Source organism: Schistocerca gregaria, chromosome 4, assembly GCF_023897955.1.
Source record: "Schistocerca gregaria isolate iqSchGreg1 chromosome 4, iqSchGreg1.2, whole genome shotgun sequence".
Classification (NCBI taxonomy): domain Eukaryota; kingdom Metazoa; phylum Arthropoda; class Insecta; order Orthoptera; family Acrididae; genus Schistocerca; species Schistocerca gregaria.
In genome coordinates, this window is record NC_064923.1 from 197,724,337 (window position 1) to 197,796,425 (window position 72,089).

The 72,089-nt window shown below is 42.3% G+C and overlaps 1 protein-coding gene across 1 annotated transcript; it reads left to right on the plus strand.

Annotated features, from left to right (window-relative positions):
* Nucleotides 1-336: 336 nt before the first annotated feature.
* LOC126267061 (peptidoglycan recognition protein 1-like) lies at nucleotides 337-24,287 on the plus strand. The gene is made up of 3 exons (XM_049971904.1): nucleotides 337-436; nucleotides 20,513-20,712; nucleotides 23,850-24,287. The coding sequence occupies exons 1-3, from the start codon at nucleotides 346-348 to the stop codon at nucleotides 24,252-24,254; spliced, it is 696 nt and encodes a 231-aa protein (XP_049827861.1). The 5' UTR covers nucleotides 337-345; the 3' UTR covers nucleotides 24,255-24,287.
* Nucleotides 24,288-72,089: the final 47,802 nt, after the last annotated feature.

The following is a 72,089-nucleotide window of genomic DNA, read 5'->3' on the forward strand; positions in this document are numbered from 1 at the left end:
GACTGTACCTTGTAGATCCGACACTCTTCTTTATTTTATAACCACAATGTAATTATTATTGTGAATATTAAGAGAAATAAGTGTGGATATCCTCAGTGACACAAACTTTTATCTGCAAAGTAGTTACTGTAGATATCAGCAGATATAACTGCGGATACCCGTATACAAGCTGACCACTAGCCACGGCTACGCAAGACACCTTTTCTTCCGAAGTACTGGCACCTTTTAAACTGAAAACATACCTATATGGCAGGTCCATCTCATGAAGAGAATAGTAAGGCAGAGAAGTGTGATGATAAAGAGCTGACTGTTTTTTGTGGTGTGTTTGCAGGACGTCGACGGCCTATGCGGATGGCGACAATGACGCTGAATGCCTCCACAGTCTTGATTTTCATCATCTTTGGAGCAGTGGCTTATTTCACAGACTTACCAATAGGTAAGTTTGTAAGATAAACAGAGTGGTAAATTAATTTATTCTTCTTGTTGTGGCTTCGAAACCCAGATTGGGTGTTTGCCACCTTGACAATTTCCACCAATTCTGCCCTCTCTGTTTCTTGCGGCTTTGATGTTTTCCTACTCGTACCCTTGTTCCTTAGTTTATTTCGTCTTCATGAAGGAAATCCAGCTTTATCTATTAAGTTATTAGTAAAAATAATTTTACCAAGCCAGCGATTTTGGCTGTGCGCTCGGCCACCTATTCTTTGGAGGACAATTTCTCCAACTCTCATCTGCCCTAACCCTGTTTCTCACTGAGGCTGGGTACCCAATCTTCCACAGGGTTGCTCAGGTTCTCGGGGTTGTCTAAACTGCTTTTATGCTTTTAGTTCACTCTTCGCTAATGACATAATGTTCCTCTTTGGGCATAAACATGTGTAATACCTCAATTGCAACATGCCTTTGTCATGGTGAATGCTAATGTCACTATACGAGGTGTTCATTTGAGTTGAATACATTGAAAAATGCCGAAAACTACACATCCAATGCAAAAAAGTTTACAATTCAAATTTGTTTGTCTCGAAAGGGGTCGTGATACCCCATATCTATGTTACAAGGGTTGTAAGGTGGCGTGGTTTCCTGACCTTCATTTCTTACATATACTGTCCTCACAATCGTACTCTGCACATCAAGACGCTTCATTCGAACCCAAACTCGATAAGGTAGAGTCAATTTTGTATGAATTCATCTAAGCGATATGCAAATCTAATAAGTAAATCGCAAGAGGTTTAAAAAGGTCGATGCTGGCGTACACAACATGATGGCCACAGGAATTTCGTTCTAAAGAGGAAACCAGTCCTCTGGGAAGACCCCCATGTTCGACTTAAAAGCAAATTCCACTACATTGTGTGGGAGCACCCAGAGTTTCACAGACCGACTGTGTAGTTACGGAGTTTGCACCTGAGGACAGTATACATCTAATGGAGATGCTACAGATTTCCGCATTGGTCGACTTAAACGAAACGTCGTTCTCCCATTTGAAAGAGCAGTGCTGATTGGCGGAATATTTCTGACTCAAACAGCCAGAGGAGTGAGGGAAGACAGCGAATAATATACCCTTGCAACTTTTCGAGGAAAGGGGCCATTCCGTTGTCGCTCTTGGAGTAGGAACACGTAACGAGAGCGAGTGCGCTCTTACGTGTACGCAAAGAGCGAGGAACAAAGTCTCTCCTCAGTACTTCACTGGGAGAGCACCTCTGTCGCTAGCGAATCGGAGTGACACTCTATATTGAGTCGCTTGAGTCGCTCACGATTAAGCGTTGTTCACTGTGTTGGCCGCCACACTTATTTTGTGGTGTGGACACGGACAGAGTACTAGTTAAACGCCTGCGAGCGTGTATTGAGTGGCATCACAGTGGACTGGTTATCTGACCGGTGTACCACGCCAATAGACAAGGGGTGGATGGGAGTCCTTGACTTCATCAAGGCACAAGGAGAGTTTGACTGGCGAAGGTCAATCCAGATAGAAAGAGATAGTTGTGTTATTTGTCAGCAGCGAGCGACACAGGCAGCAGTCGTTGCAGCTCACGGTATAGTGCGCTACAGCGTATGCGAGCCCCATCTGTCCTCCCTAACAGTACACTCCACTACATTTCTCACACGACGGCCTTGACCATAGCTAGAAAAGTTATTCAAGTTGTGTAGGCGTGGCTCTCAGTCATTCTGCCGAGTAAATAACATTCTTGAAGAAAATGGAGAAAAGAACCTTTCCATATTTTATAAAATAATAGCATTCCTATCCATAAGAGGCAATCTACTGTTCCGAAAAGAACCCGGAAATTTATTATAATTTTATAAGAAAAAGTTTCACTTGATTTCTCAGAATTTTTTCTAATAAATAATATTTTTCGTTCGTTTGATGTTTTCCTTACACTAACCAGCAATACTCCCGTACCCAAGCATTCCACTAATTACATAAGAATATATATAGAATATTTTTGTGTCTTTTCCTTATGGCGGACGACTCCAGAAGATATTTGTTGCTGAATGTTTTCCAAGCAGTTCTTGTTGGTACATTAGGAGCGTCTGTCTGACTTCTGTAGTAGTGTGAAGTGGCAATTGTTTCCTGCAGGAGCCAAAGGGTATTTGTTGGATCAATCCATTGCGCAACTTGACAAAATAAAACTCACACACTCACAGGGTAGTGTGGGGTCCTTCCCACTGGTCTCCTAGATTAGATTAGATTAGATTCCGTTTTCTTTCCATACATCCAAAAAAGAGATTCTCGTGGGTGTGGAACATGTCAGAAAGTATAACATAAAAACATAAAACATTTGAGTATAATACTCAATACCTTGATGATTTGTCGGGAGATTGTCGAAATACGTAAGTGAATACAATGCGGTAAACTGGAACAGGGTGCCTAAAGGAAGCTGCTTTCTCGGATAGCTATACAACAGTTCAAGTAAATCACATTAATGGTTTTTATTACAATACAGTAGATTGACAATACTTAACTTTGGTTTACAATGTCGTGTCGCAAGCTATTGGTGACCTGCAAATAATCAGTCTTTCGCCGTGTAGAATGTCCATGCAAGTAATGGATATGGATCGCAAGTTACACCTCTTCGAGTGCTCTCATCTAGTCCGAGTCTACTAGTGTCTGTGTTTTACCGTCCGGCCGAGGCTGGCAGGAACGGCGCTTATACTGTCTTCTTGTAGAGGCTGCTCCTGTCGTCAGCGAACTGTTGCCTGACGTCTCTCACAGTCCTCTCTGCTGTTGCGTTCGTCACCTTCGTGCTGGCGCTTGTCATTACGCAGGAACAGGTACGACAGGCCAATGTTTCATGATTTCTAATCGAAAGCCCCATTCACAACGTACCATTCCTTCGAAGTATCGAACTACTCGGCGTGTGACCGCGGCTCCAGACGAACGCTACTCTACTTTTTCAACTAGAGTAAGTGTTTAAACGTAATACCGTCATATTCTATACACTGGGTCGCTGTGTAAAGCATTTTACCTTAGGTTAAGACAGAAAATGACCTTAGATCAAGCTTAACCTGAAAATCTGCTTTATATAAACATGAATGCTAGATCATATCGCTGTGAAGTCACATCATATTTGACTGGCTACAAATCGTGCTTCAAATTAAGGTTCAACTCTAATCGCCAGTTTATAGTGTAGTGGCACTACGATTCATTGCTTTTGTTCTTTGTAGATACCAATTAGAATAATAAAAAAAGGTGTTATCAACACAAAAAAGGCAAGTAAACATCTGACTATGCCATTCCCACGCTGAAGATGCTCAAAACACTTTTTCCGATCTGTTGAGTTAGGATAAGGAAATTACCAGCTACCGCGTGTATTTAACGATCAATCAGATGTGTCCACTGTCGATGACGATGACGAGACCCAGCGATCTCTCTGCACGTTTCATGAAAGGGTGAACCCGCTGTTGAAGATAAATACCAAGTCATGTAAGCTGAGGCTTCGTAGAGCAATTGGAAATAAGGCTCAGACGCTATCTCTGAAACCAACCACTGATTGCAATGTGCATGTTACTGTAAACTTAAGATTTTGCGCCACAAAAATCTTTCAAATAATGGTTGGTGACACAACAGAGCTGTCCATAAGGTATCGACCTTACGAGATAATTAAAGTCAATAGCAACTTCTCCATGCCGTTACCTTGTTGACCACAGTGAGTTTATCTGTTTTTTTTTCTTTTTTTTTTGTTCTCAGCTATATTTTTATACCGGCCCAACGCAATTTACGGAAGCAAATCTTCTCTAATTGAAGGAAGTTTGACATTCGCACCTTTTTCTGTTTACTTGCTACCATGGTTATAGCACGACACCTTCGATAACAAATACTGCTATCTACGATGTACGATAAATATCTGCGGTCGGAGTGGAATAATCGTGTCAATAGCCGATTTTAGACGTGTTGCCAAGCATTTTACGTGCTACCTAAGATCAAATCTGGATCTGCTTCGGTGAATCTCGGTTTAGCGTTATGGAATACAGCTGAGTCCCGTACATAGTTCGATTTTTAATCTAATGTGGCTTTTGGTCTACAGTCAACGATATTTATACAATGGGCCCTTAGTGACTGATGACCACAGATGTTAAGTCCCATAGTGCTCAGAGCCGTTTGAAGCCCTTAGTGATCTGCTTTTCAAATGATCGTACACAGAACACAAGCATATCTGTGGAAATTTCAGCACAGGCGTTTCTGATGCGGTCAATTATATCTTCACGACCTTTTGGCACTTGCTGGTTCACCTTATCTTTTAAATATCCCCTCAGAAAGAAATCCGGCGGCGTCAAATTTGACGACCTAGAGGGCCAATTAATAGGACCACCTCTGCCGATCCGCCGACCATTGTAAACACTGTCTAAATCTCCCCTTCTTCAATTGCATAGTGCGCTGGCAACCGTCATGCTGAAATCACATACGTTGTCTAACGTCCAGGGCGACATCCTGCAGTAGTACCGGTAGTTCCTGTTCCAAACGCGTCCGATATTTGCGTCCATTTAGCGTGCCGTCGATAAAAATGATGCCACACCATACATTAGTTAACTGATCAAGGACGTTGGAGGTCAATTTGCTGTAACCAATGGGGATTGTCTACATTCCAGTGATGCGTGTTATGCCGATTAACGCTGCCATGGTATGTGAATATAGACTCATTGGAAAACATCACCTCGGCAAAGAACCTGGGGGTCTTTGGCATTTGTTGGCGTCGCCGTTCACAAAACACAAAATACTACTCGGTTATGAAAATCGGCTCCATGAAGTTCTTGAGCAGTGATACTACGACGATCCAGTGTTGTGACAATTCTACCTTCAGACGTACCAGAATCGTGGTATAATTGCTGGGAGTTTAAACGTGGGTTGCGGTGCACTGTCGCTAGTACAGCTACTTCATTAGCTTCTCCTGTAACATATTTACTTCGTTTCCTACTGCCGGTCTGTACGCTGCCGTCAGGGACAAAGGCGTTCGCAGCCGTGTAAAAGAACCAACTAGAAAGATCTCTGCCTGGAAAACGCTCTGCATACAAGGCAATATCAGGTTCTATATATTTCCTACATTCTCCGCAAATCAGGATAATTTCAGTTTTCTTCTGTGGTTGCAACATACATCGTCCACTTGGACCTCTATTCTCCAAAAGATAAGTAGGTATGCATCCAATAAACACTGTGCAAGTAAGGTAATATTTAGAGCCGCGATCTGTTCTACGTCTGCACGATACGAGATCTCCGGTCGCAGTATACTGCCTGTTCTGATACTTCGTAGTTCGCTGTATGACCACGGCGATGCGTCGAGTAGTCCCTTGTTCGATATGTCAGAGGAATACAACGTTGTGAATGGGGTTTCCAATTAGAAGTCATGAAATACTGCCCTGTCCTATCATCGTAGCACGGAGGTGACGTCCCTTGTGCCGGCCGGAGTGGCCGAGCGGTTCTAGGCGCTACAGTCTGGAACCGCGCGACCGCTACGGACGCAGGTTCCACTCCTGCCTAGGGCATGGATGTGTGTGATGTCCTTAGGTTAGTTGGGTTTAAGTAGTTCTAAGTTATAGGGGACTGATGAAGTGAAGTCCCATAGTGCTCAGAGCCATTTGAACTATTTTTGAACGTCCCTTGTGCCATTGGATGTTCAAGGGCCATTGAGTAACATGTCATAAATTACGATCGTGTATCAGTTTCTACTCTACCGACTACAGCGCCAACTGCGGTGAAACAGTTTTGCTTCAGACAAAACGTATGTAGATCTTGTAGTAGAATGGTAATCTGTAATGAAAAACAGGGGTTCCCATAGAAGATTTCAAATTTGCCCTCCACCACCCTCGCTCGGGGTGGGTTGGCGGGTCAAGTGTGATATCGTTGGATATCCCCCTGCGAGACAAACAATTTGAAATTATAGGTTTTTTTTGAACCGATGTGCAGTTTTCGAGGTATTTCAATGTCTTCAGTTTACTCATTAGGCTGCAGATTGAGAATTTCTGAAAGAGAGCACTAGCATCATTCCATGTCAGCGCCAGCCGTGGTGGCCGAGTGGTTCTAGGCACTACAGTCTGGAACCGCGCGACCGCTACGGTCGCAGGTTCGAATCCAGCCTGGGGCATGGATGTGTGTGATGTCTTTAGATTTGTTAAGTAGTTCTAAGTTCTAGGGGACTGATGACCTCAGAAGTTAAGTCCCATAGTGCTCAGAGCCATTTGAACCATTTTTTGTTGATGGTATGAGTGTGGGATCTCCTGACAGTGACTAAACATTTGTCTGTTGTGCTTATACAGGGTACCATAGGAGGAAGGTTTAACATTCATGGTTATGACAGGAACGCTCATTTGAACAAAAAACTTCATATGGAGTTCCAAATAGTTTTCCGAGATACAGGACATTTCATGTACACACATATATATATAAAAGCAACGCACCACGAATGAATTATACGCATGGGACGGAAATACGTAGATGCGACGTACATGTACAGACAAACAAATGATTACACTTTCACAAAAAAAATGGATGCTATGTTCAAGAGAAAGAGTCAATAATTCGTTGGTCCATCTCTGGCTCTTATGAAAGCAGTTAGTCGGCTTGGCACTGATAGAATTGTTACATGCTCTCCTGAGGAACATCATGACAAGTTCTGTCCAATTGGCGTGTTCAATTTTTATAAATCTCGAACCGGTTGGATGTCCCTGCCCATAATGCTCCAAACGTTCTCAATTGGGAAGAGGTCCGACTACCTATCAGACCACGGTAGGGTTTGGTAAGTACGAAGAAAAATTAACGGGCGGGCGTTATCTTGCTGAAATCTTTGCCCAGAATGACTCGCCGTGAACTGCAACAAATCCTGGTATAAAATATCGTAAGAGTGCTTCGGATGACAACCAAAGGGGCCTTGCTATTGAAAGAAATGGCACTCCTGATCATCACCATTGGCTGTTGGGCCACATGGCAGGCAACAGTGAGGTTGGAATCTCACTTCTGTCCGGGGTGTCTACAGACAGGTCTTCACTGCTCATCGGGGCTCAGTTCGCAGTGGGACTAATCACTGAAGACAATCCTAATCTATTCAAGGAGACGTATCTGCAGACGCCGTGAAGTGTTGGGATTTGACTGTCGCCCGTCATACGACCCGACAACTAGGAGTTGTTATCCGCAGCACCTTCACAGCAGAGCGATACGTCGACAATATTCTACGTCCTGTTTTGTTGCACTTCATGGCAAGACATCATGAGATTACATTTCAGTAAGATAATACCAGGCTGCATACGGCAAGAATTTCTACTACCTGTCTTCGTGCTTGCCAAACTGTACCTTGGCCAGCAAGGTCGCCGCATCTCTCTCCAATTGGCGCATTATGGGCAGGGTTCTCCAACGATTTCGGTATTTTGGCGATATATTGCGTGAATTGGACAGAAACTGGCATTATATCCCTCAGGAGGACATCGAACAACTCTGTTAGCCAATGCCAGGCCGAATAATTGTCTGTATAACGGCCGGAGACGGTTTAACGTTATTGACCTTGATTTGTGAAGTTCTTTCTCTTAAATAAATTATCCAATATTTCTGTGATGCATCTTCCTTTTTTTCGTCTCAGAGTGTATATTTGTTTTTGGGCACATATGTCTCTTTCCTACCCGACCTCTTTGGCGTATCATTCAACGCTGACGTTCCTCATTCCTTTCAACCTCTTTGCTCGGCAAGTGTTTCTGCCATTAAACTAGGCTGTTTAGTACGCAGGTCTCCATAGCGCATTGTGAGTGACGTAGTGTGAGGGACTAAGAATGTATCACAGACAAGCGTCGATTAACTATGTTTGCACATGCGCTGGCTAAAATGGCACACATATGCACAAATGAATATGCAGATTTGGTTCACGTTTACGGCTTTTGCGATGGTGTTGCTTCCGCTGCTTTTAGGGAATGTCGTCGGCGCTTTCCACAACCTCAAATTCCTAATCGTAGAGTGTTTACCAGAGTTTTCTGCACATTGCGTGAAACAGGTATTCTTCCAAGTTCCCATTTTTGTTCCGGACGTTTAATTCAACAGATTGTTGAAACGCTGCAGCTTAGTTCTACCAACACACGGCTACTTTCTATGCGCGTCCCACGAACATGTGTAAGGGGAACATAAAGTATCCATTTCACCTTAAGCGTGTCCACCGTCTTCACATTGCCGAGAATGCCATGGGGCTTCAAATTTGTCACTGGCAAAATAGCAATCGTCATTTGCTTCCATTTATGTTATTCTCTTATTGTACACAAATGGAATTAACAACACATGTAATTATCCTATGGTCCCAGGAAAATCCACACGCTGCAGTAAAAACTACTTTCGAAGTTCGTTTTTCCATCAGTGTTTGAGGCGACAGGATCGGTAATATGTTGACTGGTTCAATAATTGTGTACAAGGGAGTAACGGGACAGACTTATTTACATTTGTTGAATAATTTGTTTGTTGAACACCTTGTGGACGTTGGTCTGGGCACACGGACAGCAATGTACATCCAGCAAACAGAGCCCCTCCACATTTTAACAGACGTGTGAGGGAACATCTCAACGAAACCTGCCCTAATCACTGGATTGATCGTGGTGGCGCAATTACTGGCCACCAAGATCGCCAGACTTTACACCATTCGATTTTTGTTAATGGGGTTGGATCACGTCTGAGAGTACAAACGAAAAACGAATATGTTAGACGAACTTCTTAGTCGTGTCAAGGATGTACAGGAGCGCTTAGAGAAGCAATACAATACCTTCTCCCATTAATCCACAAATTCATTGACGGTGGAATATTCGACAATTTATTATGAACTGTCCAACAGCTGTAATGTAACGGACAATGCTTAGAGATGAATGAGTTAAAAATACGTACTTTTCAGTTGATGCCTTGTAAAACCCACGTTGTAATGTTTACTACCTGCTGTACATGTGTAACCTTGCATAATACAGAAAATCTTCACAGTGTACATTAAATATGTTCTACCTCGCAAACCATTCTCAATAGGGCCTATGTCCATAGGAGGTAGTTTGCTTCAAATTGTCGTTCCGCCATATCCCTGAATATTGGCCATTCTTCCTGGGACACCTGCATGAATAAAATCGCCAACAAATGTTTTATAGGATACTTCAAAGGTTCAGGTAGGATTCAACAACTTAATGTGCTGTGCAGGTGTATTTAATGTTTATTTTATTTTTATTTTACACGTCTTGTCCTGTAAGATCAAATCTCCGTGGTCACTGCACGAGTCAGTACATGGAATTAATAAAAGAAAAGCTAATAATAGATGAGACGTGGGACAGCCGTCAAGGATACTTCAAATCAATAAGTACAAGGCAATAATTATCAATCAAACACAAACTCTGGCTTGTAATTTCCAACAGATTTTATTTAACTATTGCATCACAACAGCAGACTGCTATTACCCCAGAATAATATACATAATTTCCCTAGAATCTGAAACATTACTAAAGAGACAAAATGACTATGGGCGTAAAAGCCCACCTCAAATAATAAATAATTTTAAACCCTTTTTACCCAAATCTTGAGAACCATATGAACAATAAATGGTTTAGTAAGAAAAATTCCCACAGAACCAGGACACCTTTTAAGATATAACAGCAGAAACAACTCACAATTTCTCTTTCCTAATAAGATGTTAATAATCCCCAGTACAATCAAAGGCATGTTTCAGGTATTACAAAAATCAGAGGAAACTACAACTCAGATCGAGCCTGAACGGTGAAGAAAGAAAGACGGGCGCCTCGGCGTCACCAGGAACAAATAATAAAATACTCTACTTAAATTTGCCGAAGAACTGGAGTCTACTGATGAACACAGCGACAGCGCCGTCGGTTACAATTCAAACTGGCCACCGCCAAGGCATCGTCCCCAGGGACCAGCCACAAGGGACGAAGAGCACCGCTGATTATAGCACTAAAACAACGACTTAAAACCACAGCAACAGGGCAGTACCCGGAGTAAAACAGTCCTTAAAACATTAGAAAAATTTCAAAACAGGTATCTAGCACACAATAAATTTTTTTCATTAGGCCCCTGCTTGTTTACATCTGAACACATTACCCAAATACGAGCAGACAGCCAGAAAATCTAACCTGTGGTTATTTCAGAGTGCAAGGACACGCACTTAGATATATGCTCCTTGCCCGTATCTCAAGTGCGTCCAAAACATGCAAACCCCATTCACACAGGTAACCACTGTTCAATAAGTTGTGTGTCGACCAGTGCTCAATACGAAACAAATAACATGGGCATCCAAACACTGGGAGAGCCGTTAACTGCAAACAGCACGAAATTCAATATGCATATATACACCTGAATAATTCCCACAGCTTGATTTTGTAGCATATCCGGCTGCAGGCTGATACATTCCAAAGCCCCTTTCACATGTTCACCCCGTTTAGCAGCACAGACGAGACCATCGCTCTCTCACTAGAGAGACGCAGTACATATTTGCTTACCGCACGCACGTCTCCGTTCGCAGAGGCAGAGCATGCGGAAAGAGCGACCGCCGACAACCAGACTGGACACCGGAGCGCCAACCAACCGACCAAAACCACCCCTCGTCCCACAGCATCGTGCGCTTAAATAGCCGAAAAGTGACCAAAGAGGAAAACCGTGGCCACGCGATACAGATTCGATCGCAGAGATCTTAAATGAATACAGAGAAGCGACTAGTGCCAACAGCGCCACATATAAAAAGAATTTACAAGAATTCTATGCAGGCGACAAGCAGATGAGTGCATACCACAAAGATAAACAATATAGCAGCTCCACAACAGAACAGAAAACTGAACTACGAAGAAATTCGTAAGTTTAGACTTAAAATTACGAGGATTGCTGCTAAGATACTTTAAAATCTTTGTGTCGCTTGTTGAAAATGGAGACAACGGAATACTCGTCTTTCTGCAGAAGAGACAAGGAGATTGCGATTCAAATGCTGACTGGATATTTGCGTCATATTAGGCGAGTATAAGCTACTAATTTTAGGGAGTAAGCTCATACTGTTAACAACAAACGACGTTAAAGAAAATATACATTGAAAGGCCATTGTCAGAATTCCCAGGTTCCACAACAGGAATCGACAAGAGTATCTCGCATTTATACAACATGTTGCTCGAACTGCCCGTTGCTGACCTAAAAAAAACCGTTAGTGGTTCAGAGCAATTATCCCAGGATATAATGCTGTATTTCATATGCGATTGGAAATAAGCAAAGAAGACTCATTATCTTATTCGACTTTCACTTACTGCAGATACCATATTAATTGTAAACAAAGCAGCATTTAGTTTTTGAACAAGATTCTGAACATGAGCTTTCCATGAAAGCTTACCATCCAAGTGAACATCTAGGAATTTGTGTTATTCAGACTCACTAATCAAATGGCCGTTCTATGCAATCAGAATGTCAGTATTAGTTGAATTATGTGTTATAAACTACAAAAACTTTGTCTTACGGTGATTCTTCATCCATTTGTTTTCTATTGTTTGCTGTTTCTTCTTTCCAAATGTTTCTAAATACTATTCGTATCACTTTTTACAGTTACTACTTTACTGTCATTTGTTTGATAGATGTAGCGATCATTATTTTGTATTCACAATATTACTTTGCCATTCCTTGTTATCACAAACCGTTCCAAGAGATATGTATTTTGTAACGTTCATAAATCGTGTGGCACGTTGTAAGTTTTATAGTTTGTTTATATCGTTAAGAATTATCTCGAGGAACTGAAATACTGTGTTAGAAAACTGAGCAGAGGGCAACCCACATGGGACATAGCGACCAGATTTTTACAAGGCCTTTTGGGCTTCTTATGTACAACTGAGTAGGTAAAAACTTACTTGCTTGCCAGGAATCCCAAACAGTATGCTGAGAGTCGAGTTATTCCTAGATCAGCACAGAGCAGGTGGGCTGTTGTGTTTGAGATTAGAGTTAATTTGATGATTAGTGAAGGCTATTAATATGTTTTTAATAGATTTAATGTGTTTAATAGATTTAATATGTTTTAATAGATTTTAGCTACTTTAAAATTATTTATTTATTAATTTTCATTTATTTCATCACTTCATGTTTATATTTTTTACTCAGTGCAAAAATATAATGAAAATGAATGTAAGTACTACAGGCAAGTCAAGGTCTGTTGTGCCTTACCTTTTAGAAAAATTTGCGTTTATTGAATAGTGCAGCGAGATACGTTTTTGGACAGGTCTTGAGGAGAGGGAACGGATTACCAAATAAAATAATACAGAGTGATATTTAAAAGAAAGACATACTACTGTTCTTATCTTCGTAACCAACCAAGTTGCGAGATAGGCAATAGTGCTGGCTAAAGTCATCCTGATGGCAGAAAAAAACATTTGCATGAGACTGTTTTTAATTTTGCTTATGGACAAAAAGTTATTACGCGTGGTCAATGTAAATTTGACACTCTATACAGCCGGTCCAGTCACATTCTTGCAACCACAGGCTATGTTCGACGTCTACGTGCAATAATCACCCAAAGACGGGAGGTGTCAGCACTAGTAGTGGAGGGATATGAAGCGTGTCTGGGTGCCGAAACGGCTTAACTGATAAAACTGTTCGCCTGACGCCGTGCTTAAAGTGTACCGCGCATGGCAAAACAGTGCTATCCAAAACTGACACCGAGGCAGCTGTGGTGTACCACGTACGATACATGAGAGGGGTGAGCAACGGCTGCGGAGATGTATACTGGCGAACAGACATGCAACTGTTGAGCAAGTGACCGCACAGATGAACCAAGGAGGTACCAACATTGTCTCCTCAATGAACGTCCAGCGAAAGTACACTACTGGCCATTAAAATTGCTACACCAAGAAGAAATGCAGATGATAAACGGGTATTCATTGGACAAAAATATTATACTAGAACTGACTTGTGATTACATTTCCACGCAATTTAGGTGCATAGATCCGGAGAAATCAGTACCCAGAACAACCACCTGTGGCGTAATAACAGCCTTCATACGCCTGGGCATTGAGTACAGGTACAGCTGCCCATGCAGCTTCAACACGATACCACAGTTCATCAAGCGTATTGTGACGAGCCAGATGCTCGGCCACCATTGACCAGACGTTTTCAAATGGTGAGACATCTGGAGAATGAGCTGGCCAGGGCAGAAGTCGAACATTTTCTGTATCCAGAAAGGCCCGTACAGGACCTTCAACATGCTGTCGTGCATTATCTTGCTCAAATGTAGCGTTTCGCAGGAATCAATTGAGGGGTAAAGCCACGGGTCGCAGCACATCTGAAATGTAACGTCCACTGTTCAAAGTGCCGTCAATGCGAACAAGAGGTGACCGAGAGTTGTAACCAATGACATCCCATACCACCACGCCGGGTGATACGCCAGTATGGCGGTGACGAATACATGCTTCTAATGTGCCTTCACAGCGATGTCGCCAAACACGAATGCGACCATCATGATGCTGTAAACAGAACCTGCATTCATCCGAAAAAAATGACGTTTGGCATTCTTGCACCCAGGTTCGACGTTGAGTACACCATCGCAGGCGCTCCTGTCTGTGATGCAGCGTCGAGGGTAATCGCAGCCATGGTCTCCGAGCTGATAGTCCAGCCTGCTGCAAACGTCGTCGAACTGTTCGTGCAGATGGTTGTTGTCTTGCAAACGTCCCCATCTGTTGACTCAGGGATCGAGACGTGGCTGCACGATCCGTTACAGCCATGCGGATAAGATGCCTGTCATCTCGACTGCTAGTGATATGAGGCCTTTGGCATCCAGCACGGCGTTCTGTATTACCCTACTGAACCCACCGATTCCATATTCTGCTAACAGTCATTGGATCTCGACCTCTTTACACGAGGCATTACAACAACGTTTCACCAGGCAATGCCGGTCAGCTGCTGTTTGTGTATGAGAAATCGCTTGGAAAGCTTCCTCATGTCAGCACGTTGTAGGTGTCGTCACCGGCGTCAACCTCGTGTGAATTCTCTGAAAAGCTAATCATTTGTATATCACAGCATCTTCTTCCTGTCGGTTAAATTTCGCGTGTGTAACAAATCATCTTCGTGGTGTAGCAATTTTAATCGACAGTAGTGTATCTCATCAGCAGCTATTGGCAGTTTTAAAAGATGGCTAGTAGTGTAGAAGCATACGGCCCTCCGCAGCTGGCGCCAGAGTCATGCACCCATGATAACTGCTGTCCATCGGCGATGAAGGCTGGGATTTCATCGCCAATACCACAGTTGTATGTCTATTGAGTGATGTCCGGTGGACGTTTTTGATGAATCAGGTTTTATGCTCCATCGCACGGATGGCCGTTGGCGTATAACGTCAGAAAGCAAACGTCCTGCGACAGTCATCAAGAGGATCTACGCCGAAGGAGGAAGTCTTATGGTCTAGAGAATGTTTTCGTGGCATTTGCCGGGTGATCTCATCATTGTAGAAAGCACAGAGGATCAATACAAGTATGCTTCTACTACTTGCAGCTTGTTTTTCTTCGGCGCGAGCCGGCCGTTGTCGCCGAGCGGTTCTAGGCGCTTCTGTCCGGAACCGCGCTGTTGCTACGGTCGCAGGTTCGAATCCTGCCTCGAGCATGGATGTGTGTGCTGTCCTTAGGTTAGTTAGGTTTAAGTAGTTCTAAGTCTAGGGGACTGATGACCCCAGATGTTAAGTCCCATGGTGCTCATAGCCATATCAACCTCGGCGCCATGGAATGTACCCTGAGGACAACGCTACGTGTCACGCAGCTCGCAGTGTACATGCGTGTTTCAAAGAGTACCAGGATCAGTTCCCCGTACTCTTCTGAGCACCAAACTCCCCGGATTTAAACCCAATCCAGCATCTCTGGGACCACTTCCATCAGGCTTTTCGCGCCAAGGGTCCTCAACCGAGAAATGTAGCGCAGCCTGGCACGGCCCTGGAGTCAGAATGGCTCCACGTCCCTATGAATACCTTACAGAACCTCATTGACACTTTTTCTGCACGCCTTGCAGCTGTCCGTACTGCAAAATGTGGTTATTCAGGCATTTCAGAGGTGGTGATATTAACGTGGCTGGGCAGTGTAATATCTCTGGAAACAGACGCGATTGATAGCGGATCAGAGGCGCTATTGTCAGGCTCAGTCAGTTGCCACCAGAGCAACGATCGCCGGGTAATTTGGTATCGATCCATTCCACGCGAGTGGTCTTAGCCCCAGGAACAATGCCCACCGTCGCAGCCGCTGAGTCGTTTTGTGGGGAAGTTTGGAATGGAGATCGAACATCTACATCTACATGGATACTCTACAAATCACATTTAATTGCCTGGTAGAGGGTTCATCGAACCACCTTCACAATTCTCTATCATTCCAATCTCGTATAGCGCGCGGGAAAAATGAACGCCTATATCTTTCCGTACGAGCTCTGATTTCCCTTATTTTATCGTGGTGATCGTTCCTCCCACTGTAGGTCGGTGTCAACAAAATATTTTCGCACTCGGAAGAGAAAGTTGGTGATTGGAATTTCGTGAGAAGATTCCGTCGCAACGAAAAACGCCTCTTTTAGAATACTGCTTCGCGGTGTGGTGTCCTTACCAGATAGAATTGATGGAGTACATCGAAAAAATTCAAAGAAAGGCAGCACGTTTTGTATTATCGCCAAATATGTGAGAGAGTGTCACAGAAAAGATACTCGATTTGGGCTGGAAATCCTTTAAAGAGAGGCAGAATCCTTAGTAGATCTGTTACATTTTCTAAGTGTCCTGCCAATAAAACGCAGTCAACTGCCACTTTTCGCAGCATTCAGATATCTTTCCTAAAATGTTTTACAGTTTGTTTTGATCTTCTGATGACTTACATTAGGCGATAAACGACAGCGTAATCTGCAAACAACCGAAGACGGCAGCCCAGCTTGTCCCCCAAATCGTTTATACAGTGTGTTACAAAAAGGTACGGCCAAACTTTCAGGAAACATTCCTCACACACAAATACAGAAAATATGTTATGTGGACATATGTCCGGAAACGCTTAATTTCCATGTTAGAGCTCATTTTAGTTTCGTCAGTATGTACTGTACTTCCTCGATTCACCGCCAGTTGGCCCAATTGGAGGAAGGTAATGTTGACTTCGGTGCTTGTGTTGGCATGCGACTCATTGCTGTACAGTACTAGCATCAAGCACATCAGTACGTAGCATCAACAGGTTAGTGTTCATCACGAACATGGTTTTGCAGTCAGTGGAATGTTTACTAATGCGGAGTTGGCAGATGCCCATTTGATGTATGGATTAGCACGGGGCAATAGCCGTGGCGCTGTACCTTTGTGTCGAGACAGATTTCCAGAACGAAGATGTCCCGACAGGAAGACGTTCGAAGCAATTGATCGGCGTCTTAGGGAGCATCGAACATTCCAGCCTATGACTCGCGACTGGGGAAGGCCTAGAACGACGAGGACACCTGCAATGGACGCGGCAATTCTTCTTGAAGTTGACGATAACCCTAATAACATCGTCAGAGAAGTTGTTGCTGCACAAGCTAACGTTGACAACGTCACTGTATGGAGAGTGCTACGGGAGAACCAGTTGTTTCCGTACCATGTACAGCGTGTGCAGGCACTATCAGCAGCTGATTGGCCTCCACGGGTACACTTCTGCGAATGGTTCATCCAACAATGTGCCAATCCTCATTTCAGTGCAAATGTTCTGTTGCTGTGTGTTTCAATTCCATGATGAATGTGATTTGAAGAGAAGTAATAAAATGAGCTCTAACGTGGAAAGTAAGCGTTTCCGGACACATGTCCACATAACATATTTTCTTTCTTTGTGTGTGAGGAATGTTTGCTGAAAGTTTGGTCGTACCTTTTTGTAACACTCTGTATAGATAAGGAACAGCAAAGGGCCTATAACACTACCTTTGGGAACGCCAGAAATGAATACTGTTTTACTCGATGACTTTCCATCAATTACTACGAACTGTGACCTCTCTGACAGGAAATCACAAATCCAGTCACATGATTGAGGCGATATTCCATAAGCACGCAATTTCACTACAGGCCGCTTATGTGGTACAGTACCAAAAGCCTTCCGGATATCCAGAAATACGGAATCGATCTGAAATCTCTTCTCAATAGCACTCAACACTTCACGTGAATAAAGAGCTAGTTTCACAGGAACAATTTTTTTCTAAATCAATGCTGACTGTGTGTCAATAGACCGTTTTGTTCGAGGTAATTCAAAATGTTCGAACACAATATATGTTCTAAAATCCTGCTGCATATCGACGTTAACGATGTGGATCTGTAATTTAGTAGATTACTCCTACAACCTTTCTTGAATATTGGTGTGATCTGTGCAACTCTCCAGTCTTTGGGTACGGATCTTCGGCCGAGCGAACGGTTGTATGTTATAGTTAAGTATGGTGAAATGAGGGGACTGTCATCGGTGATCAAGTGAGACACAGAACAAGAGTGATGTAGGTGAAACTTCCCGTCGCGGCGGGATGAGTTTACCGTAGACCCCTGGCCACCAAACTCTCGTGGTTTGAACCCAGTCCACAATCAGTGCGACCACCTCGAATGGGCTGTAAGCACAGTGCATACTCAACAGAGAAATCAAGCGCAGCTGGCCACGACACTGGAATTAGCAAGGCTCCACACCCCTGACGGTTGCTTCCAGAACCTCACTGCCTCTCTTCCAGCACGTCTTTGTCAGTGGTCTGCGCTGCTAAAGGTGACTATTCTGGCTTTTGACAGGTGGTACAATAATGTGACTGGACAGTGTAGATGGCTATGTGGATGATAATTAATTCGTGGTTGTGCTGACGGACAAATCTTTGTTATAGCTGGTTAGCTGGAAGGTAACAGATTGGTTATTAGTTGGTGATGCCAAAGAATTTCAATTTCAATATCAGATTGCGGCGAGAGACCGATTTGTGGTGCGGTCGAGAGCTGATAGTTTTATTTGATGCAAAGGGAAACGACTACTGTGACCATGTGAAGGTATGAGTTCGTTGTGTGGTCGCTAGGAAATGAACCCGTCGGGACATCACTGGATACCGAAAAGCAGGCGCCACACCGCCAGATCTCGTCATCGCTCGCAGCAGTCGTTATCGATGTACATTCTAGGTAAGTTAGTGGATACTCCCTCGTACTTAACGCCTGGTTTCGTGCTGTCGAGGTTAGGTTATGTTGTGGTTTAGTAACGACTTTACACGCCTGTTGCACCTGTTCGGTCAATACAGCGATGATTAATGCTGGTTGTGGATGACGATGAAGTTGTCGCCCGATGACGTCTCATATGAGCTCGATTGGAGACGTATGCTGTGGGCGAGCAGGCCAAGGCAACATGAGGGGACACTCTAGAGCATGCTGTGTTACAACAGTGGTATGTGGGCGAGCGTTATCCTGCTGGAAAACACTCCCTGGAATGCTGTTCATGAACAGGAACACAACATCTCGAATCAACAGACTGATGTAGCCGTCTGCAGTCATTATGCGTGGAATAACCACAAGAGTACTCCTACTGTTATACGATATCGCACATAGCTCCAAGTGTAGATCCAGTGTGTAGAGCACACAGACAGGATGGTTGCAGGCCTAAATTGGCCTCCTCCTAATCAACACATCGGCGCCGAGACAGAACGGGCCTTCGCCCAGTCTTCCAATGACCTCTCGTTTGACCCTGAAGTCCCAATGGTCCCCAGTCTTTCTGCGACCAGACATACCCGTGACCATCGCTGCAGAGATACCGTGACAACAGATACAGAGAAATCAGTACCCAGAACAACCACCTCTGGCCGTAATAACGGCCTTAATTCGCCTGGGCATTGAGTCAAACAGAGCTTGGATGGCGTGTACAGGTACAGCTGCCCATGCAGCTTCAACACGATACCACAGTTCATCAAGAGTAATGACTGGCGTATTGTGACGAGCCAGTTGCTCGGCCACCATTGACCAGACGTTTTAAATTGGCGAGAGATCTGGAGAATGTGCTAGCCAGGGCAGCAGTCGAACATTTTCTGTTTCCAGGAAGGCCCGTACAGGACTTGCAACATTCGGTCGTGCATTATCCTGCTGAAATGTAGGGTTTCGCAGGGATCGAATGAAGGGTAGAGACGCGAAGCGTAACACATGTAAAACGTAGCGTCCACTGTTCAAAGTGACGCCAATGCGAACAAGAGGTGGTCGAGACGTGTAACCAATGGCACCCCATACCATCACGCAGGGTGATACGCCAGTATGGCGATGACGAATACACGCTTCCAATGTGCGTTCACCGCGATGTCGCCAAACACGGATGCGATCATCATGATGCTGTAAGTATAACCTGGACTCTTCCGAAATAAATGACGTTTTGCCATTCGTGCACACTGGTTCGTCGTTGAGTACACCATCGCAGGCGCTCATGTCTGTGATGCAGCGTTAAGGGTAACCGCAGCCATGGTCTCCGAGCTAATAGTCCATGTTGCTGCAAACGTCGTCTAACTGCTGGTGCAGGTGGTTGTTGTCTTGAAAACGTCCGCATCTGTTGACTCAGGGATCGAGACGTGGCTGCACGATCCGTTACAGTCATGCTGAGAAGATGCCTGTCATCTCGACTGCCAGTGATACGAGGCCGTTGGGATCCAGCACGGCGTTCCGTATTACCCTCCTGAACCCACCGATTCCATATTCTGCTAACAGTCATTGTACCTCGACCAATGCGCGCAGCAATGTCGCGATACGACAAACTGCAATCGCGATAGGCTACAATCCGACCTTTACCAAAGTCGGAAACGTGATGGTACACATTTCTCCTCATTACACGAGGCATCACAGCAACGTTTCACCAGACAACGCCGGTCAACTGCTGTTTGTGTATGAGAAATCGGTTGGAAAGTTTCCTCATGTCAGCACGTTGTGGGTGTCGCCACCGGCGCCAACCTTGTGTGAATGCTCTGAAAAGCTAATCATTTGCATATCGCAGCATCTTCTTCTTGTCGGTTATATTTCGCGTCTGTAGCACGTCATTTTTGTGGGGTAGGAATTTTAATGGCCAGTAGAGTAGCTGTGTGTGAAAGGTAATGTCGCAATGTTGTCACGTGCAGTTTGCGGGAGCGGCCACACAGCGTCACTTCCGGTGTACAGCTCAGAGCGGCGCATCGTGCCACACTCGTCTTGGAGCCTGCGGCAACAGACCCACACTATCCAGTTGGCGCATCCGACGCCGTACGCTGTGGTGAAGCACACAGCGGGTCCGGAGTGCTTCGGCCTGAACAACTGCACTTCCATACTGCGAGCCATACAGGTATGTCTGCTCTTCTTCGGCATGTTTTCAAGCTCCCTGGGCCAGCAGTTCGACACCAGCTCTCACTAACACCGCTACTTTTACCTGCTCCACACACGAACCCCGCAACATTTCCAAAGCCACCCTTGCTGACGGTGCGTGAACTCGATAACTAGTGGCAGACCTCTTATTTTGTCTTGACTACTCTCCACAACTTCTCAGGAGCCCATATTGCAGAAATGTGACAATGTTAACCGAATTACGTACACTGACCGGAAAAAAATTGCAACACCAAGTTGCAAGTGAAATTTCGGAAATAGATTTGGCTAGGTAGCATGTTTAAGTGTTTAACACTGCAAAGTCACAGGTTAATGTATGCGCGAGATAAGCCATTGCAAATGTGTAAAAAAATGGTTCAAATGGCTCTGAGCACTATGGGACTCAACTGCTGTGGTCATCAGTCCCCTAGAACTTAGAAATACTTAAACCTAACTAACCTAAGGACATCATACACATCCATGCCCGAGGCAGGATTCGAACCTGCGACCGTAGCAATCGCACGGTTCCGGACTGCGCGCCTAGAACCGCGAGACCACCGCTGCCGGCAAATGTGTAACACTGGTACATTAATCACCAGTGTAGCTGCCACAATGTTGAATGCAAGCGTGCAAACGTGCATGCGTTGTATCGTACAGGCGCCAAGTCATTCCTGTTGCACTTGGTCGGTCAATGCAGCGATGGTTAATGCTGGTTGTGGATAACGATGGAGTTGTCGTCCGACGATGTCTCATATGAGCTCACTTGGAGACAGATCTGATGACTGAGCAGGCCAAGGCAACATGAGGACACTCTCTAGAGCATCTGGATTACAACACTGATAAGTGGGCGGGCGTTATCCTATTGTAAAACACTCCCCTGGAATGCTGTTTATGAATGCCAGCACAACAGGTCGAATCACCAGATTGACGTACCACTCTGCAACCATTGTGGATGGGATAACCAAGAGGGCATTCGTGCTGTCATACAATACTGCACACCAGAGCACAGCTTCAAGTGTAGATCCAGTGTATCTAGCACACAGACAAGTTGGTTGCAGGGTCTCAACTGGCCCCCTTCTAACCGACACACGAGCACCATAGGCTCCGAGGCAGAATAGATCTTCACCCAGCCCTCGACAGAGCTCTCGTTTGACACTGCTGAAGTCGCAATGGAGCCCAGTCTTTTTTTCGACAATACATACCCGTGACTACCACTGCCAGCAGTCATGTACAGTGGCTACATTCCTGCCAAGTCTTTCTGCAGCATCGCAGAAGGAACGTCCAGGTTCTCGTAGCCCTGTCACACGACCTCGTTCAAACTAAGTCTGAGGTTGATATGGCGTTTTTGTCGCCTTAAAAGCATTCTTGGTTAACAGCAACTCACCACGTCCAATCTCAATGGTCCCGTATGTGGATAAATGCCACTTTTATTTTAAACCCAAATATCGATTGGTTTCAGTCATGGACCATCTTCATGGATAGGGTTAAAGCCACAACATTATATTTGTCATTACTTAAATAATATATAGAGCATTTCATGAATATCAATATATGACACAGAACTCTTAGAAGCAAACATACTAATGACAAGTGAGTACAGAGTACTGCTCTGTATACATATTGATATCCATTATTTAAGTAATGACAAACGTAATGTTATGGTTTAACCATTTTAACCTTTATCTGTGAAGATGGTTCATGACTAAAACCGGTCGGTATTTGGGTTCAAAATAAAAGCGACTGATGCTTAAAAATGCATTTTGTACGTTACCTGACGCCTGTAGATAGCCACCTCCCAAAAATGTTCCGTGGTAATTAAAGCTCACGACCGGTGCATCGCGTATTTATAGCACGCCTGATTTGGATCCTTGTAGTGGCGCTAATAGCGCCACTGTTATGCGACTCGCTTGAAATTTGAATAGGCGTCATCTTTCAGAAGCAAAAAAAGGCATACCAATTTTTGGTTATGTCGCACAGCTTCTTCTCGGGGTGGCGACTTTTCATTCCGTCGGTGTATTTATTACATAACTAAAAAAGAAAAATTGTTACTGCAGAAAATCCTGTCTGATACAATCAGAAAGAAAAGGTGTTTGAAGAAAATAAAGTGTATAATAAAGAGCTGCGGTTGCAAGAGCTTTTATTCTGAAAATAGTTTTGAGCTAATTATAACATTTCAGCTTTCTACGAAACACACGCCAATAAATGTAGCCTCTTCATGTAGCCATTGCTCAATTTTGTTCCCAGTAAATATAGTTTTATATTTTCAAAACATATACTTTTCCTAAGCTACTTTACTGCACTTAAAATGTCTACCTCAATTAATTTATCTCAAGCAGTTGCTACAAGAACATTAATTAAGAGATTAGTAAAATAAGTGATTGTTAGAATTTGTCTCGTTATAAAGTCAGGTTGTGCAGCTGGTTGTTTTCCAGTTCAGGTTAACCCCTACCTCAAGACATGACTTTTCTGGAACGTAACTATGAGGTAGGGTCTGTAGGACCCCCAGGTTTAAACCAAGATTTGAGATGACAGTCACTTGAAATTTATAATTTAAATTATACAGCTCTTATTTTTATGTTATTTAAGTGTTTTTTAAATACTTATTTTCATTTCATAGCCTGAAATAGAGTCTTCAGTATTCTACTTTTCATCACATAGAATAACATAATTTTGGTTAGTTTTTTAAACAGAACACATAAATGAACTGCTACAGAATTGAAAATTTTGGGGAGCAAGGATACGATATTTCCCTACCACTGAAGTTATAAAAGTGGGGCGTAGTCTTATTTTTGGTTTGTATAACTGGAGTTTTTTGGATTATTTAACTGATGTATTTATGTTCTGTTTGGATTCATTTTGTCATCACATACGCTTTTTCTAGAAGTGTACGAATGGTTTTGTTAAGATTAGAGTTCCATTATAATTTGTTCTAATGTTTCATAAAATCAGAGTCCACCGCAGAGTGCAAACGTTTTTTATTTTGTATGTTTATTGTACACACCAAAAGAAACAATTCTGCATTTTGTGTATTGAAGAAAAGGCAACTTACATACATCCAAAACAACAGTGGCTCTAGAATTAATATTTGTTAGACTCCGGAACTGTCTGCCCTGTTTGCAGGAGCTGCACTGGCAGATGTACGATCAACCAGAGATCTCCTACAACTTCTTGATCGACAGCGATGGCAATATCTACAAGGGCCGAGGGTGGAACAGCACGAACCCCAGTAAGGGTATTGGGCTGCGCTGCAATGTTGATGTGGCGCTCATCGGGAACTATGTCGAGCGCAACATGACTAAGGAGATGTCATCAGCACTGCGCTGGTTGCTGGAGAAGGGTGTGAGCACAGGTATGCTGGCGCCCGACTACCGCCTGCTGGCACACAACCAGGTGAAGAACACGCTCAGCCCAGGGCGCTGGGCCCTCCTGGAGATCGCAGACTGGCCACACCGCTGCCTAGAGCACTGTGACCAGGGCGTCGTCTGCACCCAACCTGCTGACAGCGACGGCAGCTCCGGCCACTAGATCTGTTTGGTCTAGAATCCTGCCATTTAATCATAAAATTTTCTTATGTAGAGCAGTTGGCAACAAACGTGTGAACAAATGCAAACTTTCGTGATAAATCCACTGTTTATTTCTCTGTTACAAACCGCTATAATTTCTGAAAAGAAAACATAAGATATGGTTTCGACGACAGCAAAAGCCGTCGTCCTCCATTTCAGTTCAGAACAGTGCTCACCAGATAAAATATTGGTTACCTTCCATAAAGAGCACACTGATCACCTTGAGGCGCTGTAGATAGTGTAGAACTGCTACTAGGTGGCTATGTCACCATCCACCACTGATATATCACAGCAGTGAAGTGGTGTTGTAACCCCCACCCAATTTGCACAGGTTAATTAACCTTGACCGTGATTACATATAGTTAATAATTTGGTGAGGCATCAAATCTGAAGTATTTTGATCAAAACAGTATTTGAAATTAGACAGCTAATCACCAGAATCGCAATTTACTATATAGTGTCACTGGAGAATTAAAAGGAATCGCAATTATAAAGCTAAGGTTAGAATGGTCAGCTAAAAGTATGGTTGATTGTAATTCTTACTTCACTCAAATATAAATAAAATAACAGCAGATCCTAGTCGCCAGACCTATTCTTGAACTAATTAATTTGATTAAAATTGTGTTCACCCAGTAGTCAAGTTCTACTCGTTCTGATGACGTGAGTCACTACCTGTGCGAAAGCAAATTTCGTACCTACAGCTTAGTGAAACTTAGTTGAGTCAACATTTTGAACAATAAAACGTTGAGTTATGTAATATGGTGATTAATAGACTGATAAATGATTAATTGCTTTATTGTAGTAACGAACCAGCATAGCCTCACTGTGGCTCTTATTGCCAAGGAGTACAAATGTTCAGATATCATCAGTAACTCAAATATCATCAGTAACACATTAAAGGTCTTCGCAGTTGCGAATATGGACAACAATCAACTGCAGAATGGAATGACGACAATGAAAATCTGTGACAGACTGGCACTCTAACCCGATTTCCCGCATATCGCAAGCAATCGCCTTACCATTTGGCTATCCAGCACGACTCCCGGCCAGACCCAATCGTCCATAAGTCGCCAAACATGCTTCTCCAACCAGTACTCACACAGCCATTATGTATATTCCTGTGCAGGTTAGACATATTAGTTGAAAGTCGCTCTCCCAGTGTCGGGCGGATAAGTACGATATTGCAGTCCAAAGGAATTCGGAATAACACTGACACTTCAGTATCGTTATCGTTAGTAACAGCCCTTCATTGAAATAATAAGGCCTTTAAATGAGGTGCTGGTGGTGGTGGTAATTTCCTATGGGACCAAACTGCTGAGGTCATCGGTCCCTAGGCTTACACACTACTTAATCTAAGGTAAACTAACCTACGCTAAGAACAAAACACACACCGATGCCCGAGGCAGGACTCGAACCTCCGATGGGGGGGAGCCACTTTTAAATAAGGAACCAAATACTATTGCAGTGCTGAAACTTGCCAGCGAAGGCGTCAGTACAACTGATCACAGTAAATACAAAAATAATGATATAGTTAAAAAATACTAAAATTTGCCAAGTTATACTCTTTTAAATAGTTCTTGTAAACATTGACATCACTTTGCAATTGCTTGTGTTTGCTTTCGATTTCAGATTAATGAGTCTAATTAATAAGAAATAAACTGAACTTTCATACTTAGAAATGTTTTTAATTTGATCTCTAGGAACATTAAACAGTTTAATTAACTGTCAGAAGCCATCAATTGTGGAATAACGCTCTGAAAACAGATCAATAGACCTTAGATCCTGTTCCACTTAATGACAAGTAAGAGAAATGATTACTTCTGTCTACATTTATATTTGATAAAAATTATTCAGTCACAAAAAACTGGTAAGCCTTTTACACTGCTAAATGTCTGTAAAGGTTAGATCTTAGGCACAGATGGCGATATAACACATTGCAATGAAGGTCATGCGATGAAGTGCTTATTTGTACAACACTTGTGTTCATATTGGAGTGACATGATAAGCAAACACGACAAAACAAATATGTTGGTGGCAGCATTGATTATCGTTTCTTACAAGATGTAACAAAGCGTATTGTTGTCTTGTTCATTTCTTGAATGAGCGCCAATAACGGCGTTAATGTCTTTGCATCACATGAATTAAGCTACATTATTTCCTTGTACAATAATATTACTGGAAACAGTGATCCTTGCACCAATAAAAATGGAATAGTAAACAAACCACATTCAGTATGCACTGCTCTAAAACGAATTGCTTTATAGTGTGAAGAAGCGTCAGTAGTTGCAGATTAGTCTGTTTTATTATGTTTTAGAAGAATTTACAGATACAACTACAGTAAATAACAACAAAGATGGAACAAGAACAATGAAATTAAGAGACTTGAACATGGAATGGGAAAAGTGTATGACAGCTCATATTTTGCCTTACGTAAGACCACATATTTTGGTGTCTCACTTAGAAAATAATTAACCATTGGATTTTTGTTTGTTATTGCTTACAAATTTCTTCTTCATTCATTCACATTAGTGGCATATTCAGATTCTTAAAAGTGTCAAGTTTCTGACAGCCATACCACAGTATGCTTTGATTATATCGATAGCAAAATCCAGTTTCACATTCATTGCTGAAACATGTGCCGTTTTTTCGACAATATGTGAACAAAAACAGTTACTGAATGTTTCAAGAATGATACTATCAGTGCAGATAGTAAAATTTATTGCAAGCTGTATATACAGGGTGGAGCAAATAAAAGTGGCCAAGACGGAGTCGATACATTCTCGTACCATTTGTAACAGCATTAGTGGACGAGAAAAAGACCTACAATTACTTCCAGCAGGATGGAGCAACTGCCCATACAGTCGACTGGACCTTGGAACACATTTACACAATCCTCACGCCTGACAGAGTTGTTAACAGAGGGCAGTCTGGTCGCGGCCAACCAGATCCCCTGATCTGTCAGTGTGCGTTTTCTTTGTGTGGAGAGCCCTCGAGTCTAAGGGGTATCGCAACAACTCTCATAGACTTTGAAAACTGCAACAGAATATTTCAGATGAGGCTGCAGAAATTCCAGCAGTGCAGTTTCGATCCGCCTTCAGCAATGCGCTGACCAGGGCCCAACAGTTCCGAGAGATGAATGGTTGTCACTTTCAACATCTTCTACACTCAAGATAGTACTGTATTTCCTTTCCTCTACCTTGTTTCTTAGTACCCTGGAACTCTGTTCTCTGTGCAAATTTCATTTGCCCTACCCTGTAGCTAACCGTGCCTCTGGATTTGCGATTGTCTACCTCTAATTTATAATAATTCTTAATGCAATGTTAACTTAAAATTTTATTGTAACTGAATTCATAAACCACATACGAAAGATGAACAAGAGTCACAACTCCGCATCATTTGCAGCTTAGCATCGAATGTGGCACGTCGTAGCACACCACGACCAAACGACTAAATACACTCCTGGAAATGGAAAAAAGAACACATTGACACCGGTGTGTCAGACCCACCACACTTGCTCCGGACACTGCGAGAGGGATGTACAAGCAATGATCACACGCACGGCACAGCGGACACACCAGGAACCACGGTGTTGGCCGTCGAATGGCGCTAGCTGCGCAGCATTTGTGCACCGCCACCGTCAGTGTCAGCCAGTTTGCCGTGGCATACGGAGCTCCATCGCAGTCTTTAACACTGTTAGCATGCCGCGACAGCGTGGACGTGAATCGTATGTGCTGTTGACGGACTTTGAGCGAGGGCGTATAGTGGGCATGCGGGAGGCCAGGTGGACGTACCGCCGAATTGCTCAACATGTGGGGCGTGAGGTCTCCACAGTACATCGATATTGTCGCCAGTGGTCGGCGGAAGGTGCACGTGCCCGTCGACCTGGGACCGGACCGCAGCGACGCACGGATGCACGCCAAGACCGTAGGATCCTACGCAGTGCCGTAGGGGACCGCACCGCCACTTCCCAGCAAATTAGGGACACTGTTGCTTCTGGGGTATCGGCGAGGACCATTCGCAACCGTCTCCATGAAGCTGGGCTACGGTCCCGCACACCGTTAGGCCGTCTTCCGCTCACGCCCCAACATCGTGCAGCCCGCCTCCAGTGGTGTCGCGACAGGCGTGAATGGAGGGACGAATGGAGACGTGTCGTCACCCGGCATCATGGTGTGGGGAGCGATCTCCTACACTGGCCGTACACCTCTGGTGATCGTCGAGGGGACACTGAATAGTACACGGTACATCCAAACCGTCATCGAACCCATCGTTCTACCATTCCTAGACCGGCAAGGCAACTTGCTGTTCCAACAGAACAATGCACGTCCGCATGTATCCCGTGCCACCCAACGTGCTCTAGAAGGTGTAAGTCAACTACCCTGGCCAGCAAGATCTACGGATCTGTCCCCCATTGAGCATGTTTGGGACTGGATGAAGCGTCGTCTCACGCGGTCTGCACGTCCAGCACGAACGCTGGTCCAACTGAGGCGCCAGGTGGAAATGGCATGACAAGCCGTTCCACAGGACTACATCCAGCATCTCTACGATCGTCTCCATGGGAGAATAGCAGCCCGCATTGCTGCGAAAGTTGGATATACACTGTACTAGTGCCGACATTGTGCATGCTCTGTTGCCTGTGTCTATGTGCCTATGGTTTTGTCAGTGTGATCATGTGATGTATCTGACCCCAGGAATGTGTCAATAAAGTTTCCCCTTCCTGGGACAATGAATTCACGGTGTTCTTATTTCAATTTCCAGGAGTGTATATCACTTATCGACTCAGATCTGAAAAGAGATATGCCTGTCGTTCCTGCGCTAAAACAATTTCCATATGTTAGCTGCATTTCGTATACTGCATTGCGTGAACTAAAATGCACCAAACAAACTAACCAGTAACTACTTCTCCACTGCAAACTTTTCAAAGTATGCCTGGCACTTTACTTATTTTTTAAGATCACGGTAACTATAGGAAATAGCAAAAATAAAACCAGTTCATTAGCAAGCTATAATGTGTGATCGTAAGAAGAAAAACAAACTTTTTTCACCGATTAGTTTCCTTACAATCGAATGAGAGAGACTGCATAGCGGAGAGCATTTGCAGGTCTAAATACCAAAGGTTTTTATTTTTTACACAAAAAGTAACAGCTTTGCTGTGAAACTAACGTATGTAGCTTTGTGTCGTTTACGTAAAACATCTTTCTCGAGGCACAACTGATGTTCTACCCATCGCTTACCGTATATCATGTGACAAAGTCGCATGCAGCAACCAGCTGTCTAGTTTGTGCCGGGTAGTGCAATAGATGTTCAAATGTGTGTGTATTCCTAAGGGGCCAAACTGCTGAGGTCAGCGGTCCCTAGTCTTACACACTACTTAAACTAAGCTATGCTAAGAACAACACACACACACACCCATGCCTGAGGGAGGACTCGAACCTTCAGCGGGAGGGGCAGCGCAATTAGTGACATTGCGCCTCTAACCGCACGGCCCCTCCTCGCGGCGGTGCAATAGAGATACGTGTTAGTGTTATACAGGATGTAACAGGCATAAGTGCAGGTATTTCTGTTGGTGACTGAGGACGGTGTACTGAACAACATTATAGTAGTATTTAATCCATTTGTAGACTAATACTTACAGCTATTACAAGTTGTATGTTTATAGATTTGGTGGCATCTCCGGGTACATCTGGCAAGAGCACATCATTATTGCTTACTTCCCCTGGGCAGCAGTTCAGGTGTTAAAGTGTGGGCATGTGGACACAAAATGCTTAGCCTATACTGATAATGGTAGTCCAGTTAGTGGCGCGGTTACGACCGTGCAGCAAAGAGCCGGCAGTAAATTATGTGCGTTATCTGCGGGAACACTGTTCGACGTGGAGAAAAAACAACCGCCACAATAATGTGTGTGCATGTTAATGAATCAATACAAAAATATCTGCACTCGTATCCATCACATCATGTATGGCTATCGCCCCAGTGTGAACCAGTTAAGTCGCTTCAACTGCGTCTCTGTGTGACCCGCAGTGTGACTTACTGCTGTGTCATATCATGAGTTGCATCAAGTATCATATATAGCGTCACCTATGAGAAATAAACCTTATAGATCTTACTGCACGAGACGCGAAGTGTTGGTGGCATCTATGTTCCATTTTTCCACAATATTATAGCGTTCCTGGTTCCAACTGTTTTGGGCTTGGAGTGACCATCTACTCGGCAGACCACTTCTTTCCATGTATCTCAGGGGCCTCATACACTGAAGCGCCAAAGAAACTGGTATAGGCATGTGTAGTCGAGTACAGATATATGTAAACAGCCAGAATATGGCGCTGCGGTCGGAAATGCCATATCAGACAACAAGTGTCTGACGAAGTTGTTAGATCGGTTACTGCTGCTACCATGGCACATTATCAAGATTTAAGTGAGATTGAACGTGGTGTTATAGTCGGCGCACGAGCGATGGGACACAGCATCTCCGAGGTAGCGATGAAGTAGTGGTTTTCCGGTACGACCATTTCACTTGCGTACCGCGAATATTAGGGAACCGGTTAAACATCAAATCTGCGATTCGCTGCGGCCGGAAAATGATCCTCCAAAAAGAAAATCGTTCAACGTGACAGAAGTGCAACGCTTCAGCAAATTGCTGCAGATTTCAATGCTGGGCCATCAGTAAGTGTCAGCTTGCGAACCATTCAAGAAAGCATCATCGCTATGGGCTGTTGGAGCCGAAGGCCCACTCGTGTATCCTTGATGACTGCACGAAAAAAGCTATACGCCTCACCTGGTCCAGTCAACACCGACTTTGGATTGTTGATGACTGGAAACATGTTGCCTGGTCGGACGCGTCTCGTTTCAAATTGTGTCGAGCGGATAGACGTGTACGGATATGGAGACAATCTCACGAAACCATGCACCTTGCGTGTCAGCAGGGGACTGTTGAAGTTGGTGGAGGCTCTGTAACGGTGCGTGGCGTGTGCAGTTGCAGTATATGAGCTCCATGATACATCTAGATACGACTCTGACAGGTGACATGTCTGTCTGATCACCTGCATCCGTTAATGTCCATTGTGCATTACGACGGAATTGGGCGATTCCGCCGGCCGCTGTGACCGAGCGGTTCTAGGCGCTTCAGTCCAGAACCGCGCTGCTGCTGCGGTCGCAGGTTCGAGTCCTGCCTTGGGCATGGATGTGTGTGATGTCCTTAGGTTAGTAAGGTTTAAGTAGTTCTAAGTCAAGGGGACTGATGACCTCAGATGTTGAGTCCCATAGTGCTTAGAGCCATTTGAACCATTTTTTTGGGCAATTCCAGCAGGACAGTGCGCCACCCTGCACGTCCAGAATTGCTACAGAGTGGCTCTAGAAACACTCTTCTGGGTTTAAAGACTTCCGCTGGCCACCAAACTCCATAGACAACAACATTATTGAGCACATCTGGGAAGCCTTGCAACGTGCTGTTCAGAAGAGACCACCACCCCCTCGTAGTCTTACGGATTTATGGACCTGCAGGATTCATGGTGTCAGTACCCTCCAGCACTACTTGAGACATCAGTCGAGCCATACCACGTCGTGTTGTGGCACTTCTAAGTGCTTGCAGGGGCCCTACATGTTATAAGGCTGGTGTATCAGTTTCTTTGGCTCTTCAGGTTAGTTAACCCATCCCAATACCTGATATTTCCAGCGCATCTACTACGCATCTTTACAAATTAATATTCAGTTTTACTGAAATGCTCCAGTCACAACAAACACAGGGATCATAATTATTTCACCTTTGTAGAATCAGCGCTTTAAGATGGGTCGAAATGGAGACAGGACAGAATGTCAGAAAGGAGCCCTCGTGTTTGGATCTGACTGTACCGTTAATGAACATGTCCAGCTTGTTGCTGTATGAACAAGTGCTGTTGGTAAAATATTGATATATCGAGCTATTGATACCTTTCACAAAAATTATCGATATGCACCATCGGTATATTTTCCTTCAATATGTAGATATCAAAAATGGCAGTATCGAGGGCCGTTATTTTTATTTTCTCGCAATTTTCGATAAATATTTCAAATTGTTCTTTTGAAACTGTAGTAGAACATAGTTTTATTTTCACTATGTGATGGAGTCTAACTACTTTTTGAGCCCTCACCATGTTTAGTCTTTCTCTTTGATTGTGTGAAGAAAGTATATGTTGCACAAAGAAGAAACCGAATTGCACTGAGGGGTGACGATGTGAATGGAATAACAAGATTGCCGACACCAGTTGCGTTAAAAAATAATTTCAACGCGACTAGTGTGCTATTTATTTACGTCACCATTCTTCAAAAACAGTTGCTGAAAATGATGAACAAAAATCTAAATGACAAGACTGGTCTTTGCAGTGGGCAGAAACGTGTGAGGGGAAATGCTGACGTAATCAGCGTTCGGCGCTACCTACAGAAACTGCAACGTTTGACTTCACCACACAATTTTGATGCTGCAACTGCTAGGTCGCTGGAGTTGGCAGAAATGAAAAAAAAAAAAAAAAACAGGCAAATCGACATGAAGTGTTCTAGACAAATACGATACGACGGACCCATAGGACAGCTTTATTGTCCACTTACATGCAGTTACCATTGTTAGCAAAGTGGTTATCTCAAAGCGTGAACGTGCATCGTTTTCCTTTCAGTAGCTAAGCCAAGGGGGATAGGCAGGCTGCAGGCTTGTTGATGTACAGGATATCTAACAACAAATAAATACTTAAACATACAACTCTAAAACCAGCTGTATTTTTACAATGCTCAGCCGATATTTTTATAGGCTGGTACGTCGTTATTTTTCCGTCGATATATCTATATGTCTTTTCGATATATTGAGGGCCCATTACGATACTTTTTTAAATATTGATATATCGGATGCCAGATATTTTTAAAAGCAACAACAGTCCTAGTATGAACGTGGACGGCCCCACGTGTCTACAAGGAATGATGTACCACTCACAGCCATGTAATACAATGTAACAACAGTGTTCCCGTAAATACCCTAACCGACAGGTATCGGGGGAAGAGTGTTACTCCTTGTAAACAACAATGTTTGCACCTGACAGGAATTGCTGCTGTCAGTGAATGCAGGTCCATCTGAACCGATTTCCAAGCGAACGTTATGAAAGCAACTGCGTTCAATGGACAAATGGAGTCGAGTTCCTCGCAAAAGGCCATTGTTCTCAGCGCCACACTAAATTCCAAGTTACCCGTTGGCCAAACAACACTCAAATGTTCAAATGTATATGAATTCCTAAGGGATCAAACTGCTGAGGTCATCGGTCCCTGGACTTACACACTATGCTAAGAACAACACACACACGCCCTTGGCCGAGGGAGGACTCGAACCTCCGGCGGAAGGGGCGGCGCAATCGACTACATGGCGCCTCGAACAACACAACACAAACTGGTCAAAATTTGACTGAAAATCTCCTTTCAAATGGTCTGAGAAGTCGAGCGCTGAATATGGACGGAGCAGTGCTGGCCAGCAGAGGTGTACCGTGTTTTGGGGGTGTTTGTCGTACAATGACGTGGGCCTATGCGTTCAGATACCGTGAACATGAACCAGGACGTTTGTTTCAACTCTCTAGGTAACCAAGTCTTGCCTTTTCTTGTACAAATTCACATGCATATGTTGTGGACACTACCGCCGCTCTAAGATTAGCTGTGCTCTCAGAGCTACATGCATAGTTCTTGGTTTGATTAATTCTGAGGCAATCTGTCGCAGCTCGGCCGATGTCTTGAAGCGGGTCCCTTTTGGCTACGAATCTTCGGAAAAGAATATGGTTTATGATGATTGACCACGGCCGTCCCGTTACCAGCTTAACTTCGTCTGATAATTAATTCAGCTTCACTATTTCGTGAATAACTACAGGTTAGCCTCTTTCCAGGAAGAATATGGTGAAGAAAGGAACATAATAGTCTATACTAACTTTCATAAATTGTAAAATTCAGTTACTGTTTTTCTCCCTCGCTCAGATAACCTGCGATGTTGTTTAAACAGACTTTCAGCCTTAGAGACGTAGTCTGTCTAGTTGTCATGACGTCACAAGCTTGAATCCAACGTCCATCATGTTAGTTGCCCTAACATTAAATTCTGATGGAAGTGTTTTGATAAAAAAATGTCAGCATGTATCACTTACATGTGTACTTATCATTCTGTTTATAATTTTAAATGCAAAAGAATCACACTTCACTTGTAAGTGGACTCGTTTAAGGGCTGCTTTATCTTATATGAACGACTTTTGGTGTCGTTGTATACTTTTACTGCAGTGATGATTCTGTTTCTGTCATTTTACAGAAAATATCTTTAAAGAATTGACACAAACAAAGCAAGCAAACCTAAGGAAGCTACAAAGATTAATGCACTCAAAAGACTGGAATAATATGCACCAAAAAGAAAACGTAAATAAGGGATGGGAATCATTCTCCAAAACATTATCCTGTTACATAGATCTTGCATGTCCACGAATACAAACGTTAAGTGCAATAAAAATTGGCTCACTGCAAGTGTAAAAAGGAAGAGGGAAGAGCTGAAAGCTGTGTATGAACAATATCAGTTAAATCCAACACAAGAAAACTGTTATGCAAATAGGGACAAAAAGCGATCGTTTGTTGTTGTTGTTGTGGTCTTCAGTCCTGAGACTGGTTTGATGCAGCTCTCCATGCGACTCTATCCTGTGCAAGCTTCTTCATCTCCCAGTACCTACTGCAACCTACATCCTTCTGAACCTGCTTAGTGTATTCATCTCTTGGTCTCCCCCTACGATTTTTACCCTCCACGCTGCCCTCCAATACTAAACTGGTGATCCCTTGATGCCTCAGAACATGTCCTACCAACCGATCCCTTCTTCTGGTCAAGTTGTGCCACAAACTTCTCTTCCCCCCAATCCTATTCAATACTTCCTCATTAGTTATGTGATCTACCCATCTAATCTTCAGCATTCTTCTGTAGCACCACATTTCGAAAGCTTCTATTCTCTTCTTGTCCAAACTACTTATCATCCATGTTTGACTTCCATACATGGCTATACTCCATACAAATACTTTCAGAAACGACTTCCTGACTCTTAAATCTATACTCGATGTTAACAAATTTCTCTTCTTCAGAAATGCTTTCCTTGCCATTGCGATTCTACATTTTATATCCTCTCCACTTCGACCATCATCAGTTATATTGCTCCCCAAATAGCAAAACTCTTTTACTAATTTAAGTGTCTCATTGCCTAATCTAATTCCCTCAGCATCACCCGACTTAATTCGACTACATTCCATTATCCTAGTTTTGCTTTTGTTGATGTTCATCTTATATCCTCCTTTCAAGACACTGTCCATATATGTTGAAACTGACAGAAGAAACCAAATCCAATTATTACATAAGGGAAATTACAGCTTCTAATAATATCATAAAGATCACAGCGTCACACATAAAGAAAGAGAGGGAACGTGTAGAGAGGAAAACTCTGGGAACGTAGCTATAAAGAAAAATGGAAAAGAAATCAGGGACTTTGAAGAAGGCATTAATATTTTAAATCAACATTATGTTGAGGTATTAGACAAATTAATAAATCAGAACTCCCCTGACACAATATTCACACAAAGTACTCCTCATGAGAGAAAAAGTTGATCCCTCCTCCCAACAAATGAACATGAATTAATAAAAATAATACACGACCCACCCAGTGGATTAATGTTTAGGTTGGGTGTGCCGGCCAGCCTGTGGATGGTTTTTAAGGCGGTTTTCCATCTGCCTCAGCGAATGCGTGCTGGTTCCCCTTATTCATCCTCAGTTACTCTATGTTGGCGATTGATGCGTTAACACTGCCTCCACATAGGGGTACGCCATAATTACTCCACCTTGCAAACATTTGGGATTACACTCGTCTGGTATGACACGTTTTGGGGGGGAGTTGGGGGTTGGGGGGGGGGGGGGGGAATCCACTGGGGGCCAAAATGCACAATAACCCAGTGTTCGGAAGTCGAGTGGGTGGACTGCTGTGGCTTGTTGTGGGGCTGTGAACCACTGAGGGCTACAGTGGGAAGAAGCCTCTCCGTCATTTCTAGGTTCCCAGTTCAATTCGCAATACACAATACTATTACAATTGCCTATTCGAATTTTGAATTTGGTAAGTATCGAGTGCCTCAAGGATCAATGGTGGGCCAACTACTTTTTATATTATTTGTATATGATATGCCCAAAATAGGATGTGGAAACGCTGTCATGTATGCAAGGGCGGGGGAAAAGTTTTCGATGGTGCTGAGCTGCAGTCAAGTATTATTTTCTGAAACCAGCATTTGACATCTGTTAAGGCAGTCCTTAGCAGATATGGAGTGTTAATGGCCTAAGAACTTTTAAAATTGTACTCGATAATGGCAAAAGGGGAAATCTATATAGTACAGAAGATAAATGCAGTAATGCACACTTTATTTATTATATGTAGTCTTTCAACCAATGGTTTACAAAAGTAAGCTTCTCTAAATATGGAAAATGGAAACAATTATATCAGAGGAAACAACTCTTCAATAAATGTAAATAAAATCACACATATTCGAATACTTGCAAACAAAACACCCAACTTGGACAATATTACTGTCAAGTTTGGAGACTTGGAGCTAAAAAGGCCAGAAACTTACAAATTGCTGGGCGTGATAGTGGATGGGTGCTTGACGTGAGAGAAGCATATAAATAATATTCGTCATAAAGTGAGCTCAAATACATTTCTAATGAGGAAATGACAAGGACAATAAACACACAAACATTGCTAATGGTGTACTATGGGTTAGTTGATACACAAATTTCATGTGGTATCCCGGTCTGGGGAGATTCTACAAATGTGCACATACCAAGTGTGCTAAGGCTACAGAACGAGGCTGTGAGATGCATAACAAAATTCAGGGAACTAAATATATTAACAGTAGCGTCACTACACACGGATGAAACAACTATTTATGTAAAATGTAACCATCTTGCATTGTTGAAAGAGCATAATTAGAACACAAGAAATAATAGTGATTATCATATTGAAGGATATTGGCTGAAATTAACTGAAAAAGGGCCTGTAAAAGAAGGTTACCTTATTTACAACAGTTTGCAAATCTGTATAAAGATAAAAAGTTTTCGATGGTGCTGAGCCGCAGTCAAGCATTATTTTCTGAAAGAATAAACCAGCATTTGACATCAGTTAAGGCAGTCCTTAGCAGATATGGTGTGTTAATTGTCTAAGAACTTCTAAAATTGTACTCAATAATGGCATAAAAGGGGAAATCTATATATACAGAAGATAAATACAGTAATGCACAGTCGAATAGGGGTTTATTATTTCAAGAAATATATAAGGATAGTAGAAAATATGACTGCTTTAAAAAACAAACTAAAATATAATATGGTTAAAACTTGTCTGTACAGTGTCAAAGAATACCTTGAAGCAAAAAATTAATGTAATGCTTCATTTGCAACGGTACAACTATGTAAAAATCTTTCAGAAAGCATAAAGTGATTTTAATCTCTGGTAATTGTGTATGTACATCAACGTTTTTCTTACATGATTCTATTTTAGAGGCTATTTTGGAGAAATTAGTCATTTTACTGATGTATGGATGTGGTCATAAATTTTTGAAACGTGTCATTTTTCAAAACTCATGTACACTTGTTCAATACTACTGTACAGAGTGGTCCACGGACAGAAAGAAAGAAATTAAAATAAATATCGTACCTATCCAACTAGAAAATAACTCAGGGTGAACGCTGTGAGACGATAAGATTGGAAACCAACCAAACATAGCAAAATATGTTCCAGAATTTTCGGGAAGAAGACATAGACCGAACCTCAATTTTGTCAGTCTCTGTTAAGAAAAATGCTGAATTAAAAAAAAAAAATAGTTCAATTGGCTCTTAGAACTAATTAAACCTAACTAACCTAAGGACATCACACACATCCATGCCCGAGGCAGGATTTAAAGCTGCGATCGTAGCAACAGTGCGGTTCCGTACTGAAGCGGCCGGCCGCTGAATTACAATATTCCACATCGCTTACTTCTCTTCTCAGTTATTGAAACTTATAACAAAAACAAAGATATATTAACGACTCGTATGTATATTTATACATTTAAGGCTAGAAAATTGTCTGTAAATACCCTCACGTCTTATTTGCGAAAGCACTGTAAGATTTTTTAAATAAAAATAATTGCTACGTGGAAACAATAGAAATTAAGAACAAGAATCAGTCATAAAAAAGTAGTGTGCTAATGTTTTGGGGCACCTAACACGGTAGTGCAGACTTCAAAGCAACGTACAGCGTTAAGTCTGTAGCACCATCTCCCTTTGTTATACCTCCATGCATTCAACAAAACTGGTGAATGGTTGGTTTCTGCGCTAGCAGCTATACTTTAATATTTACCAACATCAATTAATCACAGTGTTATTTGCAAGGTAATCTGAATGTAAACTTTTCTTCAAGAAAATTTGTATCCCTTTCACACCCTTGAAACACAAAATGTTCTTTTTTAACATATTTTTTATTTCCAAGTCTTCTATCACTTCTCAGCATTACCGTTTTTTTTCCATATGCATCTAACGAGCTAGTATAAGTCTCATAACACACACATCTGAAATAATTGTCTTCTTGAATATGTACATTAGTGAAAACCTATGAATCATCATTAATTATCTTCGCATTATATCTGCCATTTATCAATTCTCCACTTTGTAAGTAGGCTGTTTAGGTTTTGTTATTGGTAACGCCACGTAGCGCTCTGTATAAAAAAACACTGGCTGTGCTGTGTGCAGTCAGTGGCTGGTTGGCATTGTTGGAATACTCGCCATGGTAGTGTTGGGCAGCTGGATGCTAACAGCACGTAGCGTTGTGCAGTTGGAGGTGAGCCACCAGCGGTGGTGGACGTGGGGGAGAGATGGCGGAGTTTTGAATTTACGTGTAGTAATGAACAGCTTATAGTCAAAATCATCATGTCGGCGAGTCGTATGTCGGTCATTGTTACATCGTTTCGGCTGTACCATCTCAAAATTCAGTGTACCTTGCCAATTTCTTTCATGATTTCCGAAATGCCCTGTGTTATTATTTTGTGGTTGTTCTGTATCCCTATGTCCCTCTTCCCGTACTGGGGCGCGAGTGTGCTCTGAAATATGTAATTCTTGTATTACTTGAGCCAACTGATCTTGTACTTCCCGCATTTCTCTTTAGTACTGTGTGTTGATTTGATTTTGATTGTGTTTGAATTTTCTAATTTGTTCATACTCCTCAGTGTCAGTGAAGGCTACAGGTTTTGTGTCATTCAGATCATCATCTACCTTTGTACATAAGTTAGTGAACTGATCTGAAAGTTCGGCTACTTTATCCGATAGTGAAATTATTTTCTCTGTGTGTCTTTCTGAACCAATTTTCAGCGTATCTACTGTGTCCTTTAAGTTCGCTTGAATTTTTGCAAGTTGCGTAACCGAATCGGTAGATGCAACTGAGTCAATTTTAGCTTACAAGGTATCATGATTTTCATGAACAATAGTTTGCAGTTCTTTTATGGCTGCTTCGTGATTCTGTAATGCATTTTCATGCCGCGAAAAAATAGGTTGCAAATGCTCACAAATTTGTGTTTTTACGTCATTACAGACTTTTTGACATTTCGATTCGATGTTATGTTCAAGTGTGGTGTCTAACTTTTGAAGCTTTTGTTCCATTGTGTCTAACTTTTGAAGATTTTGTTCCATTGTGTCTAACTGTTGCTGTGTTTGTCTCTGATTTTGTTTCATTTGCTGCATTAATTGCAATAATAATGTATTAGTGTCTGCAATCTGTTCCTCTATGCTTTTCGGCAGTGCATTTGCACCAGCAACATTCACATTTTGACAAGCAGAAAATGTGTCTTGACTTACTTGAGAAAACGGTGAGGACGCAAAGCCTGAATGTACAGTATTTCCTAGATTGTGTCCTGTCGTTTCGGATTCCTGACGCGAGCTGTTGCCGACCGATCGATCGATAATGCTTCCCTGTTCACTAATTGTTTCACTGTCTACACCATTATTTGCAGCCCGCTCCATTTCCCTATGCACTATTACCAAATTACTACTTTGAACATTACTTAATTCATTACATGGTGGCGCTAACATACTGCTTTCGTCTTCACTGTCATTTCTCAGTTTACTTTGGAGCCTAGTATTACGTTTTTCACACGCCATTATTGGCACAATATTTCACACGACAACACAGAAAAACACAATTTGAAGAGTAACAATAAGAGAACACATTAACATAGCACTGAAAATAATATCTAGTTAATTGCAAGCGCAGCTGCGAACTACTTGGTGCAAATCTACATGCATGTCACAACTGTTTTACTGTACAACATTGAAAGACTGCAACTACAAAGGAAATTCTCTCATGATTACGCGCTAGCAATAAACAAAAGCTACACTAATTACATAAACTACAAGAAAAAAAATCAGAAGATTCCAGTGAGGTATCCTCGGCTAAGGGTCGACATATGAAACGTCCCCTTAGAAAAACTATACACGACTGTGTTTAAACTGACACACAATAGTTTTTAGCGCAACGCAATCTGACATTCAATAATCCCTACAAGAGAATGACCCTGACTAACATTAAGCCATATGTTTCACAAATCACTTACCTCACAAAAATCTTCGTTACTCGAACTACAGCAATACAGCGAGCGCCACTACTGCCAGCTAACTAAAAGATTCAAACTACGGAAGTCACTAACTACTGATAGGCACAGTTAGCAAATGAAAGATTTTAATAGAGAACAAACAATGTATTTACCTTTATAGTCATAATATATATATATATATATCAGTTAATGACACCAATTCTTACAAATTTAAAAACTCTGCCATCTCTCTCCCCACGTCCACCACCGCTGGTGGCTCACCTCCAACTGCACAACGCTACGTGCTGTTAGCATCCAGCTGCCCAACACTACAATGGCGAGTATTACAACAATGCCAACCAGCCACTGACTGCACACAGCACAGCCAGTGTTTTTTTATACAGAGCGCTACGTGGCGTTACCAATAAGAAAACCTAAACAGCCTACTTACAACTTGTTTAATTACCATTTGTCGGTTATGTCTTGCCCAGTTATTTCTCCTATTTTGTCGGTCTCCTCCTCTTCAGCCAGTAGGCAGCTGCTCTGTGGAGAATTGTAACATGTATAGGGAACACTCCTAGTACCACGCACAGTGCGTCAATCGAGAACGTGCCGAAAGTCGCCGAGATTCCGAGTACAACACTCCTCCGGCCGCTCCGCACAATGGTTTTGTGTGTACCCAAGCGAATTATATGTGCCCAAGCACTAGCCGCTACACAAATTACTGAATCAAACACTGCTGTGTAATACTGTATGTCCTCACTGTATGGATGGGTAGTCTGTATGTTGTAATGTTCAATCTTGCAAGTTGATGCATGAGTTTCTACACTTTGTTAATTGTCAGTCTGGTATGTATGTTGAAGTGTAAATGTTCATCAACTTAAATGCCAAGGTATCTTGTCATAGCTTTCCTTTTTCTACATATATTGTTTAACTTAACTGGATTTCTTTCAGCGTGCCTCTTAGAGTAGGTAAACAGTTTTGTTTGTTGCAATTGTGAGTTCGTTTTTCGTGCATCGTTCACCTTTGAACGGCTTTACTCTCTGATTGGGACCTTGAGTTGGCAGGTACCATGACCATAAGGTCGTCAGCGCACGCAACCACCCAGTTTGCCATGTTGTTTCCTTCTAGTGCATTCAGTAGTGGTTCTATGGCTATGTTCCAGAAAATCGGTTCGCATATGGATCCTCGAGGATAACCCTTTTTTACCGTCTTTATAACCTTTTGGCAACCAGTCTTCCTTTCCACTATCCTGTTTTTACAATAATGTCTAGGGCTGTTGTATAGGGCCAGTGGAACATTCATCTCTGTGAGTCTTGCAAACAGCGCCGGCCACCAAAGATTGTCGAAAGCACCAGCTATATCAATTAAGATTGCTGCCATGTATTTGTCATGTATTGACTGCGTCATTTCTACGGCCTCATCTGCTGCATCGTCGATGGGTTTATGTGGTCGGAAATCAAACTGGTGCTGGCTAAGGCCGAAGAGCTGCCGGTGCGACTGACGTCTGTCGCACAGCAGTCTCTCCTGTACCTTTGCAAGAATGTTAATGAAGCATATTGGTTTGTATGTCTTAGAGGTCAGTTGCGTCTTTGTCCTCTACTTTCTTGATTATAAATGCATTTGCGTCTTCCATACATCCGGTATTCCTCCTTTTAGTAGAGCAACACTCAGTAAGTCTGTCAGGTACGATAAGATAAATGGAGGAGATTGTTCGATGGGTTCGGGGTGGATGCCATCAGGACCTGGAGCTTTTTTTATTTTTATTTTGCGCATTGCCAATTAAATTTCCTCGCTAGCAAACGAGACTCTACTACCTTCGTTTTCGTGTTTATCATATAGTAGTCTGCGAAGGGCGGTGTGAATGTGGTTGTCCTGAGTGCGGTCACCATCAGGATGTACTTGGTGAGAAGATACTGCGCTGTGTATATCCAGACTCTTGTGGTTGTACCATCTGGTTTCTTCAGAGTCTGTATACGTTCAGTCTGCAGTTTAAATGGCTACCCCCCAGTTTGTCCAAACATATGTGTCCCAGTGGTCTTTTCTAGTCTTATGTAGTTCGTCGTTGTATCGTGTTTTAGCAACACGATAATGTCGAAGTCTAATTTCTCTTTCCGGTGCTGTTTTTGATCGTTGGTAATATCGTCGTTTATCACGAGTGTTTCTCTTAGTGTTGATAATACTGTAGTGCTGACCATGGTTGCCTCTGTTTGGGTGAGACGCGCGCTTCAGGTATTGACGTAGCTTGTGCTCTGTGTAAGACATCTGTAAGAAGGTAAGCTCTCTAATCTATCCTTCCTTGGGTGACACATAAAGGAAACTCTTCAGTCATGTGCCTTACTTTTTGCCAGTTTGCTTTGCGCAGTACCAACCTTGGGTGCTGTAACGTGTTTGTGCCTGTGTCTGTGTTTGTTTTAGTGTATATAATTATCGTGCTATGATCGCTGGGTGTTCTCTTATCGAGCACCTACTAGTTCGTGAGTTGGCGGCCGGCCTGGTTTGTTTAAAACGAAAAGATTACATTCGTTTATAACCTCTACTATTATTTGTCCTCTGTAGTCCGTTCTGTCAGAGTGCCAGAGGGTTGACCTAGCATTTATGTCTGTTAAGATAACTAGTCGTCTGCCATTTGCAAATCGAGCAATTTCCTTTATTACTTCAGCAAAAGGCTCTATATCAAATGAGCACTGGATGGAGATCGACGAGGTGATCCATGTTTCCCTGTCTGTAGTTTATTTCGACTGTAACCGTATGTTGTGTGCATAACTGCGCTACTTGTGTTACTGTAATGTTATTGTTTACTACAATGGTAGCAGCCTTAGCTTGTGCCTGTGATTGATATGTACTACCTCGGAAGGTCTGGAATTCCTCCATCTCGTGTGTACGGTTCTTTTAGACAAAATATGTCGGAGCATACCTCGTTCACCAGTCTACCAATCTCTGTGGTTACTCTTATGCTACCCATACAGTTTAGCTGCGGGACTTTCACTATGGAAATTTAGTAAAAGCAAAGAACTTCGGCTCGCTCTGGGTGTATCGAGGCCCTTACCAGGTCCTTGTAGACATTGTCAAGATAAGGGCTTCATTTCTTCGTTCACATGATTTACGAAAAAGATTACAGAGTTCGAGTTTATCTGTTGGTAGGTATTCGGTTCGTAGAATCATTATGCCTGTTTTTTCAGTCGTGGGTTAGCATATAGTGTCGCCCGATGGGTGATTTAGTCTTGTTGTCAGCCTTTCTTTTACAGTCAACATAGGCGCAAGTTTTCTGCGATGCCATCGTAGTCTATTTTGTTTCTTATTTCATGGTTTTGTAAATCTGATATACTGGGTTGTGGTGTTTATCTCTTGATCTAGTTTTCGGTTTTGGGTGATGTGATGTCTCGTCAGGTGAGGATTGTTATTTGTTGTTGTTTGAAGTTTTCTGTTTGAGTTTGTTTCTCATTGATACCTGTTTCTTGCACTTGAGTTGTCTTTTCGTGCGTATTGCCACCGTAAACGAAACGTAGACTTTGCATGTGTCGTTTACATTTTGATGTGTCATATTCATATTTCTCTGAAGTTGCTGTTTCTTTATATGGTAACCTGTCCTCTGGTGAGGGAAAATTAACTTGCTTGTGTGTTGTTTCAGTGTGTCCAGATGTAGTGGTGTTATGCCTATGTCACTATCCTGTTCTGGAAGGGCTTGACCGTGGCGCGCACGTCTGTTGTCGTTGCTATGTACTGCTTTTAACTGAGCACAGGTATTCACAGAAATCTAGTGTGGGCTGTAGGTATCGTATGGCAGCGAAGCTTTCTTGGACATTCTAATGCGTTAATGCTGAACGAATTTACGCTGGAAAAAAAAATTGTTCCAATTTTGGCCACCAGGTGCAAATCTGGCGCAGTGAATGCTAGAAAGACGTAAAGAAATTTTCTATATGTAATGGATTAGGAGCGGGATGTGGCCAGAAAAGGTCAAACAAGTGGGAAAGGCATAATGCTGATTTTATTATTAACTGCCGGTTACACAGTTTTGTGCAGTATGAGCACCTGAGATGTCGACGAGATTTTGCATGATCAACAATTGCTCACAGCATTTCCGGCAGAATCTGAACAACGTGTTCCTGTATACTGGCCTTCAGATCTGGCAGAGATCGAACGTGTCCCTGGCAAATGCATTCTTTTACATATCGCCAGAGCCAAAAGTCACATGCATTCAGACCAAGCGATCTTGGAAGTCGTACATATATTTGGAAAACCTCTGAAGATCACGCTTTCGTGGAAAGTTGCATTAAGCAGATCTTTCACTGGCCGAGCGACACGAGGTATTCCACCATCTTGCATGAAAACTTTAGTTTCCACACTGTAGTGCTTTTCCAAGGCAGGAATCACACGTTGTACAAGGAGGTCTCAATAACGTGCAGACTTCACAGTACAGCAGACAGATCCTGAGTCTATATTCTCTTCAAAGAAGAACAGACCGACATTAAAGGTGCTAGTGAATCCACACCACACAGTCACGTACAGCGGGAATAATGGCTCTTCGTACACAATACGCGGTTCAACAGCACCAAACATTCGGCAGTTCCGTGTACTTACTGCAGCCTGCATCACTCAATAGAGTATTGCCCAGCCACATGTTATGAACTTCGATCCTTAGTGGAAACAAAAGAGCAAATTCAGAACGCTGCTGTGGATCATGAGGTTTCAGTTGCCCTACTGTCTGAATATTGTGTGGGTACCAGTGTAATGTTGACCGTAACACTTCCCATACTGTTGCCCATGTGATGGGGAATTATCGAGAAACTGCACGAGCACTAGCACTACCCAGGCTATGTGCAGCAACGTCAGTTACAGCAACAGCAACCTCGTTAACGACTTCCACCGGGGTAGGACGGCTTATTTTCGAATTTCCTTATCGTCTTCTGTTAACCATTTAATGACACAAGGAGCACTCCTCCGACATTTCAGTCAGCGATACTCTCTTAATGTGGTCACTAACAGTGCACAGTCTTTCTTCTCGACAGCCATACTATTCACTAACGCTATGGCTTGCTAAATAACACTATGGTTGTCATACCGTCACATAAACAGTGTACAGCGCCAGGTTTGCACCTGGTGGCCAAAACCGAAACTAAATTTTTCCAGCGTAAATCAGTTCCACCCTAAGCCATTAGCATATTCACGAAGTTTGCCTTCCATACGATAATAGCAGCCCACACTGGACCTCAGTGAGCAACCGAATTAATTGTCACCACCCAGAACAGTGATCTGCCACCTATGACAGAAACAATGGTTCCAGTCAGACTGGGCATGATGTCGAAATGGATTTGGATGACAGAGACAACAATGACAAACCATCCCACTTCAACTCTATGCCAGAGTTCGCCAATCGTAGTGGCATGGCACACTATGCAGAGTTCCAGATTGAGATTTTTCACTCTGCAGCGGAGTGTGCGCTGTTATGAAACTTCCTGGCAGATTAAAACTGTGTGCCCGACCGTGACTCGAACTCGGGACCTTTGCCTTTCGCTGGCAAGTGCTCTACCATCTGAGCTGGCAGAAGTAAAGCTGTGAGTACCGAGCGTGAATCGTGTTTCTGTAGCTCAGATGGTAGAGCAAAGGCAAAGGTCCCGAGTTCGAGTCTCGGTCGGGCACACAGTTTTAATCTGCCAGGAAGAGTTCCAGATGTTTTCAGTGGGTGGGAGATCTGTAGACTCTCCTGCCCAGAGTAACAGTCGAATGCCTTCTACATGGAGGTGGGTCGTTACAGCACGGGAAACAAGCGTTCTTGAATTATCTTGTTGAAAGATAACGTTGCGGAGACCTCGAAGATAGGCCACAGCAACAACAATTAATAAGCCAGAAATAAAACGGCTGCTGTTCAGAATGCTGCCTATGAAATCCAGAGGTAATTTTGTTGCCTCCTGATGACAACCCATACCACCACGTAAGTGACGCAATGTCTTACGAAATCAATAACTCACGGGTCTATACTACACGCGGTAGAGTTGCTTTCGGAGTTTACACACTGATACAGCTGCCATACCAGTAGCAAACGATAAACGCAAACAGGGAATGCCATGATCCACAATGGGTGACTAGACTCCGGAAATACTCACGAGAAAAAAGATGACACTATCGATGATCAAAAACGGGACAAGAACAGAAAATTAGGCTCTAAATCTATCGTAACGCTAAAAACAGGTATAAAACCGAACATAACAAGACAAGACAGGACTACTGGGACAACTTTGTGCGGACTCGGTTAGCAAATAAAATGTGGGGAGAACCGTACAAACTGCAGACCGACAAAATCAAATCACCATTTGTACTGAACACACTGAGACGTGGAAACGGCTCCCGTACGCAAGATTCGAGAAGTTCTGCAGAATACCATGTGCAAAGGCTTCTCCTGTACGATGACCCAGCTCAGGACCAACAACAACATATCATTCTCCGCCGACTAGTAGAAATTAACTACGCTACTGACCAAGTAGTCATCCACTTCGCTAAGCTGGAAATTAACAAACTCAAACTCAAAAAAGTCCCAGGCCTCGACGGAATTCATATAGAAACTATCAGGAATACAGCACCGCAGATTACACGGTGTCTGAATTACTGAGTGACGCCCTGCAACAACACAAGATACCACAGCATGGAAATCTGCAGATGCAGTAATCATCAAGAAGAATGAGGACAGATACCCGACGGATCCGAAGACATACAAATCAATTTGCTTGATAAACACGTTAGATAAGGCTCAGGAGAGATTGCTGTGCAACAGAGCTCAGTCGCAAAGACGGCTCTTCGGCTTTAGCCCCCACCATTTCGGGTTTAGATCACAGACATCTAAAGAAGACGCCATTAACAATGCACTTCAGACAGTGCAAACGACACAAGTATGTAGCTGCCAACCTAACTGACATAGTTGGCGCCCATGATAACCGTTCGAGGCCGGAAATATTTGAAACATTTAGAGAAATGTAGATACCCACATCGTCATATTACAGTCTCCTAATTACTGCAATAATAGACAATGGAGCGCAGACCATCAGAGGGTCGTCAAAAGAACTACAAAAGACTGCCGACAGGAGTCAATATGCCGTCCCATATTCTGGGACAGCACTATAGAATCTCTTTCAAACACGGTTGACAAGGACAGCAGGCTGACAGGAATAATTACGTATGTGGACGACATAATGGTAATCACATCGGCCAACTCAACAAATCTTGAACTAAAGGCAAGAGAGGTACTGGAAAAAGTGAAGAATTGGTGCAACAACAACAAATTTCAAATATCAATCAACAAAACGGTCATTAAAATCAGACATCATTTTAAGAACGTCATGAGTGTTTCATACAATATCTATTGAAGCGTTATCCGTCGTTCTGGGTGTGTACCCAACAGAAATTCCCGTTTGCTGCAGAGCTGCAGCATACAGGGCGAAAAAGGGACGACAGGACAATTCACAGAAAATTACACGCCATCAAATAACTGACATGAAACCACTTAATGAATGGCGAAATGGCATCTGGCACACCGAATGGGACACAAAAGACAGAGGATGCAGAGTACACATATTCTTCCGAAACATCCGAGAACGAATGAGCATGAAATATATAGGTCCAACACATGGTATGGTCCACTTTCTTGCAGAGCGTCGACCGTACCCACAACATCTCCATCGTGTTGTACTAAGTGACACAGACATATGCACATGTGGAGAAATCTGCACAGTGAAACACATAACACTATGACATGTTTAGACATATATGACTACAACAGCACGACAATGGCCTATGGCAAAGGAGAAGACAGCCGGATAACTGGTTAAACACCATCACAGACTAAATTTCAGAAGCACTCCACACAGCAAGCATACAAGAACGACCATACATGAGACGAAGAACTGGGAATCGCCCTACAAGACCACATAGCACATGTAACGATTCCGACAACAACACGACCGTTGACTCGGGTGCCTCAATGAACGCAGAACAAGACAGGTTACGTAGAAGAGTGTAAGCGTAAATAATAGAACCATGAAAAAATAAAAGTGTATGCAGAACACTAGCCTACAACAGAAAAGTGAAAGGATTCTAACTATTGATAAGCAACATGTAAATTGCTAATTTCAATTTCATAACGGCTTACATTACAGAAATACACTGAGTTAAAACTTCCTGGAGAGGTGAGGCTCAATGAACTTCCGAGGCTCCCTTACCACTGGAAAAGCCAGTAATTATTCAAGGATATCATACTACTGCCAAATGCCATCCAAGCTGTAAATTTCCCATAGTTGACCATTTTCCATAGTGTATTACTAAAAATGGCACTACAACAGTCAAATTAATATGAGAAATGTACACTGATTTATTATATACAATTAAAAATTGTATTTAACATAATTCAAAATAATTTGTACTTAGATCTAAGCAAACTGCTCCTCCTCCTGGGAGTGGTTCAAAGTTATTCCGATGCCCTCCTATCTGCAACAGCTAGGTGGTGGGACACTTTCTTCTATTAAAAACCTCTGCCATCATTTGTTAGTTTCTTCTTAAATAAACATATTGTTTCTGTTTTCTTTCCTCAAATTATGTTCTTTTATAATAGAATTAACTCATTATTTATACTCTTGTTTTATTGCTCAAAACAAATTTTGTTAGAAATATGGAACAACATACTGTAACATGTAACATTGTAAAATGTGCTACCTGTTTTTAAAATAGGCAGAAAGTCTCGAAATACGCAATAAATGAAATGAAATGTCTTAGGAACCGCAATTCAGATGTTGTGTTTATGCAGACTGAAGTGATGAATGAAAATTTGTACTGTTACTTCAGTCTGCAAATACGTATGTTTGAGACTTGGAAAGGTCTCTGGAATGATATAATTTCATTTCATTAAAGCACCTACTCCTTGCTTTTAGGCAGGGTCGACCAATGCTGAGTTGCTATTCCAATTCGGTTGGAGATCCTCTACAATGCTGTTTGAGTGCAGGGGGGATATCAGGTGGGTTGAGATATGAGTGGAAATTTGGACTGAGGAGGGAGGCATGCTTCGTCGTGGTTAGAGCATCTGCAGGCGACCCGAGTTCGAATCCTGGCCTTGCTACAAGTCTTCATTCATTGCTTCACTCTGTATGTATACATCATAGATATTTGGAACTTGAAAATTTATCAATAACCATATAGTTTCATTTGATCAGTCGTTCAATACATGAAGGACCACTGTCTGCATCACAGCATCTATTATTAACAACTTCCAGTTTCGTTTTGTGCTGTAGATCATCTACAGGTCTGGCGTTGCAGGGTGCATTTTGTCAACAGTGATATTTGTTCTTTCTTTTTCTTGCACATTCTTCCCACATCTGCACTGGGTTGGCATAGTTAATTTTTAAGGTGTGGCCGGATGCCTTTTCTGTCATCGTTTTTTTATTTTCCTTTTAACATATACATTTATCATTCACATTCAACATTTTGCGTTTAATGTTTGTGTCTAACACTTACGTTTTATTATGATTTACATTTAGGTTTATGCACATTAAAAGTTAGAACCTCCAAATTGAATAGCTTAAACAGTCTTCATATTTTATTTTATCTTAAATGTTTATGCTCAGAGTTTGAAAATCCTTAATGTTGTTACCTTCATTAATTTTTCTTTTCATATTTATTGTTATAAAACAAAATTTGTCTTTATTGAAACATTTACTACATATTTCTCTAAATTCATGAAACTTTAAATCTCCACCAATAAATTCATGGTAAATCTGTTTTACATTTGTATCATCTTGTCTGAAAACATTTAAAAATTTAGATTATCTCTAAGTAATTTGTTTTGGGATTTTTGAATAAGTTTGACTTAAATAAAAACTCTCTATTCCTTTATGTGAAGCATTTTCGAAAATGGAATCATCAAGAACTACACCAGAATTTTCTTCACATTCATCTAATAGAATAATTTCATCATTATTTTCAATAAAGCTACCATTTTTTCATTCAGTTTATTTTCAGTTTTTCCACATTGTTTTATAAATTCTTGATTTTTGATTGAACTAAATTTTCAGAATAAACATAGAAATGATTATTTTTTTCGAATTTAACTGCCCTTGTGGGAAAATATAATTATCAATTATTAATGTTGTTTTTCCACAATCACTTGTTCAAATAACTGTACAATGAATAGAATTTGGTAAAAGTTTAGCATTTTAATTTTTTAACTTCATTTCTGGAATTCTTATTTTTTGAAAATATTTCATGTTAAAGCAGATAAAATTTTAAACAGAATTGTTATTGAAAGTGATAAAAAATTGTATATGGTCATAAAAGAAAATAATATTGTAAGTGTTTGAGGGTTTAATAATCAAATTATTGAACCTAATAAAAAAACTGTTGCTAAAGATGTTCCTAAAATTACTCTATTTGGATTTATTAAAATAAATCTTAATTTGGCTGAGGAAAAGTGTGTTAAACAAACTGATCATTTTCACTGAGAAACTAATATTCTTGCTTCATTTAGACCTAATTCTAAATTTGATGGTCCAATAATTTATGAACCAAATCATCCTATAATAATTCCAATTATCACTAATATTCAAAATTTTTAAATAACTGTTAACTGATAAGAATGATATTTAATTAATTTAATGGCTTTAATATAACAGTAATTCTAAAAATGAATTAATGAATTTTTCTCTTAATAAAACATAAACCAATTCGAAAGTTTGTCAATTTCACTCATTTCCTATTATGAGAAACAAAAAATAATTTAAATCTTCTCAACAAGGAAACTGAAATAAATAATAATATTGGTGATAGTTGGATTTATCCTAATTTTTCACAACTTTATATCACTTGTGATATTATTCACATAGATGGAACTGATTTTTCTGCATATGATGGTAAATCAAACATTAAGCTAATTGATAATTATGCTTTGAAAATGTTTGGTGTAATTACAATTAAAAAAGAGGAAATTATATTTTATCTAGAATTGAATATCCTTTTATTTCTTCTTCAACTCTTATTTGATTACTATTGTCCCTTTCAAATGAACCAAATGTGGAAGATCATATTCTTGACAATGAAAAAATTAAAACTAAACAAATATAAAGTTTCTTATCCATTAGAATTATGTAGTGGATTTTTTAGAGATTATAAAGAAATTAATTTTGAAGGTGAATTAACTATTATTTTTGCTTGATCAAGAAGATTCTATTCTTCATTGGACTGTTAATAATGATAATTCTAATCTTCCAAAAGATCATAAAACTGTAGTTAAAAGTATGGAAATTCGTGTTACTGTTCTTAAATATGAACCAGACTATTCTTTTGAATTAGAACAGGAAAGACAAAAAAATCCAAATATCCCAATTTCTTTTTTTGAACATCAAATAACTTCTTAAAAGCTTATGATTTGTTTAGAGATTTTAAAAGAATCACTCAATTAAATAATGATATAAATGTAAATCCTTTCAATTTTATATACAATTATACAATTTATGTAATTAATATGAGTAGAAAAATGAATGTTTTAACTACTCAGAAAACAATGGAATTATGTGCATTCCTTAACAAGAATATTCCAAATGATACTACTGCATATCTTATTATGTGTGGTAAGGAGAATTAAACTTTTGATTCTCATCACTAGATGCTTACTGAAAATTTTTAATTAATTAACTGCATGAAAATTAAGAACTTTTAACTTCTTGCTTTCATTTCCTTTTGAAATATTTTCAGAAAACCAAAGAAAATAGAAACTGAAAACTTTTGTTCTTCAAAAAAATTTTCTATGTAAATAAAAATGTCAATAAATGGTAGCACTGAAAAACTATTTAGTAAACTTAACAATTATAGTAATGGTTGTTCAGAAGTGTTCACTAAATTATCAGAAATTAAAAAAACATAAATCTTATGTCATTTCAAATGTTGAACTTTACCCTACTAAATATGGAGATAAAATGTTATTACTTTTAGATGAAGAATATAAAATTACTCTTTCAGATCGACATGCTAAAATCTTTAAAAATAATGATGATAAATTTGATAAAATTCTAAATTTACATTTTGTTTACCAAGGTTAAAAAATAGATAAATATTGACCTACTCATGTTACTGAGTTTGAGTAAATTAGATGTTTTTTGTTTTTTCTTTTACTAAAATAAATATTTCCTTTGCTAAAATTTCCAAATTTTTGTTTGTCATCTTTGTTTCCATTGTATTTATGTAGAATTTAATTTTTGAATATAGGGAAATGAGAACTTTCGTTGGGGGGAACTGGAAAATTGGATGTTTGTTTGGCATCCTAGAAATTTGATTCAGAAATGCTCTTTGAGCCAGAATGCTCTTAGACGTTCTTGTACTAGTACCGACAACTAATGCCAAACTGTGTCGATACCCATAGAGTGAAACTATTGTACCTGAGATCAATAAAACTTGAAGAAAAAAAAAGAAAATGGCTGCAGAAACAAAGTGGTTATCAAAAACTTTCAGACTTTTTATGCTTCAGACTTGAGTGTGTTTTAGAATATATAGAACATAAGTTACATATATCTGCAATTGCACAACGACACCCAGTTCCTTTGTCCAAGGGTCAGCGACCAGTGACTGTGTATGTGTGTTTGCATGAGGGTTAAAAAGATGAATGGATTCTATGGACGTTTAAAAACGCTTTGTAACACTGATAGGTAGATGGCAGTGTGACTCAGATTGTATTGTTTGTCGAAGTTACCTGAAGTGATATTTCAAGTAAGTTTTTATGTTTATATTTTGGAAGAATTATGTTTTATTAAATAATTGTGTTAATTTAATCACACTAACCTTACATGACAACGTAACTCTTGTATCATCACTTCAATATCAAGGTTTAGGGGTTAAAATTCAAATAAACAATAAGTCGTTTGTTTCTGGTGGCCTTCTAAATGCATTAAAAATAAGGATAATGTACCGTACAACAGACCCATTAGGAAAAAAAACACTTGGAGAGTGGAAATGTGACTTCAGAAAGCAACACTGAGTCTGAGAGAAGGTATAGAAGCAGATGAAGACACTACAAAAGAACTGGAAATCCTGGGATATGATGCCACAAAAACATTTGGGGCTGTTTTTGAGAGAGCAACTGAAATTTGTCAACAGCCAGACACTTAAATCTCGGGTTCCCAGATGGCTAAGATACAAAAGAAGAGACCAAACTCTTTGATGTGTAAGCCTGAACAGTGCTACCGAGGGGCGGTCTTTATTCCATGTTTAGGTTAACAGAAGGTAAGAAAGTTCTGTCTGCATTTTTTCACTGTTCCCAGTTTCAGCCAGCGAAGTACTCTTAAATAGTGCAGAACGAAAAGAGTTCAAGGCTTTAATTGAATTCTACATCGAAGATATGGAATGTAGAATTGAAGACCTTCTTGCTGAATTCCATTTATGGAGAAGGAAATATGTAAAAGGAGATTCCAGACCTTCGTGAGTCATGGAAGTGCTGTAATTGTACAGCAGAGACATGTATCCAATAATCAACAACCTGAAGACAATTACAGTCGAGAGACAATCTCCACTTTAGATTATCAGTTATCAATATTTAGAAGTTCTAAAAATAAAATATTGTATACTTCTGTATCAGTTGAATTAAGTTGATAATTGTGTTTTAAACTTTCACAGAAGACTAAATAGATTAGCAGCCTTGTCTGTTAATCGTTCAGTATCTATTACACCATTGGAGGTGGTAGACAACCTCATCAAAAGAACAAATAAACTGAATTGTCATTACAGGGAAGATGATTACTATATCCAGTTGCCCTTGTTTTACTTTAAATATTTGAAGCCAGAGTTTATTTACTTATTCGTTTGCAGAATAACATACTTGGTATGTCTGTCGTCAGTAGACTGCACAGTGCTTCTTATATTTAGTCTTAAACCACTTTTCAGAAACACTTATCCTCAGGCTGACTAATTATTTGCCCTTGTTTTCAGATGCGTGCCATGTTTTGTTAAGTGCTTTCCTTCCACATCAACTATGCTGAGAAAGAAAGCATTTGAAGTGAACTGTGGTATAACACACAGTTCATAGACGCTAAATACGCGTTATTTAATGTCAACATCAATACGCGTCGTTATTTTTCTACTACAGTGCTATCATCTTCATTCATTTTTGTCTGTGACTTTAGTTCTGTCACGGGCCCGAGCCATTTTGAACACCTGTCCAACGGTTAATGTGCGCCCTGCACGCGCCGCCGCAGACGTTCACACGCTAGCCGCAACGCCCCTGATATATAGTGATAAGAGGACCCACTGAACAACCCATCAAAAACTGAACACATACCAAGGATGAAACAGGAAGATGGTGTACTGAAGTACAAAAAAAAGTGAAACTGAAGCAGTAAACGGTCCAAGCACAAGCAGTGCAACATAGAGCAACGTTGCGTTGCGAAGTTCACCATCGTGTGGTAAAGTGGTTACGGTGTTGGGCTATACAGCGGGCGAGCTGTGTTCATAGCTCCCTCGTGCCTGTTTGTTTGTTTCCACTGTTCGGCGTATTCAAATTAGTGTTTGTGTCGTGGTATAACATCCGTTTGCAATAGCGAGGTATGAGGAAGGGACATATACTGAAAGTTGATTCTGCACAATTACCAGCCGAAAGGAAGAGGCTCTCGAATGGGAACTGCAAACATTTAACGACAAGGCGACAAGTTAACCGAATCCTCCACCGGGAAACACGTCTGGCGTTTCATACACGGCATTAATGACAGTAAGTGTGCTTCTCTTATTGAAGCACCTAATTTGTACGCATGGTTAGTGAGTGAGATATGCCTCCATGCCCGATTTAAGTATTCAAGTTAATGTGAATGTGATCACTCAAAGGAAATGATGAAAACATAGTGGTTTGTCACATAAGATGCAACAAATGAAAACAACAGTTTCACAACCACACAGTTTCTTTGTGCTGTGTCAAATCATTTGTTTTTGATGCTTTAGACGTTGCGTTCCGTTTTGGCAGTTTTGACTCTTGATTTCCTCCTTCCTTGTAACAAATTTCATTCCCGTTTATTTGTTGTTTTCTTTTCTGTGAGACCTCTGTGTGTTATATCGCCTGCTCTCTCTATTAATCACATTTACTTGCGACAGTAATGTATTCTTACCACAAGACTCATATTCTATAGCCCTATGTATAGTACGACAATTGCACAGAGTACAGAAGGAGAAGAAACATTTCAGTGACGGCACTGACAGTTCATAATGTAGTGCGGAAAAAAATGGCACCGGGGAGTTTTAAAGAGATCTCGTCCGCGTTGCGGTCCAACACCGTGACCACTTAACCACGACGCTTTGCTTCTGCCTTTCCGGTTGATGTTACTCTTCTGGTCTTGGACGGTTCATTGTTTCTATTTTACTATTTTTTTATTACAGTTCAGTACACCTTCTTAATGTTTTTATGCTTGAATTGTGTTCAGTCTATGACGGGCTACTCACTGGGCCTTCTTACTACTAAATCTGACGGGGATGCGGTGGGGAGTTTCCCTTGAGAAGGGCATCTCCGTGGACAGTTACGGAGGCCTGGCTTTCCGAGTGGCTCTGCCCTTCCGAGCTGTCAACAAGAATATATCGTCTGTCATCACACAAGCGGCCCATGGGTCAAGTATGCCATGTGCCTCGACCTCCAGACAAGTTGCACTTCGCAAAAATATTTGCAGTCGATATATTACCTCGAACCTGTGTCGGCACAGTCTGGTTTGTATGAAATGGAGCTGAAGTGTATCGTTCCACGTAAGACAGTGCGCGGCACCTATACGTTCCAAAAAGATGCGCGCCAAAATGTGGTTTTTCAGGAGGTCATACCTCCGGTTCTGCCGATCACTGATATAAGAGGTGAAGTATTTTGGATATCCTTCTGTCTAGCGATCATTTATACACCTTTTGGAAGAACGAGCATACTCTAGCTACCCTACAGAACTGGATCAAAATTTAAACATACTTGTCTCCCAGTCCAGGCAAACGGAGCAAATTGGATCTTTTACACAGAACAGCCAAGGAAACCGGTACACCTGCCCCCGCGAGAACGCAGAAGTGTCGCAGCACGAGGTGGCTTGGACTCCACTGGTCTTAAGTAGTGCTGGAAGGAACTGACACCATGAATCCTGCAGGGCTGTCCATAAATCCGTAAGAGTACGAGGGAGCGGAGATCTCTTCTGAACAGCACGTGACAAGGCATCCCAGATATGCTCAATAGTGTTCATGTCTGGAGAGACTGCTGGCCAGCGGAAGTGTTTAAAGTCAGAAGAGTGTTCCTGGAGCCATGCTGTATCAATTCTGAACGTGTGGGGTGTCGCATTGTCCTGGTGGAATTGCCCAGGTTCATCGGAATGCACAATGGATATGAATGGATGCAAATAATCAGACGGGGCGCTTACTTACGTGTCACCTGTCAGAGTCATATCTAAACGTATCAGGGGCCCATATCACTCTAACTGCACAAGCCCCACACCGTTACAGAGCCTCCACCAGCTTGAACAATTCCCTGTTGACACGCAGAGTCCATGGGTTCATGAGTTTGTCTCCATACACGTACAAGGGTCCACGTCCATCCGCTCGATATAACAAATCACTGATATTTTAACTAAATTTCTTTAGAAATCATCTAAAAACGCCATTTTCCCGTTTTCGTAAATCTGTGTCCGTTGATTTTTGCATACCAAAAGTACCTGTTGCGGTGTTGGTCATTTCTATGACTTTTATTTCTGACAAAACGTTGAACGTTTCACAATATCTTGTTCAGGTGATGTTCTTGAGGAATCCTGAAACACTTTTCGATATCATTATCCGTTGCCAAGATCCAGAGGTTCAAAGTTACCATACTTATACACGTAAAATACGCACATAATAATGGAGTTGTGACGTAAAAGTAGTTTTAACTGACGTGACGAACACATGGCGAGGCTTCTAGGGCCATCGCAAGTGATCTGAGATGTATGTGATGATGTTTGGATTGAGGGGCGCTCGTCTGCGCGGTTATCAGCGCCCGTACAAATTCTCTATCTTTGCTCAGCCCAATCTCGACACTTTCATGAACGCTGATGAAATGATGAGGACAACACAAACACCCAGTCATCTCGAGGCAGGTGAGAATCTCTGACGCCGCCGGTAATCGAACCCGAGACCCTGCGCTCGGGAAGCGAGAACGCGACAGCGAGACTACGAGCTGCGGGCTGAGATGTATGTGTGTTTGCAGGTGGAATATTCAGCCTCCAATCAATAGTTAAAATTCATGGTGAAACCTTCAGCTGTCATTTATTTTGCACAGTTCGCTACTAGTTTCGGTCAATGACGATTATCGAGCTTCACTGGCATAAAAGGCAAAACGTTATACCATAATCTGAACAAAAGAGCTAATTACTGTTGTTCAAATTAAGGTATAAGCTTCCTGCCGTTTATGCCAGCTAAGCTTAATAATGGTCACTGACCGAAACTGGTACCGAATTGTACAAAACAAATGACAACTGAGGGTTTCACAATGAATTATAACAAACACCTCAGGTAACCTAACGAAGCTTTCAGTCAGCGTTTTTTCACTAAAAAACTTCATGATGCACTGCCTCCGTATAGTGGGCACATCACGCCCATGCAAATGTGCTCACTGAAGTATTGCAGTGATAAACAGTGGGCTAAAAACGGTCTCAATATGTCAGACAAGAACTTAAAATGACTGCCAAATATTATGTGAAACCCGAAACACTGCAAATTCAGTGAAATAGTTTTAATAACGCTTTCACTTTTTTAAAACATGAACCATAAGTTGAGCGTTTTCGATGAATTGCGTTCGAAGAGCAAAGTATCTAGAGAAAATGTGAAACAAACGATTTTGTGTTATCGAGTGTTTCAATCGGTATATCAACACAGCGAACCGCCAGTGCAGCAGAAGGCACTAATCACGCGTTGCCACACAACATCTGAGGGAGGCAAGCAGATGAGCAAACACCGCAATACATCATAACAGGACAGTGAGCCGTTCTGGCTCTTATCGATATTGTGCGTGATCACGCTCTTTGGCCATTGCAGAGCGACGGCTTCGCATGTGGCGCGACCGCGGCGAATTCCGAGCCTTTTACAGCAGCATCCGTCTCGCGGAGAGAGGTCTCTGCCTGATAGGTCGAAAAGGAAGGTTCCAGCTGGAAACAGGAGCGCCGAGTCCATTCTGAGCGGAAAAGGGAGTGGGCGCCTCTGGAACAGCACGTGGTCGAGTGTACGATGCCTATGCCACCGTAACGACAGAAGGTGTAGTGGGTGGCTCTAATCTACATCTACATCTACATGGATATTCTGCTTATCACATTCAAGTGCCTGGCAGAGGGCTCATCGAATCACCTTCACAGTTCTCTATTATTCCAATTTCGTATAGCGCGCGGAAAGAATGAACATCTATATCTTTCCGTACGAGCTCTGATTTCCCTTATTTTATCGTGGTGATCGTTTCTCCCTATGTAGGTCGATGTCAACATATTTTCTCATTCGGAGGAGAAAGTTGGTGATTGGAATTTCGTGAGACGATTCCGTCGCTACGAAAAACGCCTTTCTTTTAATGATTTCCAGACCAAATCCTGTTTCATTTCTGCGACTCTCTGTCCCATATTTCGCTATAATACAAAACGTGCTGCCTTTCTTTGAACTTCTTCGATGTACTCCGTCAGTCCTATCTGGTAAGGATCCCACACCGCTCAGCAGTATTCTAAAAGAGGACGGACAAGCGTAGTGTAGGCAGTCTCCTTAGTAGGTCTGTTACATTTTCTAAGTGTCCTGCCAATAAAACGCAGTCTTTGGTTAGCCTTCTCCACAACATTTTCTGTGTGTTCCTTCCAATTTAATTTATTCGTAAATGTAATACCTAGATATTTAGTTGTATTTACGGCTTTTGGATTAGACTAATTTATCATGTAACAGAAGTTCAACGAGTTCCTTTTAGCACTCATGTGGATGACCTCACACTTTTCGTTATCTAGGGTCAACTGCCACTTTTATCAGCATTCAGGTATTTTTTCTAAATCCTTTTGCAGATTGTTTTGATCTTCTGATGACTTTATTAGTCGATAAACAACAGCGTCATCTACAAACAAACAAAGACGGCTGCTCAGATTGTCTCCCAAATTGTTTATATAGATAAGAAACAGCAAAGGCCTATAACTACCTAGGGAAACGCCAGAAATCACTTCTGTTTTACTCGATGATTTTCCGTCAATTACTACGAACTGTAACCTCTCTGACGGGAAATCACAAATTCAGTCACGTAACTGAGACGATATTCCATAAGCACGCAATTTCACTACGAGCCGCTTGTGTGGTACAGTGTCAAAAGCCTTCCGGAAATCCAGGAATACGGAATCGATCTGAAGTCCCTTTCAATAGCACTCAGCATTTCATGTGAATAAAGAGCTAGTTGCGTTTCACAGGAACGATGTTCTCTAAACCCATTTTAACTGTATGTCAATAGACAGCTTTCCTCGAGGTAATTCATAATGTTCGAACACAATATACACTACTGGCCATTAAAATTGCCACACCACGAAGATGACGTGCTACACAGGCGAAATTTAACCAACAGGAAGAAGATGCTGTGATATGCAAATGATTAGCTTTTCAGAGCATTCACACAAGGTTGGCGCCAGTGGGGACACCTACAAAGTGCTGACATGAGGAAACTTTCCAACCGATTTCTCACACACAAACAGCAGTTGACCAGCGTTGCCTGATGAAACGTTGTTGTGATGCCCCGTGTAAGGAAGAGAAATGCGTACCATCGCGTTTCCGACTTTGATAAAGGTCGTATTGTAAACTATCGCGATTGTGGTTTATCGTATCGCTACATTGCTGCTCGCGTTGGTCGAGATCCAATGACTGGTAGCAAAATATGGAATCGGCGGGTTCAGGAGGGTAATACGGAACGCCGTGCTGGATCCCAACGGCCTCGTATCAGTAGCTCAGTAGCAGTCGAGATGACAGGCATCCTACCCGCATGTCGGTAACAGATCGTGCAGCCAGGTCTCGACCCCTGAGTCAACAGATGGGGACGTTTGCAAGACAACAACCATCTGCACGAACAGTTCGACGACGTTTGCAGCAGCATGGACTATCAGCTCGGAGACCGTGGCTGCGGTTACCCTTGACGCTGCATCACAGACAGGAGCGCCTGCGATGGTGTGCTCAACGACGAACCTGGGTGCACGAAGGGCAAAGGGACATTTTTTCGGACGAATACAAGTTCTGTTTACAGCATCATGATGGTCGCATCCGTGTTTGGCGACATGGCGGTGAACGCACGTTGGAAGCGTGTATTCGTCATCGCCATACTGACGTATCACCCTGCGTGATGGTTTGGGGTGCCATTGGTTACACGTCTCGGTCACCTCTTGTTTGCACTGACGGCACTTTGAACAGTGGACGTTAAATTTCAGATGTGTTACGACCCGTGGCTCTACCCTTCATTCGATCCCTGCGAAACCCTACATTTCAGCAGGATAATGCACGACAGCATGTAGCAGGTCCTGTACGGGCCTTTCTGGATACAGAAAATATTCGACTGCTGCCCTGACCAGCACATTCTCCAGACCTCTCACCAATTGAAAATGTCTGGTCAATGGTGGCCGAGCAACTGGTTCGTCACTACTCTTGATGAACTGTGGTATCGTGTTGAAGGTGCATGGGCAACTGTACCTGTACACGTCATCCAAGCTCTGTTTGACTCAATGCCCTGGCTTATCAAGGCCATTATTACGGCCAGAGGTGGTTGTCCTGGGTACTGATTTCTCAGGATATATGCACCCAAATTGCGTGAAAATTCAGATGTCAGTTCTAGTATAATATATGTGTCTAATGACTACCCGTTTATCATCTGCATTTCTTCTTGGTGTAGCAATTTTAATGACCAGTAGTGTATGTTATAAAATCCTGCGACATATCGACGTTGACGATGTGGGTCTGCAATTTAGTGAATTACTCATACTACGTTTCTTTAATATTGGTGTGTCCCTTGCAACTTTTCAGTCTTTGGGTACGGATCTTTCGGTGAGCGAACGGTTGTAAATGATTGTTAAGTATGTAATGCATCAGCATACTCGGAAAGGAACCAACTTGGTATACAGTCTGGACCAGAAGACATGCTTTTATTAAGTGGTTTGAGTTGCTTCACTGCTGCGAGGATATTTATTTTTACTGTTACTCATGTTGGCAGCTGTTCTCGATTTGAATTCTGGAATATTTACTTCGTCTCCTTTTGTGAAGGCATTTCGGAAGGCTGTGTTTAGTAAGTCTGCTTTGGCAGCACTGTCTTGGATAGTATCTTCATTGTTATCGCGCCGAGAAGGCACTGATTGTTTCTTGCCGCTAATATACTTCACATACGACCAGAATCTCTTTGAATTTTCTGCCAGATTTCGAGACAAAATTTCGTTGTGGAGACTGTTATGCGCGTCTCGCATTGATCTCCTCTGTACATCTGTAGAATGAATCAGGGGCGCAGATAATTTGTTCTTCTGGTGGGAGCGGAGGTGTTGAGTTCTGTTGAAGAGCAAGATATTCATTCAGATAAGTATCGCAAATATCATCAGCTGAACAGTCATAAACTGTTTAAACCTTTAAAATTCGAACAGAGGTTGCGTCTGCTGAAAATTCTGTTGCTAAGGTGGTGAATGGTGGTACCCGATTGAGAGGTGTGCAACAACGTCCAGGAAACATTTTTGTTAATCCCATTAAGTCTTAACTGACAAATAGAAACAAAGAGATTCCCCTTATAGTTAAGCGTAGAATACAACAGCGACATCAAAACACAGCAATTATAAGAAAAATTCAGAACAGAATAACTTATACAGAAATCTATCTCACTGAATTCTCACAATGGCCATCTGCGAATGCAACAATTAATATACCCTGAAAATCTCAGATGTATGGCGCCATTTACATTTGCCTTTTTAAAACATTTAGATAATGAGCATTATTAATTTTTGAGAACATTTCTCGTGGAGAGCAGCAGTTATCTGTAGTACTTTAAAATGTACATAAATAATCTCGACGGAAGAAGCCTTTATTTTTGTGGTTACCGGTTTCGGTCAGTTACTGACCATCTTCAGACCTCATACCATGAGCAGTTGACGTTCGTGGAGTTCGCCTGCTCCATTCACCGCAGCCGCCTACCAACATGATATGAGGTCTGAAGATGGTCAGTAACTGAGCGAAACAGGTAACCATAAAAATAAAGGTCTCTTGTTGCCGAGACTGTTCATGTTCATTTTAAAATGAACAGTATTATTTCAAATCCAGTTAGATCCTTAAAAACAAAGGAAACCTCCTCAATCAGTAATAATCAGATTTTTGAGAAACACATTATAGTCAAACTAGGGCCACCCAAAATACTTAATTCTCAAAACATTAGGAACATGGATGGCTACCAATTACCACAGACGGGCTTCGTAAAAAGCAAGTACTGCCTTTCAAATGACAACGTGAGTTAACGTGGAACTGTCATGATGTCAGTAATGAATAGCAAAAATCTGTACAAGTAACAAACAAACTCGCGTTACTTGTCGATCGGACGTTCGTAACCGAGTGCCCCTGACACGCAACCTATATCTGGCGAGGCAAAAATACAGCTAGCGGAAAAATGCTTCTATCAGAGCACAAAAAAGGCGAATATATTCCTCTTTAGAAGACTCTGACAGAAAAGTAGGAAACCAACTGCTTAATTCCTCATTCCGCCTTTCTCACCAAAACCTTTCGCTCTACATCTGTATCCACACGGTTACTCTGCAATCCACACTCAAGAGCCTGGCAGAGGGTTCATCGAACCATTTTGATACTACTTCTCTACCATTCCACTCTCGAATGGCGCTTGGGAAAAAGGAACACCTAAATCTTTCCGCTCGAGCTCTGATTCCTCTTATTTTATTATGTTGATCATTTCTCCCTACGTAGGTTGGTGTCACCAAAATATTTAGAGAAAGTTGGTGATTGAAATTTCGTAAATGGATCTCGCCTCAAAGAAAACCGCCTTTGTTTCAGGGACTGCCTCCCCTACTCGCGTATCATATCAGTGACACTCCCACTCCTTTTGCGTGATGATATGCAACGAGCTGCCCTTCTTTGTACATGTACGATGTTCTCCGGCATTCTCACCTGGTAAGGATCCCATACCGCGCAGCAATATTCCAGCAGTCTCTTTAGTGGGTTTGTCTCATCTTCTAAGCGTTCTACCAACAAAGCGCAATCTTTGTTTCGCCTGCCCCACAATATTAACTATGTGGTCTTTCCAATTTTAGTTGCTCGTAATTGTAATTCCTAGGTATTTAGTCGAACTGACAGCCGTTAGATTTGTGCGATTTATCGTATAGCCAAAATTTATCGCATTTCTTTTAGTACCCATGTGGATGACCTCGTACTTTTCTTTGTTTAGGGCTAATTGCCACTTTTCGCACCGTACAGAAATTCTCTCCAGATCATTTTGTAATTGGAATTGACAGTCTGATGATTTTACTAGACGGTAAATTACAATGTGATCTGCAAACAATCTAAGGGGGCTGCTCAGATTATCACCTACATCATTTATATAAATCAGAAGCAGCAGAGAGCCAATGACACTACCTTGCGGGACGCCAGATTGCACTTCTCTTCTACTCGATGATTTACCGTCTCTCATTACGAGCTATGACCTCTCTGAGAGGAAATCACGAATCCAGTCACACAGCTGAGACGATACTCCATATGCATGCAATTTTATTAACAGTCGCTTTTGAGGAACGGTATCAAAAGCCTTCTGGAAATCTAGGAATATGGGATCGATCTGAAATCCTTTGTCGACAGCACTCATTACTTCATGGGACTAAAGAGTTAGCTGTGTTGCACAAGAACGATATTTTCTGAATCCGTGTTGGATATGTATCAATAAGCCATTTTCTTCAAAGTGATTCATAATGTTCGAGTACAGTATAAGCTCCAAAATCCTACTGCATTTTGAAGGCAGTGATACGAGTCTGTAATTCAATGGGTTACTCCTATTTCCTTCCTTGAGTATTGGTGTAACCTGTGCTACTTTACAGTCTTTAGGAACAGACCTTTCGTCAAGTGAGAGGTTGTTTATGATTGCTAAGAAAGGCGCTATTGTGTCTGCATACTCTGAGAGGAACCTGACTGGTATACCATCTGGCCCGGAAGACCTGCCTTTCTTAAGTGATTTGAGTTGTTTCCTAACACGTAAGGTATCTACTTTTATGTCATGCATGCTAACAGCTGTTCTTGTTTCGAATTCTGCCTTTTTGTAATTCACCCAACCTGTCTTTGTAATCAAGGATTCATACTCAGCATCTCTCTCTCACTGCTACTGTCTACAAACGTCTCTCTTAGATTATCACCTTTTTCTTCCACTGATTTCTCTCAATTACAATGCCTCATTCTTTCTTTCTTTCCCACTGACACTGTCTCCTCCATACCTCGGCACCTCAAATTCTGGGTAGTACAACTTATATTTTTTCCTAAATCGCATGTCAAAATTTTCGGTTCAAAATGCGCGCTGCCCTACACCTACGTGTTACAGTTCGCCAGTCATGGAGAGTCCAGACCGGCAAGCTCCTGGAGCGAGAGGATATCCGTGGATGGAGTGACAAGCACGTCCCCGCGACCCACTGCGCACGTTGGAACGGGTTGGGGACCCGTACAGCAGCACGACCACATCACCAACCAACATCCATCAGTTGTCAACAGCGCTGGTGGAGGAATGGATCGACCTGTCACAAGAACAACTTCTTCGCAATCTTGTGGCCAGCCCAGGAGCACGTCACACAGCGTGCACTGTCGTCAGTGGTGTTCATGCACCATATTGAGAACCATGGCCCGCCTTTTGTAATGTCCGTGGGACCAAAACAAATAGAGGTGACTTCAGTGGAATTAATGTCTCTGAATAAAAGTGTCATTCCAGTTCGTCTCATTGCGTATTGCTTTCGGTTACCTTCTGTACTACACTACAGCAGTTCTTTCTGTAGTCCAAATTTCATCGAGCTATGTTCCCCGGCAGTGACACCTCATACGAAAGTTACTTTCGTTCTTAGGTTTTTAGAGCACTGTCCGTTCAGACCTGGACTCAGTCTACGTTCCTCCTCAACTGCTTCGTGCTGCAGCTCACCAATGGAGACGGCTGCACTGTGTACGCAGGTCTCTGCAGTGCGTCACACACTTCTTCAGGCCCGTTAGAGGAGGCGATCTCGCTGTACTGCATTTTGTGAAGACACTGTGTAGTCCTTAGGATCAGGCTGGTAGCTGACCAGGGCCATCTGCGATTAAGGAACTAGCTGTTGGCGACTTCATCCACTGCACTGTCAGTAGACCACTAAATACAATTACTTGGTGAGAAGCCTGTTAAAACACTCGCTTCCGACTGTTTGGTGGCCCACAGTGAGTGATTGGTGTGTTGACGGAAGACAAACCATGGCTAAATTTCTTGATACATTAAGGATATTTTATATAAAATTCTGTAATAGTCCAGATCTCAATGTCTTAACAGTCATTGATTACCACTGTCGGTTGAGAAATCAGCCATTTGCAGATCAATTACTAAAACTGAAAGAGGACATGTCACTATCTCACTTATTTTCATATTCAATGCTATTGTTTATTGTTGTTATTACATCCCAGACATCATTTTCTGTGAGACGACAGTAGATTATCAACGTATGTTGGCACTGATGGGAGCATGTACATTGTTAACGCATGCTGGTTCTTAATGATAGCTCTCCTTTAACACTATATCTTCAGTGGACATTTGGGCTTGGAACACAGATGCAGCTGTTAGGAACATCTCAAAACACTTACTGGAGACAGAATGCTGGTCTTGAGAATTTCTCGCACTGGTGTGCAGACAATGTTTTCGGTAGAAGAGGCGAAAAACAGCCTACCTGGGTCTACCTGTAGGCGTTTCTGCCCACAGGAGCGACAGGGGCTGACGAGGGAAAGTAGGTTGCCCAGCCGAGGCTTTTAGACAGTGTCATAAATGCCCATTGAGTACAGCCTCCATAAACATCTGCGAGTTTCCATGTTCACCTTGGACCAGATACTATCGACAGAGCCATCAGGTGTCGTCCCTTTGCCTGCTGCGGTTTTTGGGAAGCCTCAGGCCTTCAAAAGAATTTCAGGATTCAATGCAACATTTATGCCAGCTTTGAAAAGGTCTATGTTGGGACACAAAAACACTTCTCTTAGTTTAGGCAAGGCCCCTGGTTGGACATGCTGTAATGTTTGGCCCAACAAGATAATAATCTCTGTGACAAATGTATTGTTCGATTTAGGCCTAAATGAAAACTCTCGCCGGCCGCTGTGGACGAGCGGTTCTAGACGCTTCAGTACGCAACCGCGCTGGTGCTACGGTCGCAGGTTCGAATCCTACCTCGGGCATGGATGTGCGTGATGTCCTTAGGTTGGTTAGGTTTAAGTAGTTCTAAGTCCAGGGAACTGATGACCTCAGATGTTAAGTCCCATAGTGCTTAGAGCCATTTCAACCATTTTTGAAAACTCCCAAAACATGCTGCCTAAAGAGGCCATGGGAAACACAATTCGGGAGAGTAACGTCTTTTCCTTCCTTGGTGGAAATTTACGGGCCAGGGATTGCCTGCTTCTCCAGCAGGGAAAAGAATATTATTGACTTTGGTTAGCACTGGCTAGGAGGTTGAGCAGATGAGCTGGAAGGGAGATGTGGCGCTCTTGGAGTCTTGTGATGGCATGAAACCCGTGTTGGGGCAGTTGCATTGGTGGACTTTTCCAGTTTATCGAGTTTTGATGGAAAGACAATGAGGGGAGAAATGGTCTTCTGATTCAGACTACGGTCTAGAGAGGAATTGCTGGTCTTGACTTTCTCCTCCGAATGCGAAAATATTTTATTGACACCGACCTACATATGGCGGAACGATGGCCACGATAAAATAAGGGAAATCAGAGCTCGTACCGAAAGATATAGGTGTTCATTCTTTCCGCGCACTATACGAGATTGGAATAATAGAGAGTTGTGAGGGTGGTTCCATGAACCCTCTGCCAGGCACTTAAATGTAGATAACTCTTGTTATGAGTGGGTTGCATTTGGGACACTCGTCCTGAGCGTGACTTTTCACTGACACTGGTGTGGACTGGGGCGCCTGTGGAGAAGTCCTAGCTGTACCGACATGTCGGACTTCAGTCATCTCGGACAACTTGTATGAGGTCTGCTGCCTTGGCGAATGATCTCCTTGTGTGCACTGATGTATATGTGAGTCACGTTGGTCCACGGTGTGACCAGTGAACAGGAGCGTCACACGATGGGATCTGCCGAGATCTCAGGGCTCCACTATAGAATACTTGCGATACATCTGACAGATCGCCTGCGCACGACTTCGCACATTTCGTGCCCACGATAGCGAATTACAGGCGCCGCATGTCGCTGCTCTGCCAACGATTGCGCCACGACGCTCGCCGAGAAAGGTGTATAGTACTGCTGCTCCCACTTGTTAGGGCAAATCAGAATCACAGTCTCGCCACTTGTTCTTAGCTGCACCAACATAGTGTAATTTCTACGTAGAACAAATCCATCAAAGTCCATTCAGCGTTAGATAATTTCAGATTGCGTTATCCGTGTTTTGTGCCGGGGTAAATCGATTAAACAGATAAACCGTAATCTTTATCAACCATACGCCTCCCAGTGGAATGCTAATTGTTTGTTGCTTCTGTTTGTGTTGACAACAGTTCATGGTTTATTTGTCATCTCGCTAGCTTTTATGACTAATAAACTCTTGCCATTTTTATGAAAGATTAATCCCGTGTTGGTATATTGATCACCAATCACTAATTGAGTTCGATTTTATTAATTTTTCTCAGCGCTCAATTTTTATCTAATATTCTGATAAAAGTGACAACCTCCAATGCAGGATAGCAATAACAACCACTGTCAGAGGGCAGACTTAATTTAGCAGATACACAGCCAGGTAGGCAAGCGGAAGGCTTACAAGTCGAAGCGACTGCTGTCCGGGTGTAAACTTGCAGCCGCCTGCAGTCTTTCAAATCAAACCACAAGACCAGCGTATCCTTGCAAACTGAATGCAGTGTCCAATCACAAGATTGGGTGAAGACACGAAGTCAATGATTAAACGCTGCATTCATTCAATTAAATGATCTGAAGATGGCTGACTGCTCGGCTGAAACAAGTACTCAGTGACTGTTCAAGTACTGCAATCTGAACTATTAAATCATTTTATTAAAAATAATCTTTAATCTTTAAAATCTTCATAGCCCGGTTGACCCCAGCCTGACCATCTCACGAAGTAACAAATTAATTGAAATTGCCAAGCTTCATTGGCTTCTTCTGTGTAATGGGAGTACAGTCTAGCCCTAATTGTGTTCTTAATGTAATTTTCGAAGTTGCAAATGGCTGCCATGCGGTTTGATATGTGCAGGTGCAAGATAGGTTAGATGTTATATGAATTAAGTTCTAGATTCTGTGCTCGTTACTGACTTTTCTATGGTTTTTAAAAGTTCACTGAATAATACAGATTTTCGCAAATATAATAATAGGTGCAGACAAGGCTGGCAGGGGTCGGAACCCGAGGCCTGGCCGCGATGACTCCCCCCTCCCGTCCCTGAATCACTCCCTCAAGGAGCTTTTTGTTTTTTTTTTTATTTTTATTATTTTGTGTGTGTGTGTTTTTACCAGGAACAGGGTAAATGAACAAAATATCTTTATTGGTACAAACTTAAATGCGACAGAAATGCCATTCTTCCGGCGAAAATAACACAAGACATTACACTTTTACAAGGCCAGCATTTTTTTTATGATCAACCTGTAGGAAAAAAAGGAATAATAATACTGATATAAGCTAAGAGGTGTGAAGCAATATACAGTGGAGTGGGTGGGGGGGGGGGGGGGAACCAGTGTGTTCTGGTATAGTGCATAAAAGAAAGGAGGCGCGTGTCCATGCGCCTACTCCACTGTGGGTTACAACATAGAAAGTAGCGCGGAGAGTGTCAGATGTCAGCAGAGGGGGCGGGAGTGCTGTCGGCGTGTGGCACCATCCAACACAGCAGGGGTGACGTAAAGATCGCATGTAGGTAATTGGCGAAGAAGGCGCGGTAGCGCGGTCGGTGTTCGACTTCAGTGTGGGCGGTTTGTAAGTACTGCCAGAAATCAAGGCGTGATTTTTCGCCATCGTTATACATGTAGGTAATCGTTCATCCCTTGACCCATACAATCGCATGATTTTTTGTGGCGGGGAAATAAGTATCCTCAGGATGGATAAAAGTTCATGGGTCAATCGAGTCCGGCGGAACGCGGAGGTAACAGGCAATGAACTGCCGGGCAAGTTTCCAGACGTTACTGGTGGCAGCACAAGTCAGTTGATGGACATCGTCATCCATGAGGATGCAAATGGAACAAAGTGGAGAGTCCGTTAGTCCGATGGTGTGAAGTCGTTGAATTTTAGCGATTTTTTCATTTGAGGCACCATATTGCCCGGACGTTGGAGGGAAGAAATGGCTGGTGGAAATGACGCCAAACCATGGGCCACCGCTTGGACGGATGTCTCAGTTCGATATTGTTGCTGGATATGGAACGAAGCAGTGGGGTGTAAAAATCTGTAGGTCGAGGAGAACGCGTCTGTTTTCGTGTGTCTGAGCATAACTGAAATCGACGATGAAATCAGAAATGTGCGTCAGATGGTGCTTGATGTGTCCGACTGGTACTGGTGGTGTTAGGGTCGCGGGCACAAGAATTTCCAGCCAGCTGCGCATAAGGGAGGTGCCCCCGTGGCACTGCCTGTGCATGGTGGACATGTACAAGGACGCCGCGCGGAGTCGCACATTGACAAGGCCGTGGCCTCCCGCTCGCGGGGGAAGGGCGAGCGTGTCGTAGCGGACCTTAAAGAGCATACCGGCCGTAAGGAAGTATCCGAAGGCAGCCTATAGGCTGCGTCCAATAGTTGATGGCAGCGGGAGGACCTGTGAGATGTGGACCATTCTGGACGCCACATATTGATTGAGGTATTGAACACGTTGTAAAGAATCGAGTCGTCGGAGAAGATTTTGTCGCACCGTCGTTCGGATTGTTTGGAGTGTACGCCGAAAATTGATGGCAGCGGAACGGCGCACAGTGGAGGTGAAAATGATACCAAGCTATCGTAGTTTCTGTACACACGGGAGAGGTGCTAAGTCGTCGTGTGAGAGGCCGCGTCCAATGGGCATCGCCGCGGATTTAGTCACATTCATGTTACTACCCGCTGCAGTGCCGTACGTTGATATCAAATCAAGTACCGTGTATGTTTCACTCCGTGAGAGGATCAAGAGGAGGAGGTCGTCCGCATACGCACGACATCGAAAACTGTGCTGTCGCAAAGTGAGACCAGAAACGTGGCTCGTCGGACTCCCGATGAGTGGCTCCAGGCTTATGGCATAGAGTAGGGTCGAAAGTGGACAGCACCATCTGAGCTACCCAACACGATTCAGGCGCCGTCCTCAGAGCCTTACTTCTACCAGTACCTCGTCTCCTACCTTCCAAACTTTACAGAAGCTCTCCAGCAGACCTTGCAGTACTAGCACTCTGAAAGAAAGGATATTGTGGAGACGTGGGTTAGCCACAGCCTGGGGGATGTCTCCAGAATGAAATTTTCACTCTGCAGCAGAGTGTGCGCTGATATGAAATCTCCTGGAAGATTAAAACTGTGTGCCAGACCGAGACTTTCGCGGGCAATGGTGCCGAGTTCGAGTCTCGGTCCGGTCAGCGCACACTCCGCTACAGAGTGAAAATCTCATTCTGGACTTATCCAGAGTTCTGTAACGTCTGTCGTTTTACATTTTCTGTGTGTGATCTCAAGTAGTCTGTTTTCGTATTTTTATTACTGTGTGCTTTTTATTCATTGCTATGTTTAAAGAGAACTGCTTTCTGAATGTTGTAGCTACCATGTATCGCCAGTCAGCTGCGCGAAATCTTCAAGTGTGCCAGACGGAGTGCGCGTCCAGTTCTGGTGAAAGGAGCCGGTTCTTGATTGTAGATTGCCTGCACTGAAACTGTTGTTGCAAATTCTTTTGTCTGTCGGCCTGGCATGTGATCATTTACTCTAAAACCTCAGAAAAAATAAGTTGTGCAGTTTTATCCTTTTATGCACAGTACTAGCTTCAGGAAATACTTCTTTTAAAATAAACACCTCCTTGGCCCCACAATTTTCACTGCAGC

Bases quoted from the DNA above. Each gene is read 5' to 3' on its own strand.
- LOC126267061 (XM_049971904.1), top strand. From the start codon at position 346: ATGCGGATGGCGACAATGACGCTGAATGCCTCCACAGTCTTGATTTTC. The intron at 437-20,512 runs GTAAGTTTGTAA...TGTCACGTGCAG, and splicing joins TTTCACAGACTTACCAATAG to TTTGCGGGAGCGGCCACACA. The intron at 20,713-23,849 runs GTATGTCTGCTC...CCCTGTTTGCAG, and splicing joins CCATACTGCGAGCCATACAG to GAGCTGCACTGGCAGATGTA.